The sequence below is a fragment of the Zeus faber genome, assembly GCF_960531495.2.
Source record: "Zeus faber genome assembly, chromosome: 4".
NCBI lineage: Eukaryota > Metazoa > Chordata > Actinopteri > Zeiformes > Zeidae > Zeus > Zeus faber.
This window is the reverse complement of record NC_137191.1, coordinates 19,587,486-19,659,574: the sequence shown is the minus strand read 5'-3', so window position 1 is coordinate 19,659,574 and position 72,089 is coordinate 19,587,486. Positions and strand designations below refer to the sequence as shown.

Sequence of the window (72,089 nt, the reverse complement as noted above, 5' to 3'; positions counted from 1 at the left end):
TACAAAATTGGGATCGCGGTTTAATACGATCGATCGTGCAGCCTTACTTCAGGTCTTACACCATTCTGTTATCCAGCTGCACTGAGAGTGAGAAGGAAATACAGAATAATATGGAATAACATTGTAATAATAGAGTAATAATAGTGTAACAACATGGTAGACATTGTAACTGTAAATGTTACCCATGCACGTATCATTGTATTCATATGTATTCATCTCACACAGTATATAACCAATACCAGCAGCCATGCTACTTCCTTTTAACTTACCTTATCCTGTGCATGGAATCGCTTTGTATATTCTGTATATTTTTGTATATTTAGCCATTTTTGTTATTTATTTCGCTATGTTCTCTGGGTGTTTGGTTATGGTTGTTCATTTGGCTATCCTTGTTGTGTTTTCTCAGGCTGTTAAACCAGTTGTCCGTCCAGCAGCGCACTGATCTTTGCCACGACAAATTCCTCGTATATGAAAATGCACTTGGCCGAATAAACGGATCGTGATTCAGATTCCAGACGGACGGAAGGAGAGAAGGTATTTTCCTTCTTTTCCTTCCTCGTGGGCAGCGGTGAGGTGAACATCCTGTTCAGCCTGAACGCTCCGATCACGCTGCGGAAACGACTGAGGAGGTCAGTCCACCCCCCACCCCACCCGCACCCCGCCCTCCCCGCCCCCACGCCCCCTCCCCCCCATCTCTTCCTCCTCCCCGGCGCCTTATCTGCACCACTATTTCCTTCCCTCTCACACCGCGCAGCGCTTTGACAAACAGATTTATTGGTTACGTCATATTTCTTCCCTGGTTTAATCAAATGGCGCGGCAGCGGGGCTGACTGGCGCTCAGATTAATATCACCATTGATCAGATTGGATGGAGGTGTCCTCGCGCCCGCTGCTTGCACCCTCCACCCTCCAGCCTCCCTTTCTCCTTGCACAAAAAAAAGAATTCTCTTCCTTCGCCCTCAACGTGGCGAGGAAAGAGATTGTTGCCGGCTGAGAGTTCCTGTAACACACTCGTGCGGCCGTGATTTATCATATGCAAGATATTATTTTTGTGCCTCTGTACATATGTGTGCATATGGCTGCTGGTGATTCTGCTTCCAAATTGTATGGTGTGTGTGTATGTGTGTGTGTGTGTATGTGTGTGTGTGTGTGTGTGTGTGTGTGTCGTTACCCTGCACATTATAGGACTTATAGGACATTTCACATTTTTTGTTCTTTTTTTTTTTTTCATCTAGGCTGGTGTAGTATCTGGATGTATCTTAAAGAAAAAGTTGGGTATTTATTTAATTTTTTTTATTTTATTTTGACCAAAGCCTTCGTTTTTGATCGTTCTCAGCCTCAGCCTGAGAAATTGGTGTTAAAATCCTTTGAATTGATCCAGCATTGAGAGAACAGATTTGACGTGGTCGCAATTGCCCCCATTTGGGTCGACTCTGAATGCTGTGTTAGGGTGAGGGTTCACCCTAAATAAGGTTTATCAAAACAATCATTCTGTACATTCTCTAATGGTGCTACAGTCTTGCAAATGAAATAGCGGTTTAACGATTCAATCATTTTTTGCTGGGGACCCCCTGGAACCTCTCGAGGGACTTCCTGAGGGTTCCCGGACCCCAGGTTGAGGAACCGTTGCTTTCATGTGGAAAGAAAATAGAAAATTATAGTATAGAAAATAAATAAAAGCATTTAGGCTCCAATGGCATGTGGGGGAAGGGGGGGTTGAAAAAAAATCGGAGGACTGGCCATTAACTCACAGAGCATGGAGTCATTTAAAAAGGGAAAAAGCACATTTTGTACCGAAAGAGAGAAAAGTACAAAGCGGAGGTGGAGGGACAGAGGACAGCGGATGGAGCTGCACGGGGGGGGAAGACATTTTTAATAAACGCAACTCGGCGGCCATGGCCAACGGCAACCTTTAGCACCCCTCACCCTTCGTCCCCACCCCCACCCCCAATCACACACACACACACCCACACACACACACACACACACACACACACACACACACACACACACACACACACACACATAATCGCAGACAACACCTCCACCTCCACCTCCACAGTGCACCCCAACCCCCTCTCTGTGTCTTGCCAGTCAGGCCCGCCGCTCTCCCCCCATGTCGATCATGCATGACATGGGGGTCAGCAGCGACAGGGTGAGGGTCCCACTGCCCTTGCCCCCCCCACACACACACACCCCCACACCCTCCCTCCCCGGGGGCCTGACAGGGCCAGCGGTCCGCCACACACGCGGGGAAATTACCACACACTTTTGTTGCTAAGTGCACGGCTGAGTGATGAACAGAAGCGGCCTTTGGCAGACGCTAACTGCGAGGGTGCAGAGGGAGGTGGGGGTGAGGTGTGTGTGTGAGGGGGGTGGGAGAGGGGTGGGAGGGGGGGGGGGGGGCGGAAGGCAGGCAGCCAGTGCGTGTGGTGGTGGTGGGGGGGGGGTGTAGAGAGCGTGAAAGAGAGAGAGAGAGAGAGAGAGAGAGAGAGAGAGAGAGAGAGAGAGAGCAGGGTGGAGGAGAGTGGCGGCTGGTGCTGAAAGGAAAGGGGGGGGCGATGAGGGGATGGCGGAGGGGAGGGAGGAGCGGAAGCTGGGGGCGGCGGCAGCGGCTTACTGATTAGGGGCGAGAGACTGCTAGCTGAGGTGTGGGGCGGAGGAGGAGGAGGAGGAGGAGGAGGTGGAGGAGGAGGAGGAGGAGGAGGAGGTGGTGGAGGGATGCAGAGAGGGAGAGAACAGAGTGAGTGAGAGAGTCAGACAGAGAAACAGAGAGAGAGAGGGAGAGAGAGAGAGAGAGAGAGAGAGGGAGATGGGGGAGGGGCAGGAGGGACAATTTAACCGAGCTCAAAGCCAGCGCTGTTTGTGAAAAGCAAGAAAGGAAACAGACAGAGGAGATTGGGGCTGGTCTGTCTGGTGTTAACAGCCTGTTAGTTCTGCCTCCGCCGCCGCCTGCCCCAAAATCGCTTTTTTGTTTGCGACTGATGGACAGGGGGGAAAAAAATGATGACAGAATTATCTGTTTAAAAAAATAAAATAAAAAAATAAGACAACTTTGAAACTTTTTTTTTTTTTTTTTGTAAAGGAATACCAAAAACCAGCTGCTACGTTGCACTAAACTGGCTTCCTTGTTGAACTTGCTGATTGTCCACTTCAGGTTCTTTTGCCCCTGCTAAGTATGAAGACTTCAGCAATATATAAGAGATGAAAATACTATATGTGTTGGATAAAGGCGGTGCTTGATAAAAGTCTTGATAAAAATCCGGATAAAAAAGAAAAAATGCCCCCACGCTCAATGTGCCGCCTTTTTTTAATTTTTTTTGAAATAATCAAAAGTAATTTAATGCTGTTGGGGAAACGGTTGAAAATCCACTTTCTACCTCACTAAAACAACTAGAAACTAGAAAGAGGAGAGAGAGGAGAGAGAGAGAGGGAGGGGGAGAGAGAGAGGGAGATGGACAAAGAGGGAGAGAGGGAGATGGACAGAGTAGGAAAGGGAGAGAGAGGGAGGCGGACTGAGAGGGGGACAGAGAGAGAGGGAGGGAGAGAGGGAGGTGGACTAAGAGGGAGAGAGAGGGAGGTGGACAGAGTGGGAGAAATAGAGGGAGAGAGAGAGGGAGATGGACAAAGAGGGAGAGAGGGAGATGGACAGAGTAGGAAAGGGAGAGAGAGGGAGGCGGACTGAGAGAGAGGGAGGGAGGTGGACAGAGTGGGAGAAATAGAGGGAGAGAGAGAGGGAGATGGGCAGAGGGAGGGAGAGAGAGGGAGATGGACAGAGAGGGAGAGAGAGAGAGGGAGATGGACAGAGAGGGAGAGAGAGAGGGAGATGGACAGAGAGGGAGAGAGAGGGAGATGGACAGAGAGGGAGAGAGAGAGGGAGATGGACAGAGAGGGAGAGAGAGAGGGAGATGGACAGAGAGGGAGAGAGAGGGAGATGGACAGAGAGGGAGAGAGAGAGAGGGAGATGGACAGAGAGGGAGAGAGAGGGAGATGGACAGAGAGGGAGAGAGAGAGAGGGAGATGGACAGAGAGGGAGAGAGAGATGGAGGTGGACAGAGAGGGAGAGAGAGAGGGAGAGAGAGAGGGAGATGGACAGAGAGGGAGAGAGAGGGAGGTGGACTAAGAGGGAGAGAGAGGGGGAGAGAGAGAGAGGGAGATGGACAGAGAGGGAGAGAGAGAGAGAGGGAGATGGACAAAGAGGGAGAAATAGAGGGAGAGAGCAAGGGAGATGGACAGAGCGGGAGGGAGTACCTGTATCATTGTTATGCCTGTTGCCTGGTAACAACATTCTCCACTTTTCAGCGAACGGAAGCCGTGCATGAAAAAATAAATCTTCTTCCATATTTTGCAGGTTCTTGGAGTTTTTGAGTTGGCTTCGCTCCCTCCAGCTTGCACGGCAAAAACAAACAAAACTATTGAGTAGTTGGATCAACTTATTAAAAAATTGTAAGTTAAGAAAACCCAAATATTAAGTGTTACAAATTGAAACATTTTGATCCAGTTCTATTGAACCCACTCACCAATGGAGGAAAATAAAATGATACATCTTTTATTTAATGGAGGCATTTTGAGTTACCTGTTCACACCTATATAAATAGACAAAATGACTGACACACACACACACACACGCACACACACACACACACACACACACACACACACACACACACACACACAGAAAACCGAATCAATAATATAATTGTCAAATAATGTCATCTGTACAATCCGAATCCAAATTCGATTAAAAAGTAAAACATTTTCCCCAAACTTCCAGGTTTGTCCTGGTTCATTGGTGGTTCAAAGAGCTGAAATTAAGGTACAAAAAGATGTGATTATTATTATTATTATTTTTTTTTTTTTTTTCACAAAATAGTCATATAAATTACAATTGCAAGTGTATTTTTCCACCCTAACCTACAGATGACATTGATGCTGCTTGGATGAAGGTATTCGCCACAGCTTCCACCGTGTGAATATCCCACGGTTGCCGAGCTGGACCCTTAACCCCTGAGTTTAGCCCTCGTTTGGCCTCAGAATCATGGTGCTCAGTGTAGGGTTTTTTTTCCTGCAACTCAAAAAAGGAATGGAAACCCTGAATTATATTGAAGTTCTTACTATATTTTTGACTAAATATGCCCCTCACCTTGTTATATGTCCATATACTCCCTCTTGCTATTAGCCTGGGTGTAGGCGCAGTGTGGGCGCTCTGTGATGAACGGATATTTCCTGTTTTTCTGCTTTCCATTGACTTCCATTGCTTTTGTAAAAGTGTACTTTGACTTAAACATGAAGCAGCTCAAGATGTCCCGTGCAGGTGTACCCTGAAATCAACCCATAAAATAAGATAATATTACATGACATGACATGACATAACTTAACATAACATAAGCCTTTATTGATCCCTAGTTGGGAAGGATCATGTTAGCCACAAGCTCATTTGGCTCATTTTCCCATCCAGTGGTTGGAAATCTTGAGCCCGGGTAAATCAAGCTGTGCAATTAAACAAACGTTTGACTAGATATGTGCGACCTAGTTCCTGAACTTATTTAAATTCCATCTTTTCCCACGAATTTCAGTGTCTAGGCACCAATTTATGAAAGTGCAAACTCAATACTGTATGTATTTTTTAGCCACAATAGTTACTGTCCTTCATTTTAATGCCTTCCCTGGATAACCGCCCTTGTAGTATAAAATTATCGGAAGATGTTTATTGGTCTCATCCCCACAGATCAGCTCTCTTTCTGCTCTCTCTGAATATTTTATTTCACTAAATATGCCCTGGTTGCAGTTTATTCCACTGCACAGGCACTGGTTTCAAAATTCCATATCTGCATCTGCAAACACTAGGTGATTCTCGACTGGCAACGTACAATAAATAAATAAAGAAATTAAATAAAAAATATAGCTGCAGGCAGCAATACGCGGGATCAAGGGTAGTCGGCCCTTCGTTAAAGTTCAATGGACAATTTCTGCATTGGCTCTCTGTTCTGGTGTGTTTTGTGACTGCAGAAGTGCATTTGCTCCGGCCTGGATACAGTGTAATTCTATGATCGGGTGGTGTTTGCGGCTGTGGGAGGGTTCCCTACATCGCAACTAACGGCGGTTATCATTCTGAAGTAGGGCTGCATGATTATGGCTAAAATGATAAACACGATTATTTTAGTCAATATTATGATACCGATTATTTATCACGATTATTGATCCATTTTGGGGAACACAATATTATTTTATTATAATTTATATGAGAATTTTATATTATTTATTATAATATTTATTTATACCCTTATTTTATGGCACTTTGTAAATCAACAGAAAACTGCCTTCACAGTAACAATGTATTTTATAAACCTATAAATAAACTAAGGTAAGTGGTTTAACTGACTTCAATTGTAGAGAATATATAATTGAATAAATTGTGTGCAGTGGGCTACACCAAGAAAACACAAAAATAATGAAAATATTTCAAAACACATACACAATTACTACATGTTCCTTGTATAATGTAATTTCTTATGGTTATTGTTACCAGTAATTATAATTCAGAAAGGCTGTATACGTTGATATCTCTGGAATGTCTATAAATTCTGACATTTTTGTTATTTATTGTTATTTTAATTTGTAGAACTTACTCTGGAGCTTGGCAATTGTCCTCAGCAGCGTATATATTTATGATGTTTAATACGCTGTGCATTGTTTAATGCAACTGTCTTCTGGTAATACTTAAACTTTTTTTTTTTTTTCAGACATAGCAAAGGTTAATCGCAATAAAAGAATAGCTGTCACTTTGTAACTTTGTATGGTTAAGGGTTTGTACCTTATATTCCTTGAGTTTAAGTCAAATCACGACTATATCTGCTGGATGCACTGACTATTTACTTTGCGACACATGGATAATTGCGGTCAGATGAAAAACAAGGACAAATTCCACTCAGCTGAAAGTCCATTTGGTGAGCAGGTTGATTGGAGCCGACAACGGTCCATGGAGAGCCTGGTGTCCTGGCTATCTCGGTGCAGTGCTATATAGTTTTATATATACAAGTATAGCATATATAGTATATATATAGTGTTATATGTAGCGCTATCATGTGATCTGTGTACTCAGTCATCGTGCGCATGCATGCGAGGATTTGAATGTTTGTGCGTGGTGGCGCCATTTTGGTGATGTAGTGATTGTTGATGATAAACTCCATCCACAATCCTGAACCGATCTGGATGATACTCGAACGAGCCCATGTTTGAAACTGCCCTGAATGCACATCTTATTCAGATCATCTGTGGGTTCGCCGGATCCATGACATCCCTGAAAGTCTGACGTCAGTCACAACTGCATGTGCCACCATCTTGGCGAGGACCCAGTTGTTGACCAATCACTAGGCTGCAATGCTATCATGTAACCTGTGCGAGCCGTCATTTGCGCATATGTGCGTGTTGCGGCGATAATGGACCGATCTGGATCAAACTTGGATGACAGCATGTTGGGACCCCCCAACCCACCCAATACACATTTTATTCGTCTCATCTGTGAAAGCAGTAGACCTATAAGATCCATAGACGACTGGCATCCGTTTTTCATAAAAAATAGCAATAGGGCTCCCGCACATTTGAGGCAGGGCCCCCAACAAAAAGACATTGAAGGGATGCAACACCATCAAACTTGTGTTTGTATCATTGGATTTGTGTTCATAAAATTTTAAGAAAGTTAATCTCCAACTTTAGTAAATATTTTGTTCACAAACAGACAAACAAACAGACATAGAAACAAACAAAGAAAACAGCCTCCCTGATGGAAGTAACAAATTCTGAGATTAATTTTCAATACTTTTGTTGTTGTTTTTTGCACATTTCAACATTTAGTCTCATTTTTAATATTTAAACAATTTGGTATTTTGGTATGTTGGTATGTTATGACTTCACACTTAGAGTATATTTAGGTTTTTTTTTTAATCTGCATAAAAAATTGGAAGACTAAGTAGGGAAAGGGGATAACTATTCTACCGTTGTGCCTCTTATAGCGTGGAGGAGGTAGAGTGTGACCATGACAAAGCCCGGCGTGTCGGGTTCAGAGGGAGCGGCTCCATCTGTGTCGGGATGGGTTTCACGTTTCCACGGTCAGGTCACATAACACAAACTCTGCACGAGCACGAGCCGCCTCCCGATCCCCTGTTTCTATGTGTTACACTGTATTGACCATGTTATAACTGCCAACTTGATAATAACTACCGAATATATAATAACTACCAAACTACCTGCTCAGTAATAACTACATACTCTGTAACAACTGACTCAGTTATAACTAACTCTGTAATAACTACAGACTCTGTAATAACTACTGACTCAGTAATAGCTACTGACTCTGTAATAACTGACTCAGTAATAACTACTGACTCTGTAATAACTACTGACTCTGTAATAACTGACTCAGTAATAACTGACTCTGTAATAACTGACTCAGTAATAACTACTGACTCTGTAATAACTACTGACTCTGTAATAACTGACTCAGTAATAACTACTGACTCTGTAATAACTGACTCAGTAATAACTACTGACTCTGTAATAACTGACTCAGTAATAACTACTGACTCTGGAATAACTACTGACTCTGTAATACTTTTTGACTCTGTAATAACTGACTCAGTAATAACTACTGACTCTGGAATAACTACTGACTCTGTAATAACTGACTCAGTAATAACTACTGACTCTGGAATAACTGACTCTGTAATAACTACTGACTCTCTAATAACTGACTCAGTAATAACTAACTCTGTAATACCTACCGAATCTGTAATAACTTACTCAATAATAACTACAGACTCTTCAATATCTGACTCATTGATAACCACCAACTCTGTTATAACTGACTCAGTAATAACTATAGACTCTATAATAACTACCGACTCTCTAATGACTACTGACTTTGTAATAACTAACTCTGTAATAACTACCGACTATGTAATAACTGACTCAGTAATAACTACCGACTCTCTAATAACCACTGACTCTGTAATAACTACTGACTCTGTATTAACTATTGGCTCTGTAATAGCTAACAACTCTGGTGTAACTTTCGACTCTGTAATTACTTAGTTAGTACATAGTAATCATTTAGAATGTTAACCTTATATACCTATACCAGTCATTTATCCTGTGCATAGAATAACATTTTTTATATTCTGTATGTACTTTTATATATTTTATTTTTATTTCTGCTCTGTATTTTGGCTCTTTGTGTTTATTTGGCTATGTTTTTTATGCATTTATGTTTTTATTTTATTTTATTACCTTTTGTAATGCAAATTGTCTGTAGAGAAACGCACCAGTCCTCAACACGACCAATTCCTCATATACTGTATGAAAATGTACTTTGTCGGAATAAACTGTGATTCTGATCTTGATTCAGCACCGGGCTGGACTGGAGATACAGGTGAGAAATTCAAGAATTTGGTCATTTTGTTAAACACACGAGCGCGGGTGAAGGCCCCCATGACCAACCATCTCAAGATACCGAAAAAAATGAAATAATTTGTGGAAAAGACCATTCGCTCCTCCTCAGTTTACAGCCTCATCAACATGGTTCCCACTGGGTTCGGAAACTGGCGACTTAACCGAGTGAACCTGCCGGGAAGAGAACGGCTCGCAGCTAATCTCAGGGCAAATGAGAAGCAAAGGTAGAGGATCGGACGCTCTGAAATAAGCCGCCACCCCGACCGTGTAGCGACTAATGACATGATTGCTTCTTAATCACGTGTGTGTGTATGTGTGTGCGTTTCGTGCGTGTGCCTGCGCGTGAAAAGCGGCGTACAGAGACGACGCAGCCGGCCACATCTCGGCGCGGAAATAAAAGGAACCGGAGCCGTTGTCACAAGACTCAGCCCCTTCGCCCGTGCTTTTAAGTGCTGCCTCTATTCTCGGCGAGCGGCAGACACATTACAGAGAAGGGAAAAGGGAGGAAAAAAAAGGGGAAGAAAGAGGTTGGGGAGCGAGAGGCGGAGAGGGGGGGGGGGGGGGGGGGCGCGTCGGGGCGGGGTGGGGGGCGGGGGGGCGGGGGCGGCGATGGGGGGGGGTTTCTAGGCCCGTGGCTGAAGGATTGATTTTAAATGTTCTGCAAAGGCTGTGTTTACTATCCTCCCTGGCTAGCCCCCTGACAGCGTCGGCATCAAAACAAGATTTGTCCACCTCTCCCCCCTCCCACCCCGAAAACCTGCCAGAAAGGAAGAGAAAACAGGAAGAAAGCAGGAGCGGGTGATGGTTGCCTAAAATGACAGTTTCTCTCTATGGCCCAATGGTGGTTTGACCGAAAAAAAAAAAAAGGGAAAATGTTGTAAAAACCCATACTTCCGCCGTCCGTCATTTCTAAAACAGATGTATAAAAATGAGTGAACGCTCAGGCGTTTCTCTCCATAAAATAAATATGATTTTCACGCTAAGGGATAAACTCGATTTCCCCGGATGGGGTTTGTTTGGCATACGACGACGGTGATGTCCCAGAGATCCGATCGCGCTTCACGGAGTGAGGATGAAAAAAAAACAAACAAAAAAAACCCCCCAGAGTGGTCGTGATGTGTTCCTAATGGCCGACTGTAATTCATTAGCAGTCATTATTTATAGGCAGGACGTGGCGGGTGCCCGGCCAGCTCCGCGTCTCAGGTTTAGTCATTACCACCAGAGTCAATGTAGTCGACGGGCCCTAAGCCCCGCTCGCATAATGAAGGAAAGGACGACGAGTCAATAAAAGAATGGAGAGGGTGCCGTCACCGCGTTTAGCTTCCGTAGAAATAAGTCCTTTAAAGAGGAAGGGACATTTGAGGGGATTTCCAGACAGTGTTGAGAAATCCGCGCAAAAGTACATTTCTCCTGTGTCATGACGCGTATCTTATGCGATTTACACAATTCCATAAAAAAAAATTTGGAATTACACTTAAATATTAGTTGGGGAATTCTGTAGCACAAAACAAAAAACTAACCCGGAGCTTCATGGCGGCATGAGGAAATCAAGCTCAATTCCCAGCCCAATTTGAAGAGGAAAATTCAATTTCCTCGCCATGCGGCCACGCTAGTAATTATCCGATTGCTGCCCGACTATTAGGAATTGGATTTATTGTTTTGTGGCAGTCAAGAAGGAGGACTCCCCCACCTTGGACGTGTGTGAAATGCACAAGTCTGGAGGGGGAGAAAGGGAGAGAATACAGGGGGGAAGGCGGAGCCATATGTCGGCGCTGTGAGGGAGCCACTTGTTCGAGGAAGTTTAGCCTCCATGCGCCTCCAGCCACGGTCTTAATTATTAACAACATGTCTCCCGTCTGAAGAGCTTTCCAAGGAAGGCGCCTCGCAAATAAAAAAATAAAAAAATAAAAAAAAAAGGAGAAAAAAAAGCCGTGTGAGGCTGCGCATCCTTGGATCCCTCAGAACGCGAGCGAGAGACGGAGCGAGGCGCCGTTCTGTTCGCCGCCCTTTACCTCCTCGCGACTGCTAAGCTCGGCGGACGAGATAATTAAAGCGCCGTTGTAAACACGCGAGCAGGAATGATGCGGGCGGCCGGGATCCTTTCATAATCGAGCCTTGGCGCTTATCGTCGGGTCAGCGCGGTTAGATTTAGATTTTCTTTTATATATATATATATATATATATATATATATATATATGGGGAGGAAAAAAAAATCTCACCTCTGGGAATCCGGATCCATGCCGGTGTCTCGGGCTGAAAGGGGATCTGCCCCATCAGCAGCGCTGCATTGATTGGGTCGTCCTCCAACGGGGGAGGACGGGAAGCGCCAATCTCCCGATCCACGTGATGAAGCTGTAGCCAGGTTCCTGTCCTCCAAAACCGATACCATCCTGGTGGTTTGCCGCGCATGTTAAATACCTGTGGAACCTGGAACCGTTCCCAACGCCAACAAAGACAATCATTTCATCTCTGATATGTTTGGCCGGGGCGAGCGCGTCTGAAACGTGTTTATATTTGCGAGTCGGAAAACACAATACGTAGATAGAACTCATATTGACATCAGCGCCGTCGCCGGTATTGTCGACGTGGCGCTACGAGGTGAGGGCCCGTAGGCGGCGCTAACTCAACGGGCAAAGCTATAAAAAGTAAAGCCTGCTCTCGCCATTTCCCTGCCGGTAGACAACAGAGTTCGCTCGGTGTTGCACCCGGGGAATTGCGCGGACGACGCTGTGATATATTGAGCAAGGTTCATTCCGAATCTTGGTATTGCAGCGGCAGCTGAGCACACACAACGAAATGTAGTAAGAAGAACCTGGGAAGCACCAACAGGAAGTATCCTCAAGTCCTGAAAGACACCAGTCGTTGTTGCTCGGCCGCTGACCTCCAGCACCAACGGAAGGGTTTCACCGCCGGCGACGGGGCGCCGCAAAGCGACACGGTGAGCAGCGCAGAGCGACCAATAGGAAGGAAGATACCCTCTCAATGGTGCTGACCCTTGGAGAATGGATGTTCGGAGCACGGCGTATTGTTCCAATTTTGAAGGAAAAACGTCCCTTAAACTATCAATAAAATTAGGAACACGTCATTTTATGTCAATTATTTATTTTAAGCGACGGATGGTGCGATTATTTACGTAATTTTTTCAAGAGGTCATTTAATTTGCTCAGAAAACAGCTCCACCATTTTAATAAAACAAATAAGTAGACACGGCACCATCTATCTACTGTATATAATATACTGTATAATAAATATGCAGCGGGAGAGAGGTTTCAAATGATTGGTGCGCACACAACAGCCAGTCGATTTTTGACGCCCTCAAACGCCAGGGGCACAGTAGCCCCGTTGCCGGCGGCGTGACCGCAGCGTAAGACTGAAGCGCGCCGACACCTTGACACTGTACGAGGCTGTTATGGATATCCAGGAACGTTGCTGCTAACCAAACTGACTCATGGAGTTTTGATCAGTTTTGTATGAGTACACACCTCCAATCCAGTCAATGGCTCCGTACCTGCAGTTCATCCTGCGAGAAGCAGTTTGTGGGCATGTGAACAATAAGGCCGGCGATAGCTTTTCCCTGGTTTAGGGTCCATACAGTCGATGGATGCTTACCTATATAAGGGCAAATATTGTGGCAACCACTGCCATGCATGAAGGGTTTGTAATTACGAATTCATGTTTTTATTTATTTATTTTTTTTGGACGGAGCTTGGTCTGGCAGAAGACCCAACGCCACCGTGCGCCTCCACGCCCTAATGGTCCGGCTCATTTAAGCAGCCAATCTCGCCGGCTCGGCCGGCTTCGCTCCGCCGGCTTTGTTCATTGTTGCGTTGCTTCTCCCTCTCCGCCTCCTTCCGTCCTGCCTCCACCTGTCGGGCTCTACCCTTTTTTCCATCTACCCAATGGGGGACTCGAGCGCATCACTCCCAAATCTCAAAGCTCCCTCAGTAAGCTGCTGTTTGTTGTTCAAGCCCTGCAGGGGAGCGATGAGAAGTAGATGCCGAGTGCAAACGATACATAACAGAATAAAACACATGTCAAGTAGAAAATGTTGATTTAATTTTAAAGGATAAATGCTATGACATTATATCTCAATTTGGAAATCATGATGGTAAAATGAAACCACTTTGTTATCATTACAGTCCTTCGGCTTATGCTGGAACCATTCCTGTACTTTCTGTAAATTCAATTCAAGCTATGACATACTGTACTTTTAGGTATTTAGGTATCATATACATACACCGCATTCCAAATTATTATGCAAATTTTATTTAAGTGTCATAAACATTTAATTCTTTGTTTTTTGATAATAAGTTTGCCAGGTGAGCCCAATGAAAGGAAAACTACTTAAGAAGGACATCCCACATTATTAAGCAGGCCACAGGTTTCAAGCAATATGGGAAAGAAAAAGGATCTCTCTGCTGCCGAAAAGCCTCAAATAGTGCAATGCCTTGGACAAGGTATGAAAACATTAGATATTTCACGAGAACTTAAGCGTGATCATCGTACTGTGAAGAGATTTGTGGCTGATTCAGAGCACGGACGGGTTCGTGCAGATGAAGGCATAATGAGGAAGCTTTCTGCCAGACAAATTCATCAGATTAAGAGAGCAGCTGCTAAAATGCCGTTACAAAGCAGCAAACAGGTATTTGAAGCTTCTAGTACGTCTGGAGTCCCGCGAACCTCAAGGTGGAGGATCCTCCAGAGGCTTGCAGTTGTGCATAAACCTACTATTGGGCCACCCCTAACCAATGCTCACAAGCAGAAACGGTTGCAGTGGGCCCAGAAATACACGAAGACTCATTTTCAAACAGTCTTGTTTACTGATGAGTGCCGTGCAACCCTGGATGGTGCAGATGGATGGAGTAGTGGATGGTTGGTGGATGGCCACCAAGTCCCAACAAGGCTGAGACGTCAGCAAGGAGGTGGCAGAGTCATGTTTTGGGCGGGAATCATGGGGAGAGAGCCGGTAGGCCCCTTTAGGGTCCCTGAAGGTCTGAAAATGACCTCGGCAAAGTATATAGAGTTTCTGACTGTCCACCTTCTTCCATAGTACAAATAGAAGAACCGTGCCTTCTGTAGCAGAATCATCTTCATGCCTGACAATGCACCATCTCATGCTGCAAATAATACCTCTGTGTTATTGGCTGCTATGGGCATAAAAGGAGAGAAACTCATGTTGTGGCCCTCATCCTCCCCTGACCTCCACCCTATTGAGAACCTTTGGAGCATCCTCAAGCAAAAGTTCTATGAGGGTGGGAGGCAGTTGGCATCAAAACAGCAGCTCTGGGAGGCTTTTCTGACATCCTGGAAATAAATTCAAGCAGAAACTCTCCAAAAACTCACAAGTTCAATGGATGCAAGAATAGTGAAGGTGATATCAAGAAGGCTCCTATGTTAACATGTAACTTGGCCTGTTAAGATGTTTTTGATTGAAATAGCTTTTGATTTCACTAAATATCCTGCAAATTCAACAAATGAACATTTTCAGTTCTTTACAAACTATAAAATGTTTTGAACTTCTGTTATGCATAATAATTTGGAACAGTGCATTTTGAGTTTTTTATTTTTGAAAAAAATACTGTTATCATTGGGAGGTTTGTTCAATAACGTTCGAATTATACCCTAACGGTTGATGACTTCAAATTTATACTGACTGTCATTTGCATTGACTATTTAGGAAAATCTGAGAAAAATATCATTTGCATAATAATTTGGAACGCGGTGTATGGGAGAGGTAGGTGGGTTCACTTTGAGGAATAAATAACGTTTATAAAGAGAAATGAGTTAAAACGCATCAATATGTGAATAAATGACAGCGGCTCTTAGAAGGTTGAAATATAGATTATTATTTTATTTTTAGATGATTAGATAAGATCATCTTAAACAAAACAATGGTATGAATTACCATTTCGCAGATATTTTACATATTCTATCATATTTAATTAAGCTTTAAACTGTGCTTGCATCAAGAAGAGTAACAGTTACTGTGATAGTTGGTAAAATAAGCAACACCTAAAATTATAGCTAATAAAACAAGCAAAAATAATCCCCCGAGACGTCTCCAACTTCGACCAGAATATCAAACGAAGCCTTTTCATCTCACGACGAAATTATTTCCACAAAGCTGTCTAGATTCCAACATGAAACCAGCTCGTGTTCACCTGGCGTGGTGGGAATGAATGGGGGTCTAAACACGATTCAGCACGTAATCAATAGATGTCTGTTTTCATTCCGGTTGCATTGTAATTACCTGACAATCAGTCAACTGTGATTATCAATTACAAGATTGAGTTGGTTTGATAATTAGCCACCCGGATCCAGTTTACCCCCGGCGTTAAAACAGAATTACGTGACGATTTCTTCGTTTTCGCAAACGGGGAGTCACCGCAGGAAGCGCAGGGATCAAGGGATTTAAGTGGACGTCGCGACGCTTTCGGGCGAGGGAAGCACGCCGCATTTCCAATGAGCCACGAGACGAACACGAGGAGCAATCGCCTCGTTGTCAAAGAAATATGGCAATTTTGAAGTGTTTGCTCCGACGAGACGGGGCGAAAAAAACCCGCGCGCACACACACACACACACACACACACACACACACACACACACACACACACACACACAAAACAAAACAGCTTTCTTTCTTCTATCTCGTCCTTTTTGCACTGATGACGGTGGACAGCGTGACACCTTGACCTTTTCACGTCTCCGCCGTCTCCGGTCTTTGTGCTCAGAAGATCTGCCCTCAGGATTCTTACGGTTCAGCAACGTAAAGCAGCCGTCGTGTCTGGATTATCTCCGCCCATCCCCCCCCCCCCCCCCCCCGCGCCTCCGCCCCCGTCTCCAAGGAGCCATACTGTAGAAACGCACACGCATTCCAATTCTATCGGGGCGTGATGTCGCCAGAGGTTTCTCTCTAAATAAGAAAAATGCCTTTAACGTCGTGATAAAGCCTCAGACACCCCAGTTTAATTTAACGCCCATTTCCTCCTGTAATGATTTAACGCTTAGCCCCAACGTGTAGTTTATTTAAACGATGACTTTGCCCGAACACACACAAACACAACTATCCCACACAGATAATTGCATGCACACATACAGGGCCGTATATGCTCTCTCACACATGCACACACACACACACACACACACACACACACAAACACACACACACACACACACACACACGCGCGCACACACACGCTTGCACACATGCACGTGCAGCCCAGCCCTGTGGAACAGCCATCAGTCAAACGGTGCCAGCGCTGTGGGTCCAGGGGCATTTACATAGATAGATGACGGAGAGATTACGGGGCACAGGGGTTATTAATCACGCTGGTGAGGAGGAGGAGGAGGAGGAGGAGGAGAGGGACTCCATCGGTGTCGCTCTTCTCTCCAGGGATAGAGCTTTGCCGGGGGTTTGTGTCTATATCCCAAAGTCCTGCACATGCGCTGTACCGCAACCAAAGCATTATGAATAGCCTGGAATTAAACATGGCTGCAGGGTGAAGCGTTGGGTTTCCTTGTGCCGTATATGTCTTACCGCCATTTCAGGGCTTCAATCCACAGCCTCCATGCTCCAGGAAATTACACATATACATTCTGGTGTTTGAGGTTTACTGTTGAAGGGATACTCAAGTTTTTGGGGGAAATTTGCTAACTTCATCTTGCTTACCCATATTCGTATGAGAAGGTCAATGACAGTTTTGTCTCTGTGTGTCCAGTACAGAGATAGTGACGCACTGCATGCTAACTGTGTTAGCTCGATGCATGGCTGCAGAGGGGATCAACTAGCCTAGCTCCTGGGAAGTTAGCATAACAAGATATCCATTTCTATCAGCCGGTTACCCCCTTGAAACTTGGTGTTTCTGTTAAAGGCTGTCAGTTAAAGGCTCTGTTATAGTCACCGCAAGCGAGCGTATACTGTATAGTTGCACATTGCCGCGGCGATGCCGTGGCGATATTCTCCTGAAAGAGAGGGGGCGCTGTGCACAAACCACCAGGGGAAACGGAAAGACCTGTTGTAAACATCACAAAGAAGCCCTGAGGGAATGAATGACTGAATGACTAGAAAAGAGCAGTAAAATTAAAATAGAAAGTGTTAAATGTTTGTATATTTATTGTATTCGGTGCAGGTTCTTTCAATGTGCTGTGGTGAGTTTGTGCAAATCGCTCAACGCCATCTGGTTGTTTTGTGGTCATGCATGGATGGATGGTGCAGATTGGACCTGTGGACCTCCTGGCACAACCTTCCTTCGGAACGCGTGCATCTTGAATTACCTGAAGTGCTGAGTTCCAAAAATTGGGAGGTGCCTAACCCTAAACGACACTAAGGCTGCGGCGACTATAAACCAGGCGATCAACCAATGTTCTGACGTGAGCCATTGGGTTGCCAGGCACTGCATACCTGGCAACCCCCGACTCACGCCTAGTAATACAGATGACCAAATAACAAAAAAACAGATGGATCGATTGTGTTTAGGCCTCAAAATTAGTTTCAAATGTTGCTGCATTTAAGCCAGCAAAGATCATGTTTTTATGTTATATTTTTACTCTTCATGAAGATGCAAGATGTATCAATGATATGACTTTGCTGATGCTGGAAGGTGTATTTCCCTAATTTCCCCGGAGCTAGGCCAGTTGATCCCCCCTGCAAGGCTGCAGGGGGGATCAGCTTGCACGTTTAGCATGCAGCCCGTCGCTGTCTCGGCACCGGATACACAAGGATGAAAGTGGGATTGACCTTCTCGTCAGAAAATGGGCAAGATAGACAAAATGCGAATTTTCCCCCCAAAAAACTGTATTCCTTTAAGCCGCCAGCGATGTCTGTAACATTTCCCATAACCTGTAAATTCATAATTTCTTTGTCTTTCCCATTGCAGTTTTCCCCATCGCTGTTATATGTAATCAAGGCTGAATCCATAAAATTGTGGAATAACAAAAATATTTGCTGGTTGTCTATATCTATATTCTTATAAATGATTTATTATTAATTATCTCCAACAATCTAAAATCTTAAAATCAACAAATACAGTTTGGGAAATTATTCTGTCAGGTTTTATGTTGTTATATCCAAATCTGCAGCATATTATTTATGTATTTATTTTTTGTTGTTGTTGTTTTTATTAATTTTTTTTATATAGCTATTCCTCAAATTAATCCAACTGTGAAGAATATGCATATTGACATTTCTCAATATACCTGCAGTCAGTCTGCATTTGGCCACCAGTTGAATAGGCCTAAGATGGGTAATGAGGATTGTAAGAACATTATGATGACCGTAGGTAACCAGCTTTACTTAAACTAGCTTAATCCAATGGGATAAAGTGGAACCAATGTATCCCACTGTATTTAAAGGTGCAGTGTGTACAGTTTACAGAACGCACTTGGCAGAAATTGCATATAATATAACATAAGTGTGTTTTAACTAGTGTGTAATCCCATGAAAATAAGAATCGTTGTATTTTCGTTACTTTAGAATGATCATTTTATATCTCCATAGGGAGCGGGTCCTCTTCCACGGAGGCTGCCATGCCGCACCGCCATGTTTGTTCTACAGTAGCCCAGAACGGACAAACCAAACATTGGCTCAGGAGAGGGCTTTTCGCATTTTTCACGTCACCCGGAAGCCGAAGCTTCTCCTACGTCACTGGAAAGGGAGTTGGGGATGGGATTCTATTGGTTGCGATTGGCAACCACACCGCTGGATGCCACTTAATTCTATACAAAGCACCAGGACAGGTCGAGTTACAGTGTAGCAATGGCTTTCTTATGTCAAGTAGTACTGTTGTATTTGATCAAATATTGTTCTGTGTAATGACTATAGCTATAAACTATAACTAAAAATTGTGCAATTCCAATTTGGCTTTTCATGCTATTTTACATGATATCAGTGCAGCAAATAAAAAAATGCATACCATAAAATTTGGGGGGGACAGTGACATGGAACAAAAACAAAACAAAAGATGAAACCGTAGAGAGAAATTTAGAAACAATAGAATTATTGGTTAATTATCACCCGGCCAACTGTATTTTATGTGAGAGATTTAGGGCCTGAGTTAAAAAAAAAAGTGTTTTTTTTCCAAACAGACTTTTTTAAAGTCAAGAAATGACTTTAAACATTGCTGGAGCAAGCCGTCATATTTTGGGGATCACCAATGCCGGTCACCATTTTTGAGTTAAAAGAACACTTGGAAGTCTTGTTTGGTGGAAAACTGCCACAGAAAATCTTGCAACCATCTTGTGTGAAACCTCCACCCTTCTTTTTCTCCCTTGCTTTCTCCATTTTGTACACTTCCTATATTTTAGCTTTTTCTCTATGCAAAAGAATGGAAGCGATCCTCCACAAATGGCGACAGGAGTACATAGCAACCCATAGCAACCGGCAAACTTGACATGCCCTGTACTAGTCCCCACAGAAATGAGTCTGGGACAAGATGAAATAAAAGACTTCCACATCTTTAGAACGGTCCTGATCATGAGACTGTGAACAGATTGCTTCTAAAGACACAAATCACAAATAAAAATAAGATATTTGACCATTGAGTCAATGACTGTTCTTTGTCCAAAATTGCTGTGATCGAGCAAAACATATTTTTTCCGTCTGCGTTGCAGCGAACAACTACTGAGTGTCCCGTTCAGAAAGATGGCGCGGGAGCCACCTCTTGCTGACATGTTTGATGAATGAATATTCATTATTCCACTCCTTCAAATCATCACCTCCCTTATTTGATCGCTTTCACGTGCCCGGTTTGACCCGGTCCTGCAGTCAACTCCAATCAGCGACTGCCGTGATAAACCTGCAGACAATTTACCTTGAATAAATTACAATCTCGCAAGCCCCCGACGCCCTTACGCTGTTTGTGTAAAATTTTAGGAATGGCGGGCGGCTGGAGCGAGAGCGGCGGACGCGGTGGTGGTGTGATGCGCGGCGACAGGTGAGGTACTCTGCTCCTCGGGGCTGTTTGCTTTGCTAAGTGTCGCCGCCGTCTCGTGACCCCAATGGGACGTGACACTTCACCCGTCCACGCCCTTCCCCCTCCCCCATCCGTTCCTTTTCCCTTCCCTTTTTCTCACTCGTCCGTTCCATTTCTATTCCCTCTAACGCTCCACTCCCAGGGCGGACACGTGCGGCGATGGTGTCGCAAAGCCGTCGGGCGGTCGGAGTCGCCAGGCGAGGTCGGTTTTTTTGGGGGGTTTTTGATTTGTTTTCTAAATTGGAAATACTGTAGCCTGTTGAATAGGTTTGGTTGATGGACATATAATGATGATAGTTAATTATGATAAATAATCAATATAAATGATAAGTAAAGGTAAATATATTGAGGGCTATGAATAGGGCTATGAATAACCAGACAGGTAAATGATAACACTCTAGCACAGGACAATTATCAGTAGAATTCTACCTTAAATACTAAATATGAAATATCGCTGCACTGCAACAGCTAATAGTTTTAAAAGAGAGATAAATGAGACAACACAGTGCCTTAAATAAATCTCTTTGGGGAGTGGCAGATTCAAGATTTTAAGCCTTGTTTGCGCTGTTTCTTTTTTGCAAGGTGTGCACATTGAAGCATTTTACGAATGTGAAGCATCACAATAAGTGAGGCCAAAACCTCAGCACTTACTTGGACTTCCTTGTTTATGGCATACATATAACCAAGCCTCTACAGCCAACACGGATTGCTGGAAAACCTTCAGATGGCGTCGGATCAGATGGGTAAACATGACAAAACGAGGCAAAAAATAAACGAGACGCCATGCTCCAAATATCAGAGAGGCGGCTCCTCTGCCACTTTAATTCAGTGTGGACGGCGGCTGTGGCGCCACCTCGAAATCCATCCCTCCTGACTTTGATTGCCTAATTCCTCAGTGATCTCTCCGCGAGGCCCGCTGCCAGAGCTCTGACATGATGTGGAGAAATGTCACAAGCCGTCATGAAACTCACCGCCCCAATCAATCAATCAGCACGTCTGCACGGCGGTGTGCAAGCGTGTGTGTGCACGTGTGTGTGTGTGTGTGTGTGTTTGGGTGAGGGAGTGAGGGAGGGTTGGGGGGGGGGGGGACCCTAAATGCACAGTCTTCCCCATTCATCAATTACTGTATCCGGGAAGCTGGAGCCTGTCAGCAGATGAGCAGATGGTGTGCGTGAGTATGTGTGTGTGTGTGTGTGTGTGTGTGTGTGTGTGTGTTCGCGCGCTTGCGTGCGTGCGTGCGTGCGTGTGAGCGTGCGTGTGTGTGTGTGTGAATTAATGGTATGTGTGTGTGTGTATCTTTGTGCACGTGTGGCGTGGTATGGAATGAGAAAAATAAAAAAAAGCCCAAAAGCAATGGTGAAGATGAAAATAAATAGAAGAGATATGCATTTGGAAGTGCGTGGTGGAGGATGTGTACAGGTGTGTTGCAGAGAAGCTAAAAGCTAAAGGTGTGGATCTCTGAAAAGCAATGGATGATCAATTTGGGATCTGAGAGGGATGGTGAGCCAAAAGTTAAGAAAATAAGTCAACGGTTGTGACTGGATGAACTTCTTGTGACTGGAGTGGACTTGGGTGGACGCCAGCCATCCACCGTTGGTAAATAAATAAGAAAGATATAGAAATAGCCCACATGGGACTTCCGGAAGGGATCAAACTGACTGACAAGTTCAAGGACTCCCAAGAAACTCCCATTGTCCCAAATGTTTCCCTGTTGTGGGATCGGGGGAGCCTCAGTTAGGAAAAGTTCCACCAGCGGCCATGAATTTATTTGTTGGGCGAATATTAGTGTAATTATGGTATCACTTGAGACAGATGAATAAACTGCTGAGGCAGAGACTTTCAACTTTTTACAACAACAGGTAAACGTGTGAATTTCACATTTTCATTTTTTTAAATTTTCCCCAAAAAATGTATTGAGGAAAACTATCCACAAACAAAAAAAAACTGCTGAATGCTGCGTTTGGATCTGAATCATGTTGCTGTTTAATAGATGAATCAAAGTCATTGGTCGGGTAATGAATTAATTAAGACAGTGAATTACTTCAAAACGGGTTGGACGCTTGTTGGGACAGACAGACAGACAGACAGACAGACAGACAGACAGACAGACAGACAGATAGATAGATAGACAGATAGATAGATAGATAGATAGATAGATGGATAGATTCCTCCAAGCCCAATATTCATCATTATGCAGAATTTTCAGAATATTTGACCTTTGCTAGACGTTCAGAGGTCATTCCATCCACCTCCCGGGTGGCTTGCATGCCTCTGATGACTGCACCGGCGTCTTGTCTTCACAACACAGCAACAATTCTCCCCCACGAGAAGAAGAACCGACGGAGAGAGCGCTCGGTACAAAACAGTCGACGGCAAAGTTTTAAAAAACTGCAAATCTACTTTCCGCCCTGACAACACTCGCCGCCTCCTTCGGGTGGGGGATGTTTTTCCTCCTCTCCTCCTCTCCTCCTCTCCTCTGCTGCTCTTCCTCTTCCTCCCCTGCTCTTAACGGTGCACAGCGGTTCTAGGGGCTGTCATATTGCATCAGTGCTCTGCTGATTACTTCCACCTTGTCTCCCTCGTCAGGAAATGATTCTGACACGCACTCACACCCGGCTTTCTGCGCATCAATATGCGTGCGATGGAAAAACTGCAGACAGTAAATAAATAATGAAAGACAACGTGGTGTTGGCGGCGGCGGCGGCGGCGGCGGTGGCGGTGATGGTGGTGGTAGTGGTGGTGGTGGTAGTGGTGGGTGGCGGTGGGGGAGGTGGTGGCGGGTGAGTGTCTATGTGTTGCACTCTCTCATTCTCTTTTTCCGTCTCTCAGTGTTTGTGTGTGTGTGTGTGTGTGTGTGTGTGTGTGCGTGCGTGTGCGTGTGCGTGTGCGTGCGTGTGTGTGTGAGTTAATGGTATGTGTGTGTGTATCTTTGTGCACGTGTGGCGTGGTGTGGAATGAGGAAAAAAATAAATAAAAAAGGGAGTGGGGGGGTAGGAGTTGGGGTACTCCAGTACAGTGTGTGCCTCTACTGTAACTTTCTGCTGCAAAACTGAATTTTCCTCCCCTCCAAAAATGGAAAGGGATGATATTTTGACCAAAAAAAAAATAATAATTCCCCCAAACGCAAAATTTGGAGAAAATAAATCCCAATTGATTCATTTCTCAGGTTTATTTATAACCATATCTTGGACAATGGTTGTACAAGAAAATATGACTTGCTTCTAGCGAGCGCTGTCTGTCTCATTAGGGTTACGTTTACATGTGGCAGCCGAGCTTGATTTCACTTATTGGATTGATTTCTTCGCGTCCTGTAACATAGTGGTTCTCAACGTGAGGTCCGGGGATTCCCAGGGGGTCCTTAAAGAGCTTCCAGGGCGGCCCCAGCAAAAATGATTAATAGTTCAACTTCAGCGTTATTGCATTTCAAACATATGAGCACGGTTACAGAATGTAGAATAGTGACTGTTTTGATCCTAGTTTCAATGTTATCGCCCTCACTATAGTATGTGTGGGAGTTTGGGACTAAATCATATCAAAAATCATCTCAGATTGAGATCCCAGAGAAAAATCTCATCAAATGGGGGGGTCGGCGGCCTAAAGCGTTATCAAACTGAGGATCCTTGAAAAAGGTTGAGGATCACTGCTCTAATAGGATGGTGGGTGAATTTTTTTCTCCAGTGTGACATTTCGGTCCAGTTAGAGGGGTATCCTCAATCAAAATTCGAATCACTCCAATTAAAGTTAAACGTTAATACAGAAGAGACTCCAAGGACATGGACGTTACTTGCGCACCCTGGTTAGCCTGGCGCTCGGTGGCATGGCGGCCATCGTAGCGACCATTGACGACACCTTTAAAGGGTTTTCCTAGAACCAAAGAGTTTATTCTTTGGTCTTTAAAGTAAATCATTAATGCCTCACTTTCTAATATAACAGCCTGGTCATCCCCAATGCACCTTGACCCCAAATGGCCACCAGCACCAGCACCAACCCCCCTCCCCCCAACGTAGGGCCCATTTATTTGGGCTGGTTTCAACCAATCAGCCGCCCCTGCAGGCATGGCGTCCACACACACACACACACACACACACACACTCTCTCTCTCTCTTTCCCCGCTGCCTTTCCTTTTCCCTGCCGCCCCTCCGCCCCTCTGCCCCCACCGCCGCCACACACTTCCCTCACCCTCTTCCCCTGAAACCCTAAAGATTCGGAAATCGCTCAATTGCACAAGCCATCTCAGGAGCCTGTCTAGATTCACCCCCAATCCCCACTGCGCACACACACACACACACCCACACACAGACGCACACACACATGCACGCAAGCACACACACTCACACACACACACACCCACCCACACTCACACAGACACACACACACATACACACGCACACACACACACACACGCACACACACACACACACACACACACACAGACACACACACACACGTACACACACACACGCACACAGTCTCTCTCCCCTGCTTCTCATCCCCACCCCACCCCTCCCCCCCACCACCCCGCTCCCTCCCCCCTACCTCCTCCCCTCCTCGCACCCCAGTGCATTTCAGCATGACAAACCACATGGGATTTCACTAGTCCTTTAAAGTCTGCTGCTTCTGGGAACGACTCGTCTCCGTGCAACATTTTAGTATTCCAGGGAATACGTGACTGGGAAGAAACCAACGCTGTTAGAATTAATCCTGGCCTTTTCTGCTTTTTTGGTTTTGCTTTTTTGGCCATGTATTTGCGGGCGACACTGAAGACACACTATAGACAAATGACAATTTTTAAGGTCTTCACCACTGATTTCAGATTGATGGATATATCTATTTTATATCTAAAAGTCCCGACATCACTCATTCAGGTTCCTCCAGGTACGTCCAGCATTTCCTGCATTTGAAGTCCATTTTTTTTTATTTTAACACATAAAAGCATCACAACAACAATATACAAATTTTTTAGTAATCTTTGAAACCAAAACACATTTACACATGCAACAATAGGGCTTTAAGACGATGAGTAACTTATTGATAATTTTGCTTTTTGGAATGTGGCTCCTTCCTTTGTGGGAGGAAAAGGCGGTTGTTTGTTTTACTCTTCGGGAATAAAGCTCCAGACTATCCCTTAGTTCCAGAATAACATCAGATATGTCACATATATATAATATATTACTTCTGAATTTGAATGTTTTCAACATAATCTACAATTCCTTTCACTGGCATTACTCCCTAACCTTTTAGACAGTTTTGTTTACAACCTCCAAGTATGACAAATCAAACCACGGATGGCGAGATGGCCGAGATGGCGGAGACAACGAAAGCGTACGTCCCATAATTTCTGACAAGGTCGCCACCAGACGGAAGGTTGTCTAGCAACCATGCGGCGACACCACTGCCCGTCTTCACCAAATGTGACGAAACCAAATTCAATTGTAATTAACGGGCGTTTTACTGTAAGTGGACATGAGGTCAGCACGAGCAGCTCGACTGCACGGTTTTCCTGCTCTTCACCATAGAGGCTAGATCATTGAGCGAGTTCAGTCGGCCTTAATTATGGATGAGCAACAGCAACGTTTATCTTTCAACGTCTGCAGAGAAAGTAAAGGTGGTGTTTTCGCTTTGAAGGACCCCACCGGTGTCAAATTGAGGTTTTGGCCCGATCGCTGGTCAGCACACACATCTTACATCACTCAGCATTTTCCTGATGATGGCTCACGAGTGTTTGTTCATTCCACTGGAAAAGGGGGAAGCACCATTTGCGTAAAAAAAATGAAAATAAAAAATACAGCAAAATGAATTACCCGACGTAAAAATACGTATTTTGGTGATTTGGTGATTGTGAGCAGGAGATCTTTTTAAAGGGGACCTGTTATGCAAAACACACATGTTCAGTGCTTGTGCACATACATTTGGGGTCTCTGAAGAACACTACTAACACACAAACCCTGACATAAGACAACCCAGTCAGTTTTTTGTGAGCTTTCTATTTCGGAAAACAGGCGATTCAACGAACAGTTCAGATTTGCGATCCCTTCCTACGTCACATCGTGCCTCAGTAGAATTCGATCCCCCATCTGAGTATCTCCACCCACGGCTTGAGATATACAACGGGAACTGCTCTGTTGGCTGCACAGACCAGCCCCCTTTTAAAAGAAAGAGGAATTAATACCGACTGTCCGTGAAGAAACTGCAGAGAATTGAAATGTAAGTATTTAAAAAAAAAAAAAAAAAGAAGAAATAATTCTGCAGTGATTCTTTCAAAAACACATTTGAAAAGTATGCGGTCGACAGACTGTGGGCTGACAAACCAACAAAAATAGTGTGGTTTTTTTGTAGATGTATTTATTTATTTATTCATTTTATTTTCCGACGTTTCCTAATTTCCTTGTGTGGTAGAACTGGCAGTGCAGCAGTGTCCCTGCCTTTTGGAAGGCAGGGACACAAATTTTTAACTTCTCAACTAACCTTTAAATGACGCCTTGTCAATCTAATATGAGTGAAGATTCAGCAACTCTGTCTCACCTCAGATTTGTTCAGAAACAGATTTTGATGGACAGATAAGGTAAAATAAGTATAAGTTTACGTACTTCATGCAACAGACTCACGGAACTGGGGCAAACAGTTCCGAGAGTGGGTGTGGAGAGCAGCAACTCATTTTCACTTAAAGGGACACACACTGAAACAGGGCATCAAGAACAGGAGGGGTTTTGAGGCATGTTAGAATGGCTAGAATGCAGAATCTGAGTGGTATTTTCAGCAACGAACTGGAAAGTCATGTTTTGGAGACCTCAGAGACCTTTATCAACCGGTTGAAAAGGAGCATAATAGGTTCCCCTTTAAGGTAGGTTTCTCACCACATTGGTCAAATTTCCCAAAACCTTAAAACAAACAAAAATGTGTCATCAGGAAAATGGTCAGGGGTAATGTAAAATGTGTGTGCTGACTAGTAAATGGGCTAAAACTCAATTTGCACAGGTACCGCCATTACAATAAGACATCCTTGAACTTGATTCACCCTCCGATTCATTTCGCCAAGTTATAGCACAATGATTTAAACAGATCATCCTATGGCCTTTTCACTCAAACGTTCCACCACGAAAGAACAAAAAAACGAAAGGCCTAACGTTTGGTTAAGAAGCACGGCTAGAATGAGATGATGCTCCTTGCAGCTTGTGACACAAGACAACATGCCTCGTGTTTTGCACCCGAACCTCTCCCATTGAACCTTGCCGCAGCTTCAGATTATCTTACATTACCACCATCGATCAGAGCTGCATCTGTGACTCGCAACTCAAACAAAGGACAGAACTAGAGATGACATAGTCTGATACAAGAACTCAAAATATGAACTCAACACAAAAAAAAAGGTTGAACAATAACCAACAAAATAGATTATTGCTCCAGAGTCGAGTGTGTTGTGTGGTCCAATCCTTTGTGTTTGGGAAGCGGGGGGGGGGCGGGGGGCGTTGTCATTTTTGACGGATTCCGTATGATTGTATGATTGTCTATTGAGTCCTTTACATAGGAGCTGGCTGTAAATGTACAGCCACGACACTGAAAACACATTCATAGACACCAAAATATACATTATGATACTGTCAAAAGGTACAATAATTACACAGAAAAGGAAATTACAGAGTAAAACCAACACCATAATGTTTTTTCCCATTTATTTTTTGTCCAACTTTCTTCTCTCTCTCTCTTTCTCTCTCTCTCTCTCTCTCTCTCTCTCTCTCTCTCTCTCTTCGTTTCCAAGTCTGGAGTCTGGTGGTGGTGTTCTTTTTGTTTTTTTGGGGTGGGGGGGTGGGGTGGGGGTGGGGTGGGGTGGGGTGGGGTGGGGTCTTTATGAACTCCTGGAGTCAGTCAGTCCTGCCTGAAGCTCCTGCCGCACGGGGGGGAAGCTCTAGAAGAACCACCGGAACGCCTCCCCGTTGTTGACCGGTGTCCTCTGTGGGAGACACAAAGCGAGGGCAGCGGTGTTTTAGTTCACAAGTACAAAGGTATTTCACAGTCCTATTATGGGCTGGAATGCACTATGCCAATATACATATACTGTGTATATATATATATATATATATATATATATATATATACATATATATATATATATATATATATACACACACGCACACACAATTAAATGTCATTATTATTTAAACAATTGATTATTATTAATTTAATTACTAATAAATTATTATATTTGTTTTTTTAATGCAACACCAATGAATATATGTAACATTGCATTGATCAGTTGACACGTTGATCAAAATTTGTGGAGCTGCTAATGGAGACAAATCTCTGTTTCACCCATTTCTCTTCTTCCATGTCACAAAACTAAAACGATACTAGAACCTGTATCAGAGCATAATTTTGAAAGTCTATAATAAGTCACTCAAAAGAAGACAAACGGAATGATTTGTCACCGAGGAAACAGCGCTTGCTGAATTTCCGAATTCCTACCGCGGATTGATAAAGTGAGATCTTAAATCGCACGTTATCTTAACTTGAAATTAATGTCGCGAGAAGTAAAAGAAAAAGAAACCTTGGACAGCCGCCGTCCTCCACCTTAACAGATCTGGCATTTCATCAGAGAGCGAAGCCAAGGTGAAATGCATGTAAATCCCACCCACACCCCCAAAAAATATAATCATTACACTCGGTAAAATATTCAATACAAATTCCCAGGAAGCCACAGCGAGGCATTTAATTACTGAGAGCGTGAGCCGCAGTGAGGGGGAACAGTGCATCATTTCAATTTAAAGTCAGAATCCCCCTCCCCCCCTCCCCCACACGCCAGAGAGACAGCCTCTCCACACAAACTGATTTGGAAGTCAGACACGAAATGTGGAGGTCTTCCACCAATCCCCACGACCAATTACCACATTTTTCATTATCATTTATTTTTCTTTTTTCTTTGTCATTGTTGATAATCGTCGGAATGATCACAACTAAAAACCCTTTTTAATTTTTATTTATTTTTTTTGGCGGGGGGTGGGGGTCTGAGGGGGAAGCAATTTGACATTTTAATAACAAGTGTCATCTGTGGTTCTTTTTTTAAAGGCGTGCTGATGAGCGCCTCAGAGCCGCACTGAGCTGCAGCTCTGAGGCGTTTAGTGTCGTGAGCCCTCACGGGAGAAATGCTTCTCACCATCCACGGGTGACGTGGAAATCCAGTATCGCGTAACCTCTGCGTGAATTCCAGTCCAGGAATCAGGTGAAGGTTGGTCATCTTGGTTACAGTAGGTGATAAAATGTTTAATGTTTAATAGACAGAGGCAAAGGTACTTAGTGATAGTCATAGGAGGGAATTCAATTGTTTAATTGTTAAATGTCAGGTTTCTTAGGGTCTCGAAGTTAACTGATCAAGTCACATTCGGCGTTGTTCAAACTTTGCGTCGCCACTGTTCGCAGCTTTTCCTTCCATGTGTGATGCTTGTAATGTCATGCTGTCTTAGACAAAATGGCCATGGGCAACATCCGAAATACCTAGTGTGATATGTTGCGGAGGATCGAGGAGGTGTGACCGAGACACTGGATCGGCTTCTCTAGAATCTTATTCAACTGTAAGTGTGAGTCATTAAAGCATGTACAGGTCAGTTGTTAAAAATATTGTTTCTACTAATAAAGCGTTAACTGTACAGCAACAACAACAACAACGAAAACAACAACAGTATTGCAGCAACATGCCAGTCCCATAGAACACAAAGGAAACACCCGTCTCTTGTCCAAATACCGTACTGTGTCTTTAGAAAGTAGAAATGAGCGGAAATTTGGAGGAGCCGAGACCCATATCACCCTTTGACCCTTTTCTCTGTCTTTCAACGCAGCCGGCATGAGTCTTCATTCACAGACAAAATTATAAAGCAGTCAAGTGGTGATTTTTAAATGCAAATAAATAAATAAATAAGTGAGCGCGAACAAAAGGAACTCATCGGGCTACAAAACATGCTTTTATGAGGAAATGGTGGGTTAAAGAATGAGAATCTCACAGAACTGAGTGGAAACGGAAGCAGGACCTTGGACAGAAACCTCCCTTCTCTCGAGATGCCTCTCAAGAAGGTTCTGAGAACAACAAAAACAATAATATTATGATGTTTTTGCGTGTTATATAAAACAAAGAAAGAGTTCAACAGAAAAGAAAAGGGATAGCGGCTCTCAAAAAAAACAATCATCTATCCCAGCCCTAAACATGCCACAGAAACTGCAGAAGCCTAAAAAGCGTCAGGCTCTCCTCCAAGCGGAGCCGTGGGGGGGGGGGTGATGGGAGGGAGGTGAGAGAGAGAGAGTGTTTATCTTGATCCATATTCCCACATTGATCAGCCCCCGGTGGCGGCGGCGGCGCGGGCGGAGACAGTAATGACCCTGATCCGGGCGCTCGCCGCGTCTCTGTTTTGTTAAGTTCCCGCGCTATCGATCCGGCCGTGGCTCTCGAGCGCTGTTCGGATTCACTCCCGGCCGGCCCTCGCCTCGGCACACCGCGGCGACCGGGCACAAAGAACGCTCAATTAGCACAGCTCCGCGCCTGCCCCGGACACCGCCCCCCCCCCACCCCCACCCCCACCCCCACCCCCGGCAGGCGAAGCACCTTCAAAATCACTCTTTTTAAAGGCCAGGGTAGAGCGATAGAGAGGGAGAGAGAGAGAGAAGGGAGCGGATAAGACAGAGGAAATGAAAAGATAAAGAGAGGAGTCAGGAGAGAGGGAGCAGGGGTAAAGGAGGGGTCAAAGAGAGAGAGAGAAAGAGAGCGAGAGAGGGAGAGAGAGAGAGAGAGAGAGAGAGAGAGAGAAAGAGGGAGAGAGAGAGAGAGAGAGAGAGAGAGAGAGAGAGAGGGGCGGGGGTCTTGGACTTGGATGAAACACTGAGGCTTCAAATCAAGATGGCAAACACTCAGCATCACGCCGCCACGTCTGTCTCCGTCTCTCTCTCTCTATAGCAGAACATAAATAATCTATGCGAACACAGAGGAGGAAACCTTTTCTGGCAATGAATGCCCCCAAAAAATAGTACTGGTCTGAATGGAGGAGAAGAGCCTCTAATTAACCCTCGCAATGTAGTAAACGGCTATTAGACGCCTGGTGTAATTTATCTGCACGTCAATAATATTTTTCTTACTTATAGGCACACCTTTTTTTTTTTCACAGCAAGGTCGTTTCTTCCCCCCTCCACAACGTCACGCAACGTTCACCGTTGAGGATCACCCGATTCAAAAGGGTCCAAATGAAGATAATGAATTTCAAAAGCTGGTGCAGTTTGAGTTCTTGTACCAAACAGTGGAACCTTCCACGTTCTCTCCTCCTGATCAGCACAAGTATTTATTTATTCATTTTTTCATTTTTTTGTTGAACAAAAACAGGACCAGGTCCTCGTCACTAGACGTTGACTTTTGAATTTATGATGACATTTTCTAAGGTCATTTATTCGCACAATAACGATAGTATATAGAGGACACGTCAAATTCTCCTCCCAATTATTCGCAATTTCATGTTGTTTGTTTGCGTCGCTCATGCCGTGTAAAACCCTCTAGTCTACCCTGCTAGTGATGTAGGGCAGCAACAAAGGTAAAAAATAAATAAATAAATAAATAAAAAAAAGAAGGAAAATGGCCAATTGGGGGTAAGGTATTTTCCTCTCGGTGCCGGTGAAAGTGTGAAGGCGTCTGGGCTCCGACGACGACGCCCCTTGATTCAAATTGCTCCTGGCAGGTTTGGTTTATGCAGGAGCCGTGCACGCCCGGCGCTGATTGAACGGCGGCGCAGAGAGAAGGAGGATCAGAGGAGAAGCTGCAGAGGCTGTCAGGTCCACGCTAAACTCCTCTCATCACAACGTCCTAATTGAGGGGCTACCAAAAAAAAATTCCGCCGTATGGTATAAACAAATAAAGCACAAACATGTGCACGTGCAAACACACACACACACACACACACACACACACACACACACACACACACACACACCTGCACCTCCGCCGCAGCCCGCCCCCTGCTCCTCGCAGCCTTGGCGTCACACTGGGCTGGGACCAGAGATAAACCACTCAAGACGATGAGGACGATAATGGGAGACGCAGCAGCGCCTCAAAATTCAATCAGCGCCGGGATGTCAATGCGGATGAGCGTAAAAGTGAAATATGCTTGCCGGCGTGCGTTAAAAGATGCCACAGTGGGCTTGGGGAAAGAAAAACAAAAGAGGGAACGACGATGGAGAAGCACGGGAGGAAGGGAAGGGGAAGGGGGGGGGGGGGGAGCAAGACAGAGGAAAGGAGGGAAATAATGGGTCTCCTCCACCGCTCGGCGTCTTGGCACAATCCCACTGGCATTCAGAGCAACGCCGCTCTCACCACAGACTGTGAATAAATTACCCTTTTGAACTCAGGGTGATTGCAAATGTGCCCTGCTTTCTCTTGAGACGTGTCTGGCACTAACCTTCAGCTCTGCCTCTCCAGCCTCGTCACACAGATCCCCCTATATACACACACACACACACACACACACACACACACACGTAAATACTACAAAATCTACCAGAATGAAGGCGGACAACAACCGTGAACTAGAACCCACTTCTTCTTCTTCTCCTTCTTCTCCTCCTTTCTGTCTAGAAACAATTTCAGGAATTTCCTTGGGTTCCAAAAAGAGAAAGTGTCAGAGATGAGAGAAGGAGAACGAAAAACAGATCACCAAAATTAGAGGAGAGATGGGCAAGAGATTGCAACGGGCGTGTACGAAAGACAGAAGGAGAGAAATCGAGTGAGAAAGACGGAAGAGGGGATGAAAGCAAGAGAAAGAAAGAAGGGAAACAAGGAAAAGGAGGAGAGACAGAAGGACAGAAAGAACAAAGGAAAGAAACGCGCAACAGAAAGAATGAATGAACCAGGTGGGGCCTGAAGAAATCATAGGAGATACGAGGAAAATTGCCACAAAAAAAGGAAGAAAAAGCAGGAAAGAGGGAAAGAAAGAGAATGAAAAACCGAGCAAGGCCTAAAAGAATCATAGGAAGATTGCCTCAGACTGAGAAAGAAAGAAAGAAAGAAAGAAAGAAAGAAAGAAAGAAAGAAAAGATCAGGATTGAACAGCGATGGAGTGTTTAAATATCGGCCACACCTTACCTGGATACACGGCCACTATACACTATACACTGTACAGGAACCCAGGACTCGCCACACATGGAAATATAATAATAATAATAATTATTGTTATTATTATATATATTTATATATATTAACACTTGGAAATATGACAATAATAATAATTATATATATATATATATATATATATATATATATATATATATATACACACAAACACCTATAAGTGTGTGTTTTTCTCAAGATGGAATGCATCACTGAATGCATGGTCAGGTTATATAATTGATATATTTAGCTCAGATATTATATGGGGGCAGAGAGGATGTAGAAGGGGTGGGGGGCTTTAGTGGCTAACAGCCAAAGAATCAGGGTCGATCTCTGGTCCTTGGAGAGAGGGTGCAAGAAAAAAAAAAGTTTCAGCGGTGCAGTCAACCTTAACTGATGTGTTATATACGACCTGTCACGATATTCTGCAGGAATATTGGGACGTTGCCAGGCTCAAACCTGGAAGGTATAGTAATCCATCACCTCGACTGCGAGCGGCGCGCACCAGCGGCTGGGATGGGAATCTCATCTCCAAGCTTGTAGCCAATATTCTCGCCACCCAACGCAGGTTATAAAAAGGAAAAAAAAAAAACCCTGGAAGGCTGCTACCACGGCCAGAGCGCTCATTAAGTCCTTCCCAGGCCATTGCTCAAAGTCCCGGACCGATGAAGTGTAATGCAAACAGGCCTGGCCTCACCCCCGACCACAAAATTGAATGATACTGGGAACCAGTGAGGGGCATTTTTCGGTGAAGCTGGTGTTGAACAGGCCACTGGCTGGGATGGGATGCTCCATGTGACCTCAGATCCCCAGAGAGGGTCCCAAATTACTAAATATCATCATGTGTAGGAGGTCTAGATCAAACACCAAAACATCCATGATGGTCCCAATGTCTCACAGAATGGGTTTTTCAGGAGAGCGATATTATTTTAGCTCAACAATAACAACCTTTTGCAAATTTGTGAAGAAATTGGCTATTTGCCCTTTTGGGAGCCATACAAGAAGGAAATCTCTTCATAAAAAAGTGTGATATTAATAGTTCAAAGCCTTTGGCCAACAATTCATTTTCCTAAATGTGGTGCCAATTACACTACTTAAGAAAGCTGCAGGTCTAATATGGTTTAATGCCGCACTGGCCTGATATCAATTTGAACTTTATAGGAGGCAAAATGGCGACTTGAAATTCACATTTGTTTTTTTCTTTCCTGTGGCTGAAATAATTTCTAACATTCACTGCATAGCTGAGATCTCCCACCACGGCTGAAATCCATTGACCTTGGTAAAAGGGTCGCAATTTCCAGGATTTCCAGGTAGAGAACTTGAGAGTTTCCAGAAACAACTTAATGCCGCAGAAATAATTTCTCACACGCTATCGGACAAAAGGTTTGTTCATGCTTCATACTTCTTTATACGTAACCCATGGCAACGACAAAAACAAAACCAGCAAAAAATGTAACGATGCAAAAAACTATCAAATCAACAAATAAATAATACATTATTTAATGAAAACAAAGAAACAAAAACATAAGAAATACAATAAAATAAATGAAAAAATAATTTGGATGTCAGGAAATCTCCCAGCATGCAGTAGGGTACCTGGTTCCATCTGTTTTCTGGAGCTGCATTCCGTTGACCCCCCACCCGCCACCTCGCAGATCCACTAGCCCACTCTAATACGCTCATCACACTAATGCATAACACAAACCCAAGCACACTTTTACCCTAATAGCACACTGATACCGAAGTGCAGTGAAATATTTTAAACTCAAGGTCCTGGCTTGCGCCGGCGACGCATTCAAGCAAATCAAGCTAAGTGTGTTGCGGGTATTTGTGAGTAATGAGGAATTTGGAATTTTTTTGCTGACTAGACACAAATGGGTTGAGGCAATGGGAAGAGGGGGATGCATGATGGGATGCTTAAGAGCTCCAGCCGGGAGGAGGGTGGAGCGCGGGGATGAGTTGGTCACAGGAGGGAGATTAGGTTGAGGGGCAGCGGAGAAAAAAACAAATCCATCTCCATCTCAGAAACATCCTAAAGCTGATTACTCAGTTGAGCCGGGGAGGGAGTTACCGGGAGGCAGGGCGGAGAGGGAGAGCGCTGGAGAGGGCGACACGGGCGAGAGAGGACGGCAGAGAGGGAGAACGAGTAATTAGCATAGTTGCAATTCTTGCGCAGTCCTCTGACTTGATATTTGACCTTCTGCGAGGGACTTGCCAAATATCGCCTGAGAAGCACAGATGGGCCATATGGCAAAGTGCTGCCGGAGGCTGTGAACAGTGTGACTCTCCCAAGCCGCCGTATGCTAATGGGGGACTGTAATTACAGTACTCTATTCCTCAAGGAGCCTCATTTTTCCACCCTGTTATGGGGAGAGATTTGCAGTGAGATGAAGCACACACGTATATAAACACTAAAAAGCATCCCGGCGTCCTGGCATAAGGCAGCGGAAGAGGTATTTAGAGTAAAAAAGACGGAGTGTCTGCCTACTCTGTTTAGCATGCAGGGTAAATCCCTGCCCACACAGACTGAGGCTTTGCTAACCCTACTGGGAAGGAAGCGAGGCGGGGCTCCTGGGTCAGGGGCTGCCCAGCGCTGACAGGATCACCCCGCTGCTACTCACTACAACAGCCCCGGCTTCCATTTCAATTAGCCTCACCAAAGCACCCTTGTCCAAGTTAAGTACTTTTACACCCGCCCGCTACAAGGCCAGCTCTCCACATGGGGAAGGGATAGAGGGGTATGGTATATGTGAATGTGTGTGTGTGTGTGTGTGTGTGTGTGTGTGTGTGTGTGTGTGTGTGCGCGCGTGTGTGTGTGTGCATGTGTGTATGCGTGCAACCCGGTATCGCGCTTTTTCATGCATTTTCGCGCTCATAGTCATGAAAATGTAGCTATTTAATCATGCCCTGGAGCACGATTCTTCGACTTTTTTTTCGTTCTCCACAGAACGAAATTTAAACTAATGCATTTTGATTGGGAGATTTTCTTCGACTTTAGAAGGGGGAGGGAGGGGGGTCGCAGATACGTACAGTGCAACCTCTATTTATTTATACGTCAAAACAACAAATGCGACAAAGGGTAAATGCGGCGCGCTATGGATACTGACATTTTTCTGATTTTGCCCCAGACCTCCTCAAAAACTAAAACTAACCACGTCCCTTATAAAGTACGCCGCCCAGGGGAGGTGGGGGCCATGGATATATTAAAATTTTAAATGCATGGGTTAAAATTTTGTTCAGTCTAGCACCAAAGAAAGCAGGATACTGGTTTAAATTTTTCGCACTCAAAGTCACGACAATGTATCCACAGAAATGTATGGTTTATTAAATTCAAGGTTGGATGAGAATAGGGATATACATAAATATATACCTATTAATATATAAATAGGGATTCATTCATGCATACAATTTTACTGTATATAAATGTCAGCGTTTATTTATGATGTACTGTACGTATAGCTTGCGTGCTCACCTTTCTGAAAATTTGAATATACCCATCAGCCAGTGCGGTAAACATTTCTATCCTCCACCAATCAGAGATGTCGCTGTTACACATTAGGATTATGGGTAGTGTAGAACTTCCCCATGACCAATAAAACATGTTTTTCTTCTAACAAGGCTTTTACAGGAGCAAAAATAAATGATTATATACATTGCGTAATATCTAAGCAATTATTAATTAACCTTTCAAACCCAGCCCGAACCCTAACCCTAGGCAACTACAAAAACTCCAATTCTGTGCCATTTTGTTATGCATCTTTGTGCAAAGGCCTCATAAGGTAGTTATATTGTTATAAACCTAAAAAGGGAAAGAAGGTATGGGTGAAAAATGACGTGCATGTGTTACTAGGGGTGAATTTGGTCTGGGAATATACCTGTGATGTCAGAATATACATATGTAATTTGCAAAGCCCTGAATTATCAAAAAGTACATGTCCAGAGCTGTCCAAAACACTTGACCTTATTTTGGTAGCTCTTTTAATTTCTGAGATATAGGCCCACCCTGTGGTGGTGTACTTTCGTTATAAGGGACCTATTTAGTTTTATTTTTTGAGGAGGTCAGGAGCAAAAAATCGGAGTATCCATAATACATCGCATTTACCCTTTGTTGCATTTGCTAATATACAGTTAAATTTGATACATAAATAAGTAGAGGGTGCACTGTACGTACCTGCTACCCCCACCCTTCCCCATGACCCCCCTTCTTAAGTCGAAGAAAATCTCCCAATTGAAATGCATTGGTTTACATTTTGTTCTGTGTGGAACGAAAAAAGTCGAACAATCGTGCCCCGGGACGCGATACAATAGATTAATTTTCGTGACTGTGAGCGCGAAAAAGCATGATACTAGGTTGTAGTGTGTGTGTATGTGTGTGTGTGTGTGTGTGTGTGTGTGTGTGCGTGTGGGTGTGTGTGTGGCTGTGTGTGTCTCTGGAGCAGTTTGAGATGTGGAGTTGTGGAGATTTCAGGAAAAAAATAAACAAAGACAAAAGTAGCAGTGAGGTCACTGGAGCCGTGAGGCGGGAACCAGGAGGCGCCAGATGCAGGATGAGAGGTGGAGGAAGTGGAGGAGGAAGCCTGCAGGTAGCTGAGGGATCGGCAGTGGAAACCCCCCTAATTCCTAAGATAACTTTGAGCCCTTTGAACGGCGAGATACGTCGAGAGAAAGCATGTGGGTGGAACCGAGGCGAGGGCTAAGCGAGGCTGCGTGCTGCCAGTTGTGTGAAATGAGAAATTGAAATGCAAAGTGGGAGCAGGCGCTTCCTTGTTTTCAGCGGATTTCTCAGCATCTGTGTGGGAGCCCGTCAACTCTCAATGTAAAGCTCTGCATATTTGCCCAAAACCAACATAATACGTAGGTAAGGGGGAGGCTATGTCTATTGATTATTTATTTAAAATATCCAATAAAAAATACCTACCTAATACCTAAAACCCTAAGTCTTACAATTCAAAAATCTTGTGAAAATAATGAATTAGCGTTAAAAATTCAATTGATTTTTTAATTCTACATTTCTATAGCCTTCTGTTGCTCACTTCAAACTTTACTTCGGGATATATTTGTTTATCCAAAGTACACACAGAAATAGAAGAGAAAGGAAGATTTGTTGACGGCGAGCTCAGGGAAGTTTTCCAACGACGTCATCTAATGTCTGAACTTTGAAATTAGTCAGCATCGCTCTTCTCTTCCCAGCGTAGTGGCAGGCAGCAACACAGATGTTTGACGGTGGGTGCTTAAAACAAAAGCGCAGAATTTTAGTTTAAAGGTAGGGAAAAGAATAAAGGGGAAGTAGAAAATGGAAAATTTTGCCACACAAACCAGAAAATTTGGTAAACAAAAAAGAAACAATTATCAATAGACGTTATTGTGTATGATTTCTCCAAGGAAAATGTATGTAGCAATAGTCAACATGAGTTAATTATTTGTGAGTTATAACTATTCCATTGTCCAAACAAAGTGTCTATAGCAACTGCACATATATATAAATATATATACACACCTATATATTATATACATACGTGTAGGGCCGTAACCGTATGAATTTTTTCTTACCGTGGTGAAAAGCAACGTATAACGGTGGTATTGCGATTTACCGACAGGAAGCGGGGGTCATAAGAGAGTGACAGAGAACGTGTCCCCATCACGTACGGTGCTTGTTTTTGTTACATAAGGAAACTGAGTAAAATAAGAGAACCTACTTCTAAAATAAAAACACATTGTTTTGGCGTACTGATCACGGGCGTCCCATCTATGGCGCGCCGCAGGCACAGTTGGTACCGTCAGCAAAGGAGCGATCGCAAAGTCATTAAACATACCATGAAAGACAGTCAATGTAATGAGCTCAATACAGCGGTGACATCATGTAACCGCGGTATATATACCGATCAGCCACAAAATTAAAACCACCACTAACAACCACTAGCTCTGACCCGTCGAGGCATGGACTCCACAAGACCTCTGAAGGTGCTGTGTGGTATCTGACACCAAAACATTAACAGCAGATCCTTTAAATCCTGTAGGTTGCGAGGTGGATAGATCGGGCTTGTTGTTCCAGCACATCCCATAGATGTGGCCATTTTAGGTGCTTTCAGTGGTGGACGGGGGTCAGCATGGGCACTCTGACAGGTCTGCAGCTTGTTGTGTATGGGGCTGTGGCCCCATACACAACAAGCTGTGATGCGCTGTGTGTTCTGACACCTTCCTAGCAGAGCAGCATTAACTTTTTCAGCGATTTGTGCTACAGTAGCTCTTCTGTGGGATCGGACCAGACAGGATAGACTTCGCTCCCCACACGCATCAACGAGCCTTGGGCGCCAATAACCCTGTCGCTGGTTCACCGCTTGTCCTTCCTTGGACCATTTTTGGTAGGTACTAACCACCGAATACTTGAAACGTCCCACTAGTCCTGTCGTTTTGGAGATGCTCTGACCCAGTAGTCTAGCCATCACAGTTTTGTCCCTTGTCAAAGTTGCTCGGATCCTTAGGCTTGGCCATTTTTCCTGCTTCCAAGACACTGTTCACTTGCTGCCTAATATATCCCACCCCTTGACAGGGTCCATTTTAACGAGATGAGCAATATTAGTCACTTCACATGTCAGAGGTTTTAATGTTGTGGCTGATCGGTGTGTGTGTGTGTGTGTATATACTGTATATATTTATATACTAAACATCAAGGAATCTTTGATATAAAATATCATGTAAAATTAGGGGTTAAATGGATATAGCCCAGTTTAATCTATTGTTTGATTGTCAGATTTGACACCCTTGAGAGTTGGACTCTTTCAGAAAAGGCTTCCTGAAGTCTCTCCCCAATGGCAATCTCATTTTCATGGTCAAAGATCAACAGATGTTGTTTTAGTACACACATCTGCATTAGCGGCACTACAAACGCTTCGTAAATTGCAACAAAAAACAGCCCACAGAGCGCTAATCCACACAGAATGGCCGTTACGACGTCATTCCAACACCACTCTGATCAGCCGGGGAATCCTAAGCCTTCCTCTCCCAGCGGATCCAAACGATTTCACGACTTGATGGAATCACTCAGACGGATCTTTCTAGGAGCGACGACAAAACAAACGAGAGGCTTAATAGTTTACCCATCTGGAAAGACAAAGAAGTTTCATTCCAATGAAAATATCTACCTGATGTCGTCGAGTGCCGGATGCACCATAAATGGTAGATTCTTCGCCCGGGGGCCATAGACTGACTTCACGCCTCCCTGACATTCTCTAACCCCGGGGTTTATATAAGAAAAAAAAAAGAAAAAAAAAAAAAACCTTGAAAAACCTTTCTGGGCATAGTGTCAGATGCTTTAATGAATTATTCATCATCGGAAAGCGGAACCACAATAGAGGGGGTGGCAGTGTGTGCAGATTTGACTTGCAGAAAATGAAACACTTAAACCGTACTGACCAACTTCTATCCCATCACCACTTGTCACTCAGAAATTCAGTCCAAATCAGTTTTTCTAGATGACTGGCACAGTTTGTTGCTATATTCAATTCCTATCTGTCACCGTTTGGTTGGATCATTAGTTTTTCCACTATTCCTAGCCTGCTTGGCTGTATGTTCCATTTGCTCCCGACAGACCTTGTTAAGTGATGGCAGTTTATCCGTGATCCACAAACGTCTTGGTCTATGAGAGCGACAAATGGGGTTCGTGGAAAACATATGCCTACATCTTAAAAAAATATTGTTTTTTTTATCAAAGTTCAATATTTTACAAATTTCAACTCCATTCATGTTGTCCATCGGACAGTCTACCCAAATTTAGACGGGAAGGTCAATATCAATTACATCCCTGTGAGTCGGGTATTAAGATAGCGATGGGCTGCATGCTAACTGTGTTAGCTCAGTTCATGGCTGCAGATGGAAGCAACTAGCCTAGCTCCTGTGACACTAGGGAACTACACCTTTCCAGCATCTCAAAGGAGTTATTTAAGTGATACATCTTGGTCGTATATATGACGAGTAAAGATAAAAATGAGCTCTTAGTAATTTTGAATGTTGATACATCCGCAAAATAGAGAAAGAGTGAATTTCTCCCAAAAATTGGGAATCCCTTGAACAGTTCAATAGCCCCCTGCCACACATTTTGACTAAAATTGGTTCAACACATTCCCACTTGAACAGATGTGGTGGTTTTCACCTTTTCAAACCTTTTTGAACATGCTCTCACAAGCTCATATATCTGACAATTAAAATAATTCCATATATGCGACAAGCTCGTAGGCGGTATTGCCACGTTTTTTTGTTGTTTTTTTGCTGTCCTACAAGGGCTGATGTTTACATTGCTATGTGTACCTATTATTTGTTTCAATACATTTTTATCAAACAAAAACATAGGCTACAATAAATGAATACAGTAGTGCAGTGCGACACAAACCCGCCGCTTGTTACGCCCGAAAGCTTCAGCCACCCCTACCCGACGGCATGTGCCGGCCTGAGGAGGCCGCTACGTTTGGCGGGCGGGGCAGCGGCGCCTCAGTAGCGGGATGGTCCCTGGCTAGATGGCTCCTTAAATTTGACATATTGTCCCGCTTTACCGGAGCCTTTCTGGTCTCACAAACAGCCTCGTCAATGTTCGCCGGTCCTCCCTTTTCGTGAGGCGCAAAGCCGACATATGCCCCAAGTGGAGACTTCGATTTTCCCATCTTTCCTAATGCTTAAAAAGGTTGAATTAACCCGGGATAAAACAAATTGGCGGGAGTCGGGAGAAAGATCAGTGTAGGCTAAACTATTGTAACGCTGTGTGTGTGGGTGTGTATGACTGTGGGGGGAGGCGGGGTTCAAGTTCATTGGTTGGTTGTTATAATGTGATAAGTCCCATTGATTGGAGGGGAGGTGTCCAGGATAGTGTAAAATCGGCCCAGCAGTCGAGGGGGCGGGCGGAGTGTGGAAGAAGAGGGGGGAGAGAAGTCAGTCGGGCGCTGGGTGGAAGTGATAGGAAGGGCTATGGAAAATAAGTTGGAATAAGAAAGGACACGGCCATCCCAGGTTGTTAATTTTGCGACCGGACACGTCGACCCCGGGGTGGTCGTAAGCCCCGCGGCAGGGAATGAAACCGGCCTGGACTTCACACGGAGGTTCCGTCTGCGTCTCCTTCGTTGTGTCTGTCTGGTCCACCCCGCCAAACGTCATAATATTCTTTTCATTATCATGAATTATTTTACATTTAATGCACACAGGCTACAATTAAATGTGAAAAGCCCCGCAAAACGTAAAAACAAAACAAAAATTAATGTTGGCTGTCGCAGTTGAGGTGGAGCCCCGTGGTGGCTTCAACAATACCGCGCTACTGTCACATTGCAGTAACTGCGAGCCCTCGTAAAGAGATGGGCCAGGAGGAAGGTAAAGCAAAAACCAGACTCTGATGGGCATTTATTTAAACTGAAAGTGGGAGCCCAGCCTCGCCGTCAGGGGAGAGACAGGTGAAACCACAGCAGCTTTTCAAAACTCGGGTGCGTCCCCTTCCGGTTGCCAGTGCTGGCTCCCCCCACCTTCACGCCGTGCCAAAACAATTCCCCACTGCCACAGTATGGTTTCAATAAAATCAGTGGTATTTGAGAGACAAATGGAAAAATTTGATGATTTTTTGTGGAAACACTGTCTAGATCTGCAACTCCAAGGAAGGCATAGCGAGTGACGGCCACTTTAAAAGGTCTATAAAATGAAGACATGGGATTGGTTCTGGAAGTATTTTCGCCGTTAAGTTTCTACCAAAGGAGATTTTTATTTTAAACCGTGACCACGAAATTACACAGAATCCTGGGAGCCTCCTGAATGGTGAAACCATATTCAGTTAGAAATGTAGGCTAGTACCAGCCAATGGCAATGGCATTGGCTGATTTTTTTAATACAAATAACACAATTTATTTGTACCAATAATTCATCTGCCAAAGGTTTCATGTCCTATCAAGGTGTGGAAATGCCTGAACTGACTTTTGTGATCCATTGTCTATGGAGAGAATAAATTGGATTTTTTTTTACTTCCAGAACCAAGACCATGTGATATATAACGGTGCCTCTGACATCACATTGACCTCCAATAAAACTGGACATTTCCTCCATCGTAACCTATAATACCTATTTATTTTTCTATATTTCTGAGATCGCCAGCCCTAAAGTAAAAATCAGTTCCAACGCTAAAGGAAAATGGCGAATTTCCTCATCAAAGCATTAAAGACTAAGTGACAATAAACCCGTTGAAGAGAGATAAACCAACCAAGCTCACTGTGGAGGCTGATGCTCATTGAGGTAATTCCACTTGTTTACTTTGTGGCTCGATCGTGTTTTTGTTTGTTGAAGTCTTCTGTGAGGTTTGACATAATATGGAACGCTCACTATTGTTAAAGGGTTCTTGAAACCAGCACAAATTATTTGAAAGTAATGAAAGTAAGCATCTTACATTTTCAGGTTCTTTTGTGCGTATTAAGAATGGGTATTTTTTCGCGCATGACACTAAACGACCCGTTGAGGAGGTAAATTATGGACTTTAAATTCCCTTTTTTTTTTCATACGATAGTGCCGGATTCAACATTTAATATCTTAAGTAATTGACATGTTTTTTGATGAAGGTCATATCATCTCCTTTTTATAAAATATGATTTGTTTCATCAGATTCCAAATAGATGTTTAAAATGTTAAAGCAGATAGCGTGATGCACACTGCACACTAATACACAGTAGGCTTGAATATCTTGCTTTTGGCCTTTTTAAAGCAAATAGTTATTTTCTGTCATGCGACACACATTAAAACCTTTTTTTCTTTCACCATTATCCAGCACCTACAGACGGAAATACAGCGCATGGCTCGTTGTGAATCCTCGCTCGCCACGGATGCATTTCGAAAAATACTTTTTCCGCTCGCGCGTTTCCAGGTTCCCCCGTAATGATGAGATACCTCTTTACTTCTCGGCTCTCATCAATAATTTATGGCCATGTGTTAAAAATTTAAAGTGCCACACATTAGCGTCCCCATGCACCTGCACTTTCACGCTGTCCACCCTTCCCTTGGCTCCTTCCCACCACCCCCCACTTGGGTTTTTTTACCCCCCCCCCCCCCCCCCCCACTCCCCCGCCCTCTCCCTCTCCCTCTCTCTCTCTCTCTCTCTCTCTCTCTCTCTCTCTCTCTCCCTAAACCTCCAATACACAGGGAAACGCGGCAAATGACAAAGAATTCCCTTCCACCACCGAACGGGGGGAGGGACATTAAATCGGCGGCGGAGGCAACAGGCGATGCGCCGTGAGCCCGAGCACCTCTGATTACGCCTCGTCTTAAATTGGCGACGGCGGTAGAAGCTATGAATTGTTTAACAGGCCCGGGCCCCCTCGGCAGCCCGAGCTCTCTGTTTGTAAACGGAGGCTTAAGGGAACATCCAAAACCGCGCAGCGGCGATCCGGGAGGAAAGCAGGCATGACAGGGTCCGCGGCCCTAAGCGGCCCGGCGCTCCCTCGACGTGCGTAATTAAGAGGTCTGCATCCGGGTTCAGATGGCAAAATCCTATTGTCTTGACAGGAGCTTAAGGTTGCCCGTTAGGTTGAAACGCAGTTAGGTGTCTGACCTGGTTTCTTCCCTTTCCCCCTCCCTCCCTCCACACTCCACCAGACCGACGCTTTTTCCAAATTAATCTGCAGTTTTAAAGCTTGAATAAATCCAGTAAGTTAGAGATCTGCAGATCTAAAAGCCGTCTGTCCCTCAGGCTTTTCCTTCTCTCTCTCCCTTTTTTATTTATTTATTTATTTATTTATTTTTATTTCTTGCCCCCTCTCTGCCCACGGAGATTGGCTGGGAGCACTCAGTGTTATCTCCGGGGAGGCAAAGGTTGGGAGAGCGGGTGGGGGATGTGGGGGTGGGGGTTGGGGGGGTGAGGCCACAGATTTGTCCTTATCTATTCCGAGCACACCTAAAACAAATTAGACCTGGCTGCCGTTGCTTATTTGGCTCCCTCGCTCTCATTAAGGGGCTGGATCCGAGCTATTTTCCTCAAGGTCCTGCTTCCTGCCATTTTGGAGGGGGTGGGGAGGACGGGTGCGCGGCGCCTTTTATCACAATTCCAAAGGTTTCCAGGCCGCTATGCCACCTTTTCATCTTACCCATTTCATGCGGTGGTATCAACACGGCGCAAAGACGACAGAGACAGAGATTGGGAGGGAGATGGGGGGAGAGAGAGAGAGGAAGAGAAAGAAAGAAAAGAGAGCAAACCCCTCACTCGGTCTCGACGTGACGCTGGCCTTTCACATTTATTAATTGGGGAGGATGTCTGCTCCGTGCGATTATTTTTGACTGTCCATCCCCCATTTTCAATGCCATGTTCTAGCAGAAGTATCAGACCTTTGGTGTTTTCTGTTACAGGATATTTGCCGTAGCATTTGCAGGAGCACGTTATGGTGAAGGAAAAAATGCAGCTGCTGTTGAAGAAAACCTAGAAGATGTAGTGGATCCCTCACGCTGCTGGAAATCAAAATATTTTGTGTCTGCAAATGACTCGAAACCTTCTTATCACCGTGTGATATTATTCTTTATTCTATTGGTACAGATATACTGGTTTCCCTAAATAAATGGTTTATAGGGAATGTAAGTTAAATTGATTTATCTTGCAACCAAGCTCCATTGTGATAGACCACTTTAACCCAATGAAACTTTAAGATACATCTTGAATAACAAAAAATGATATTTACAATGGAAATTTACTCTGGATAAAATCAACTTTGGACAAACCACTGATAACTCATCATATTTAATACAATACAACTCATTTGTGCACTGGCATGGGTTTGTGCTTGCAAAAACATCCCTCCAAAAGAGAATTAAACATAAAATAACCTCCTTACAATGAGACCCTCAAGAAAAATGTAAATAATTCAGTTTACTTTCAAAGTGTATATTCCCCTTTTGGATTTATTATACTGTTACCAACAGAAAATGTAATTTCACATTATATACATTTAGAATATTTCTATGGTATTGCTATGGTATTGCTATGTTACTACTACTATGCTATTTTTGTTGGTACATTAACATTCCAGATGCCACTTGTTGCATAATATATAAAAAAAACATTACAAAAACATGTCCAAGATGTGCCTTGGATTTGTGAATGTGAATTTTAGAATGGGAAGTGGATTTCTAGCAACTCTCTATGACTGCTCAATCAATTGTGCTCTATATAACCTAAGAAATGTAAATCAATGAATGCCCTCTGTTTAAAAACTGCATGAGTAAATACAGATTTGTAGCATTGATAAACGTTTGGTTGAAAAAAGAAAAAGGACCTTTGATTCATTTCCAGTCTATGGCCTGTGGAGGTAATGACTCTGGAAATGTTAAGTTAGATGAGATCCCTCTTCTGGACTAAACCCTAACGGGCCCCCATCAGCAGCAGAGAGAGGGAGAGAGAGAGAGAGAGAGAGAGACAGAGAGAGAGACGGAGAGAGAGAGAGAGAGAGACCACAGTCTGCCGTGGAACAGCACAGCAGTGACACAGGGCAATCCTCTAGGGTCTTGCATTAGCGCGCTAAATTAAAGGGGGTATTAGATTAAATTGGCTCTCCGATTTCAGGGGTGTGAGTAAAATTCTGATTTGCATTTTCCACCGCTGCTTAAGATATAATTAGTTCAGGGTGATTCCCATGTGGAAAACACTGACAGCCAAATCTAAGTGGCTGCCAGTAGCTTATCGTCTTTTCCAAGGCAAGAGGTACAGTGTGCTAATGTTTATGTGAGAGAGAGAGGGAGAGACAGAGAGAGAGAGAGAGAGAGAGAATGAGACAGAGTGGGAGGGAGGGAGGGAGGGAGGGAGGGAGGGAGGGAGGGGGAGAGATGCTGAGGTGTATACGTAGGCTGGAAATTCTCATTCGGAATTCGCCGGTTCAACACCCCCGATTTCGCACTTTTTGCCGGTGACGTGCAGCAGAGTGGGGTCGCAAGTAAAACCACACAAAATATTAATGTGTATAAATTGTTGCTGAAGCAGAGACTTGCAACTTCACACCTCCGTGACACATCTTCAAAACCTGAAGCCCCCGCTTCCGCAACAGAAGCTGTAATGGTTCCGTAATTACACAGGTAGGTGTCAAAAATAACAATTACTGGTGGAGAAACCCCAAAATATGAATTACAGAACACAGGGGAACCACCGCCCATTTCTTTTCAAAAGCAAGTTTGGATTTGTTTTGGAGGTGAGGGGGTCCACACCCCTCAGTAATTCTAACCGTCTTCTTTTGCAAATGAGCGTTTGGAAAATGTGAGTCGATACCCAAACATTAGGAAACAATTTTGGGCCGTCATCCCGGACGACACCTGTTCCTACACCACATACAGTAAAGGGTGAGCGTCAGACGAGCTTCCGATCACCGCGTCTACCGGTGCGACTTTCCAAAACAAGCCCATCACCAGCCCCTGTACTTAAAAACCACACCTAGTGATGAGTGCAGAGCTCGGACGCTTCAGGCTTCAGTCAAAGGCAACCCAAACTCCACGGCTAAGGTCGCTGTTTGTACCGCATAAAGACTTTTTTTTTTTTTTTGCTGGAAACCTCTCGTCAAATCGGCTTTAGATCCGAGAGGAAAAACTCATTTGCAACTAATAGATTTCTCCCCGTTCCGACACATGCTGAAGGACACATGCAATGGCGAGCGGCTCCTATGAATAAATTATATTAACGTGTTTTATCCACGCGTGCACCTCATCGCGACATGACTCCCGACATGCATCAGTGTGGGCACTCCTCTTATGTGCATTATTAAAAGTGCATTATTCATGATCTTCTTATCAATTTCTGATCCATTGTTTTCCCGCGTGACGCCACTCAAATCTGGATGTCGTGCAATCGATTCCAATCCAATCAAATCGAATGGGAGGTATTTTCCGCAAAAAAAAACCCCAAAAAAACAAACAAAAAAAAAAACAAGATCTATGATAAAGTTCTGCATTTATTTGACAAAATGACAAAATAAATGTACTCATGAATGGTTGATGCGGTGTAGATGAGGGATTCCATATAAGGTGTTGAGTAAGTAGATTAAGTTATATGTTATGATTAACCTTTTTTTTACTCCCTATGTAATCGCTTAATTAATGAGGTAATCATCCGGTCCTCGGGTTGTGTTTGTTGGTGACTCATCCTTAAAGCCTCGTGTTCACTCGACGAGCCGCTTTGAGTCGCGCTTCAAGATTGACACGTCCATAACTTCATATTTATTTTATGCCTTGATAACCAAATGTCATCCTCGGAACCGCTCAATTAAAACGAGGCAATTAAAAAACAGCACTGCCCTCTCAATTTGCTCCCTCAAATGAATCCCCTCGCAACCCTGCCGATTATGGCAGATCATGTCTCTTACCTGAGCTGCGGTGATTGCTGAGGCCGCACTGCATCCCATCCTATTGCTATGCATCACTATCTAGATTGATCCGTACTTGGCCGTAATGGCACAAATAGAATATAAAATGATTTCACCTCGGCCCCATATGCACGATCAATTCATATGGGATCATGGGTAGAGGATCGGTCTGACGGGTTCCCTCCCCCTCCCCACATACACTTTGGAGGTGTTTTGAGAAACACCATCAGCAGCTCTGCCATCACTCTCACCATCTCTTGGTGGTCGGACGCTGAGGCTTTGTGGGATATTGATTCTCCCCATCCAGAGACGGTTTCCATAATTGGTTAAAATGACCGGGTGCAGAGAGGGATGGCTCTCTGCTGAAAACCATTTCCCAGCCCTGCTTGGAGCTGAGCCAAGCCCTGGGTTGTTCGGATGTATTCCAGCCCCAGCCTGACTGGCAGCAATTAGGGGTGTCTGAGCCAAGCTCAGCTTGCGCTCCGCACAAACACCCCTAATTACTGCCAATTAGGCTAGGCGGGTAGGCAGATTTGAGAAGCCGGGGGGATGTTCAGGCATGGGTGGGCATGGAAACAATTTTCAAGGGCTTAGAACGTGACTGGATGAAAAGGTTAATGCTTTGGAGTGCAAGGGGATAATAACAAAAGAAGGGGAAGCAGAGCCCCGGTTCTCACCTCCAGCGACGAGCCTGGCTTCTTTTTCAGCTCCTCGCATTTCCTAAATTTGCAGATCTGGTGGCCCGTTTTGCGGTTCCGACAACTGCTGCAGACACCACAGTTGATTAGCCGCCTGCAGGGTGCACAGACCCCACACCTTTTCCTTTTCTTCTTCGCTGGGTTTCCACTGGATGCCGAGGAATTATTCTGTGGGCAGTCTGCCAGATTGGCAATTTGAAACGCACTGTCTGTAACGGCTGCTGAGGCTGCGGGGGAGTGAAGGGCTGTCATGACGATGACCCCGGGAGGTAATGAGATGCCCCCTAAAGCCGGAATAGCGGAAAAAGTTCCAACGCGTTCTGGGAGATTCATTATCTCTGCTTCACCAGCGCCGCATTTCAGCTTGTTCATGCATTCTCCTGCTAAAGGTCTGCAGTGTTCGGGGGATAAGGTAGAGAGGAAATTATTATTTGCCATTTGCAGCGTCTCTGGCGGCACGCCAGGCTTCCCCGGCCTCTGGGAGTCATTTCTATGCATGCTGGTCCTATTAGGGTTTATTGCCGCTGATTTCCTTCCCCAGAGCATGGCATTATCGCAGTTCCAAGGGGACATGCCAATTCTGGCACTGGGAAAAATGGGCGTTGTGATGCGGGCAATCTTAGCAGTCTGTGGAAATGCCCCATTGGTTTTGTAAAAGTTTGCAAAAGACCGGTACCTTTCCATTTCGGCATTATAATCCAAAAGCTGGCTTAATCCACCATCCTGAAGATTATCCTTGTGCAAGAGAGATATGTCAGCGCTCTGTGCATTTTCGATGCAAAGCGCATTGTTTATGGTAGACATGGTGGAGAGAGGGTTGTCAAGGTTCAGTGGAAGAAAGTGGCGTGGTGGTGGCCTTCGTCGGATTGAGGCAGGTTACAAACAATGCGTTACCATCCTGGTTTATCTTCTCCAGAGCTAAAATAAAAAAACAACAATTACAGATAAAAGAGGCAGGCATCTTCATCCTAATCAGTTCTCATCTATCTACGTCAACTTTCTCCAAAGATAACAAGTGAACATTTGAGGAAATATTTGGCACGTTGTTTATATTTCCTGACATCTTCTAATAGCATGTACTGCAAACACTGAGAGCTGATCCTTATCTGGTGACAACAATATGACAGGCCAACATGCCATTATAACAGAAAAAGAAGAATTAGTAAGCTTGAAAAGACAGCCGACTTTCAAGAGGTTTTTTTAGCTTTAAGCTCAAGGGATTCCTGGGTGTTTTTAAAGGAAGTCCAATCAGCTCGTTCGAAGGATGAAAAACACGCCTATGGATAAACAATCTTATATATCTTATTAAAACATTGAAAAAAAAAGTAATCATGTGGCTGACTTTGAAAACTAGATAGAAAAACATCAGACATTTTACCACTAAAACTGACAGCCTGATACACACAGAATTCATTGTTAAGATCTATACTGATAATTTGGAAAATTCAAATCTGGCAACCGGGAAGCACAGGGTTAAATAATTTAATAATATTGATCTTATCTGAGAGGTAGGAGTGGCCCCTGGATGTAAACACAGCTCTGTCCTGCCTCTTAGGACCACCTGCTTCATTCATGGCCAGAACAGTCACTGCATCTAAACCCTGATCATCCCAAACTGGTGTCTGCTATATGTATATGACGTGTGGTTATATATAGATATATGTGTGTGTCTGTGTGTGTGTGTGTGCGCGCGTGCGTGCGTGCGTCAGGCTATCTGGTATGGGGAGAGCTCCATTTCCTCTCTCTCCACACCAGTCTATCTAGATTTGGTTTCCACAGATAAAAGCCCATTAGACACATCTCCCCCTACTTCCATTACCTTTTTTTTCCCAGGCTTTCCTATTTTAATTGCCAAGGCTGATCCATTGCTGTGAAACACTAAAGCAATTAAGATCACTTCCATGGAACCACCTTTGCAGCTTTCTAAAACTATAATCATGAGAATCGGTATACGGGAGACCATATGGAATATATATAGGTTATATTTAAGTGCATACATTTATAGATGCCATGCAAAGTGAATATCTGCTTTGTTGACACACACATAAAATACAATCCCAATTTTGTCCCAATGGCTTTGGGTAGGCTAATTGTTTTTGTTGTTGTTTTGTTTTGTTTCCGATGACAACGTGATCTTAAAACAGAATTCATATTTCTGAAAATCTGCGGTTTAAATGTCCATGTGCCATCCCACGTAGGCACCAGTAAACAAAACCTCCTTGGCTTAATGATCGGCCCTCCTCAGGGTCATTATTACTTAATCAATTCACCCCCGGAGCCAAATACGCGGCCCAAAGGCAATCAAGTCACGGACATTGATTTCCCTCAGCCTGTAAACAAAGTTTAGAGAGACAGAAATGTTCAATACCCGGCGTGAGCGACAGAGGAAGAGAGATAGATTGAGTGTGAGTCAGAGAGAGAGACAGAGAGAGAGAGAGAGAGAGAGAGAGAGAGAGAGAGAGGAGGGGGGAGAGAGAGAGAGACTGGGAGAGAAAGGAAGAGGAGACTGAAGAAAGAAAGAAAGAAAGGAAGAAAGAAAGAAATTAAGAAAGTACAGCAACGTCCCAATGACGACCCATTGTGCCGCTGCAGCACGATGCCGTATTAATTATAAACAGGACATGCAGAGCAAAGGTCATGCACGGAGACATAATAAAAACACAACATGCAAATACACCTGAAAATATAGATGAAAATATGAGTGATTAAAATATTAAGGGGAAAAAAAAGACATGCGTAAATAAGGACACCGGGGACAGAATAACTCAAGATAAGTAGGAACATCACCTACCGGGTTCCTTCTTTTAGACGCTACCAGACTGGAAACACATAACGACACATTACTGCGAAGTGGCGGCGGTTGGGGAAAACGCAAAATTTCCAATAACACTAATAACAATAATAATAGTAATAATAAATAGAATTATTATTATAACAGTAACGAGACCCGCGCGCGCGCTCAAAACAAAAGGATCATTTTGATCGACTTTTCTCGCCACGTTTTTAAAAAAGTAAGAAGCAACAGCGAAAAGAACAAAAACAAAAAGAACAAGCCATCAAAGCGTCTGAGGCTGACAGAGCGGGACGGGGTCGCGGTTTTAGGTGTTTTTCCTCCCGGTCCTGCCTCTGTTGTGCGGCGCGCTGTGGCTCGGTCCGCGTCTCCTGTCGCTGCGTGTGGCTGATTGGTGCTGAGGTGAGGGAGCGGGGATGCGGACACCCACTGATCATTGGCTGGAAATTACTATAGAAACACGCACTGTGGGGTGGGAGGGGGAGTGGGGTGGCGTCGGGATGAGGGGGGCGGGCGGGCGGGCGAGGTGGGACGGGGCGGGAAGAGATGCGTCTTAACCCTCCGTCTCTCTCTTTCCCTCTCGAGCCCCATTTCAGTTTTTTCCATTATTTATTATTTCCTCCGGACGCGCGCGCGCGCTCGCGGCCGCGTCACGAGGCGCTTGGAGACGCTTGTCATCCGCGTGACGACGCGCGCGCTTTAATAAGGGATTTGCGCGGGATCGCGTGAAGGGGGGTGGAGGGTGGAGGGTGGAGGTGGAGTGGGGTGGGGGGGGGGGGCTTGTCAAATTAATTTAAATGGAGCCACCACTGTGATTAAGATAAAATACCCCCCCCCCCCACCCCATCTCTCTTTATTGGCATGGGAAACGCACGTAGAAAATCATATTTATACAAATAGGTAAAGATAACCTGAAATAAAATTATAGACGGACAGACAGACAGACAGATAGATAGATAGATAGATAGATAGATAGATAGATAGATAGATAGATAGATAGATAGATAGATAGATAGATAGATAGATAGATAGATAGATAGATAGATAGATAGATAGACAGATAGATAGATAGATAGATAAATTGACAGACAGACAGACAGACAGATAGATAGATAGATAGATAGATAGATAGATAGATAGATAGATAGATAGATAGATAGACAGATAGATAGATAGATAGATAAATTGACAGACAGACAGACAGACAGATAGATAGATAGATAGATAGATAGATAGATAGATAGATAGATAGATAGATAGATAGATAGATAGATAGATAGATAGATAGATAGATAGATAGATAGATAGATAAATTGACAGACAGACAGACAGACAGACAGATAGATAGATAGATAGATAGATAGATAGATAGATAGATAGATAGATAGATAGATAGACAGATAGATAGATAGATAGATAAATTGACAGACAGACAGACAGACAGATAGATAGATAGATAGATAGATAGATAGATAGATAGATAGATAGATAGATAGATAGATAGATAGATAGATAGATAGATAGATAAATTGACAGACAGACAGACAGACAGACAGATAGATAGATAGATAGATAGATAGATAGATAGATAGATAGATAGATAGATAGATAGATAGACAGATAGATAGATAGATAGATAGATAGACAGATAGATAGATAGATAGATAGACAGATAGATAGATAGATAGATAGATAGATAAATTGACAGACAGACAGACAGACAGATAGATAGATAGATAGATAGATAGATAGATAGATAGATAGATAGATAGATAGCTAGATAGATAGATAGATAGATAGATAGATAGATAGATAGACAGATAGATAGATAGATAGATAAATTGACAGACAGACGGACAGACAGACAGACAGACAGACAGACAGACAGACAGATAGATAGACAGATAGATAGATAGATAGATAGATAGATAGATAGATAGATAGATAGATAGATAGATAGATAGATAGATAGATAGATAGATAGATAGATAGATAGATAGATAGATAGATAGATAGATAGATAGATAGATAGATAGATAGATAGATAGATAGATAGATAGATAAATTGACAGACAGACAGACAGACAGACAGATAGATAGATAGATAGATAGACAGACAGACAGACAGACAGACAGACAGATAGATAGATAGATAGAATGAGAAAGATCTAAAATTCCATCAGAAAACCGTATATCTTGCAGTGATACGTGAAGATAAAAAAAATATATATACTGTAGACCGATAAGTAAGGTGTCCCTCAATAAATATAGAAACAATCTCTCTCCCACTCCCTCCCTCCCTCCCTCACTCCCTCCCTCCTCAGCCATAATTACAGAGACCGAGGGATTCGTCTCCGTTCTAAATCCCACCGGGGCAGACAGATAACATGGCCGTAAACGGTGCGTTCTATTTCGTGATGGGGCGGCCGGTCAGTAGGGGGCGCCCTCGCACCCACCCCACCCCACACACAAAGAGTGGATAAAGTTTTAATAAAATATCTTAAACATATAAAATACATGTTTTTATGTCTGGTGTAAATAGCAACAGTTTTGATCAAAAACTTCCTATTTCATGATGTTTCTGTTAATTCTGATAATCTTGGGTGCGGCTTTCTGGTGTTGTGATGCCTTAGGAGCTGCTTTACACTCATCAGCAGAGTTTGCCCCGTGAGCCACATGCGAACAGACCACACGCAAAAAAGTTACAGCGGAAGTGTACTATGAATTCAATGGCATTAATATGAACAGGTGGACTTTTGTCTGTTTTGAGAGCGCCCTCCCCTCCAATGTCACCAGCAGCCCCTACTGCAATTCGAATTTTACACTGGAAATTCGAATTTTACACTCAAATCATCCGTGTGACTTTCCATTCGGGGCAACGTGGATGAAAAATTGTGACGAGGGGCTGCAAATCATTAGAGCATTAGAACATTGCAAAGTGTCTTGTTTTGTCATCGGGTAGCTTTGGCACCCAGGGAGGAGGAGGTAATTCAAAGGTTATTTATTTTGCCAGTTCAATAAAAACATTTCTTCAGTTTCAATATTTATGTCCACTAGACTGTGGGCGCTCTCTTTAGTGTGGCTGCCAATCTAGTTCAAAGCTCCACCATTCAAGCCCTTTTATTTTCCCTTCTTTCCTCTTTCCTGCTGCAAGATCCTGACCTCAGCCTCGACCCAGACAATATTGTAGGTCCACAACCTTTTTTCTATCCTTTGGTTCTGTGGCGCCTCTCTCCCAACCTCTCTTTGTGAAAAAGGCATTTAAACGGCATCTACAATGTCTGTGTGTGCATATACATACCATATACAGTATATACAGTATATATATATAGTAATAATATATACATTTACAGTATATAGTAGTAAAATAGCATTTGTATAGATTTGCGACCGACTGCTCCAAGATACGACCGTCGAAATTTGCAGTTGGTGCGTCGGCGGCCAGTCAGCAGTCAGTCAGCGGGCGACCTACACGTGCATGTAGTTCGTGGCTTATCGATATTTTTTTCATATTTACTGTGTTAGTGCTGTGTGTTTTGTTTATTTTCACCCTTCATGATTTCATAATTTATATGGGGAAATTGCTTCGACCTACGACTGTTTTAACATACGACCGTTCTTATAGTAGGAATTACAGTCGTAAGTCGAGGTACCACTGTATATATATATATATATATATAGCTATTATATATGTTTTACATGTTACATGTAAATATATGTTTTACATTCTGTATATGATGACATAAAAACATTTCTGCCTTTCTGTTCTAATTGAAATGCACTGAAAGAATATGGTTTTCTATTAACACTTTGCCACATGTGATTGATTTTAGGAGGAACATATAGAAACCAAAAACGCAAAATACATCCATACATACATTTTACCATACTAAGTCAACAATACGTTAGAGTCTGGATAAATGCAGATATTGAATTGCTAGTTTGGGGGACGGATTTCATTCTGATGTCAAGTATTAAGCGATCAGACGAAGAATCTCCTGTTTGTGGGAGCAAAGCTTCTCCAGTTGCCGCTGAAATGTTGAGTTCAAATGGAACCTAAGTTGCGGCTACAAGACAAATCTAATCCTCTGATTTATGACAAGAATGTCTCCCTTCAATGGCCCCCAAAATGGGTTCATGGCAGTTTGGTAAATGATTTTGCAAAAGCAAAGAACAAAAGTCTTCTGAGAAAATACCAAATGTAAGTGGCACCTTTACGCTGCTATTCATCACAGCCACGTAAGGAATGCCAGATGCAAAGAAAACCCATACATTTCCTGAATTAAGACACCAACCTTCCAATTAACGATAAGAAATAACATGTAACAAGACTATACAAATAATTCGCAAAATAACCTTTTCAAAATAGTGTAATTAATGAATCGACATTTTAGAGAAGTATTTACATATGATAAAAACGTATGCAATTTTCCATCACGTCTATACGATGACATCCACATGTTCACATGTTATCATACAGATAAGGCCAGTTTTAACTTTTATAGCTATATAGCTATAGATTAATTCCCAAGAAGAAGTCTCATCAAATATGATAAAAGTTGTTATAATTCCATTCTGCAGTTCACAATAGATAATAATTGCATTTTGCATATAGTCTGGCATAAACAAGGGCTTGATCGGAATTTAGATTTCGATACTTGCCGAGCCAAGTTCCTCACTTTTGTGTCTAATTCTGATGGTCACCAATTTAAATGACTATATTCATATATAAATATATAAAAAAAATAATATATATATATATAATGTAAATAATATTGTTCTGTAAATCATTCAATGTTGTTAAGAATCACAGTATACTCAACATGTAAATCTGTAATCTGTAGTCAATCTGTTGTTGAGGCACCAGAGAGGGATTTTGTCACACTTGAAAACATTTTTCTTTAAGGGAAGATAAAACATTTCTCATCTAAAGCCTCTGTTTTTCACCCACACTTGCCATTACAATGGAAGCTCCTGCTCAGATGAGATGTGTGTGATCTCCAATAGGTGCATTATATTCAGAAGAGTCGTCCTTAAAATGATGCTGGGTTGTGTTGACGTAATTTATTTTACAGTTGACAATTGTATCTGGAACCTTGGCGGGGCCTTACTGTTTGCTGGGCTGGATTGAAATTAATTTAAAGGGGACCTATTATTCCCCTTTTTACAAATGTTAATATAGGTCTCTGAGGTCCCCAAAATATTTTTGAATTTTTTTTCTGCTGAAAATACCTCTCAGATTATGCATTCGAGCCATTGTGAAATGCCTCTAAACCGTAGTGTTTCAAAACGGGCTGTTTCAGTGTGTCCAGCTTTAATCGTGAATGAGAAGCCAAGACCCCAGATCTGAGCCAATGGGGTTTGAGCACAAGTTCCGGGTTCTGTGAGCCGATGGGGTTTTAGCTTTACTCCAGGCTCCGTTTTATTTACCCTGTAGGCTTTCATTGATTTCACCTTATCAGTCTTCCAAAATCTGTTTCTGAACAAATTTGAGGCGAGAAATGAGCATTCCAGTTGCTGAATATTCACTCATATTAGATCTACAAGGTGTAATTTAAAAGTTTGTTCCGACTTTGGCTGCCGTGCTCCTGGTTCGTAGGAGACAGGGACACCACACTGCGATGCACCTGGCACGTGGGGATTATTTGTTTACTGTAAATGTCGTAAAATAAAATAAAATAAGATAAAATAAAATAAATACATCTACAACAAAAAAAACACGATTTTTATTGATTTTGTTTGGAAAAACGCACAGCGGATGGGATGGAGCAGATGACCATATAAAGAAATTCGTCAGCTGGTGCAGAGAGTAGAAAGAACCTTTGAAAACGAGTGTTCAGAGCTGTCAGAAGCCTGACTGTTTTGCTCATAGTGATTAATTTGTCAGTAGAATACTTCATCATTTGACACTCTGGCCGCGTCTAATGTGAACATTCCACATTGTAACATTATATATATATGACTGAAAGTAAGGAAAACCATAACAGGTCCCCTTTAAAATGCATCTTTTAGCTTAGGACTAGACTTTCCGTAATCAGATCACAATGGGGCGAGGTAGAGCGAGTCGTCCAGTAATCAGACGGTTTGTGGTTCGATTCCCGGCTCCTGCTGGCACCACGTCGAAGTGTCAGTGAGAAAGACACTGAACCCCTCACTGCTCTCGGTGAGCTGGTGTGCGCCTTGCATGGTTGTTGCTGCCATCGATGTATGAATCGATGTATGCATGTATGAATAAAGCGCTTTGAGTGGTCGCCAGATTAGAAAAGCACTTCATAAATGCTCTCCATTTACAATCTAGTACGTGTAACATCGCTTAAGCACTATTTCTACGATGAAGAACCGTGGCTCTCGGCTGAAAAAGATGATTATTTAAGATTTTTTTCCGTTATATGTTTTTCCTTTAATTCATTATTTGGGCAGTTATTTTTATTGCAGAGAGCAGTGGAGATGGACAGGGAAAAAAAAGGGGGGTAGAGATATACAGCAAATGACCACGTGCTCGATCCGAACCCAGGTCTCCGCAGGCGTTCTACCTATATGGTACGCTTATCCGGTTGAGCCACCAGAACACCCCTTTTCTGTTTTATTTAAGGACGCTACACATGCATTTTTGTGCTGAAAATGGTTTGATCCTCTGGTCATCTGTGTGCCCTGGGACCAGTCTCTGCGGGCTGTTGAGTCTTAACCCTCTGCCTGCAGAGCCACAGCAGCGTGTTGGTATCTACCAGTGGGAGGCATTAGTCCCATGTGGAAAAGCTTTGTTCCTCCCTGTTGCTTCTCTGTTGCTGCCCCTTTACTCCCCCGCCCCCACCAACCCCCCACCCTCCCGCCCTGCAGTTTTGACTGAATTCGAAAGAGGGATTCCGAAAACGAATCGAAATGTAGCCAGCTGACCAGTTGATGGGGATAGGGCCATAGAGGAGTAAAGTGATGACATTTTAAAGGGCTGGGGTGTGCATCGGTCTCGCTCTGTGTCTTTTGGCTAATGCAGGTGTCTTCTCCTATTAGCTTGTGTGCATCCCATTCCGTTCGGGTCTTCGAAACCCTCATACCCTCCATAGATGTCGATTGAGCGTGGAAAAACAACTATGATGCCGCCAAAAATGTATATGTTATACATAAATTGTGTAAAAATAAATAAATAAAAACCCCTCTGTCCAGGAAATGGGAGAAATAGTATTGTCTGTCTTGGAGGTGGTTCTGAGGAGCTCACCCAGACTGTTATGGTAAACAGCATTCCTCTGAGGCCGCTAAAGCAAGGGGAGGAAGACACAGAGACAAAGACGGAAGGAGAGAGAGAGAGAGAGAGAGAGAGAGAGAGAGAAAGAGAGAGAGAGAGAGAGAGAGAGAGAGCGCTACTGGGGAAAATAAACAGTATGAGATTATGGGCCTGGCAGTGCCACCATGCAGCAGCAACCTTTGCGGTGTTTATTTCGAAACCCGCCTCATTTCCTCATTGTATGGTGTAATGTATGGCATCTCAACCCCATACACATGAGCACTACACGGTTCATGTCTTCATATTCCCCGGTTTTACCCTTGTCATTTAAATGGAGCCCCCTCCCTTGGCTTGATTGTTGATTCCAGAATGCAGAGAATAGTTATTAATCCAGTTAGCACATGACCAGACCAGCTCTGACCAGACCAACCGTTTCCACACAACATACACATGCAGATCTTACTTCTGCTTAAACCTCAGGTAAACTGGTTGAAAAGGATATTGTGCCATGTGAGAGGAAAAGGGATATCGATACTGAAAGGTACAGCTACTGTATACGTATATATTCACTTCACATTTGGATTTGCTCATATTGCTCAATTCCAGGTTGGAGCTCCTCCTGACTACAAAGGGTTGCCAGGATTTTTGTGAATCGTAGGCTACTCCAAGCCATGGTGCAAATGATTGACATTAGCATATTACCATGGCAAAGCTGGCAAATTCCAATTTGAGTGTTCAAGCACCAATTGCACGGAAGTCGCACATGGTTTTGATTTGGTGCCACATGGCTGGAGAAAAGGTTCAACATCAGTTCTTACAAAAATGTCTGCACGAGCAAAAGTTTTTATCAAACGTCTGTACGAACGCATGCACGCACTTGATGAATCCCACAGATTCCAAATGACTATGCTCATGTACAATGCTTCTCATTAACACATATTAACATATATCAACATAAAGAAGTATGTTTGCAAGAAAGTACCTCAAAAATACAAGATATATGGGGAAAAACTCTGCATGAGCTGTCCCTTTTAAGTCTAACGCATGATAATTGAGTCTGAGTCAAATTGACACAATTATTTTCTCCATTTGAAATAAAGGTTTTAGTGACAGAGGTGGAGCCATACCAAAAAAATTGCAGATTTGAAGTGTGTCTAGTGGTGCAGCCTTTTACACATTTGACGTGAATTCAAATTGAATAGTATCATTTCTATTAACAAAATTAAACTAACAGAATGGTGGTGCTCTTTTGCAATGCATGTGTAGTCAGTCATTCCATTTACATTGGGAATCCTGGCAATTGCATGACCCAAGTGCAGAGATAGACACGGAGAAAGGCTCATGACATATGTTTCAACTGGCTTTAAGAACATAGAGAAAGCAATAAATGCTGCCTCTAGTGGATGGAAGAGAGGAACATGCTCGGACACTGGTCTATGCCAATATCCCATGGAAGGCTGTGCATGAGGAACTCGATTATCAGGGCAGCAGTCTCCTGGGATGACTGAAGATTGCCTAGGATGAGGAAGCGCACTTTTTGGGAAAAAAAAACTGTCTGCAATAACCGAATGATTATCTCGATAGTCATTTGAGACCAAAAGGCTGGAGACCGGTGAGCCAGGCTATGGAGAAATGAGACCAAGGTGGCCGTGGAACCTACAAGGACCAGAGCAGACCTGGGATGGTTTGTTTTGGAGGCACATGGAACAGACAGTGACACATGGGAAGGCATTGTCTCATGGCATGTCAGCTCCTATGGCGTTTTCACACCAAAATTAGCGGGTTGACCAGGGATTTTTAAACCCGAGTCAACCCGCTAAAAATAGGCGATTGACACCTTTCCCATCGCCAGGAGAAATGTCGTTTTTTTCTGGTGTGTCACGTTCGACCTCATGAACACATCGGAAAAGGGACGTGTCATGATTCCAGTGTGATTGGCAATAAAACAGTAAAGGAGACCGCAATTTAAACAAACAACGACATAAAACTGTGAAACTTAAAAAATAAAAAAAAAAGTATTTCTTTTGCATGTAGCATGGAGCACCGGCAGCTGACAGTGCACACTCGCGCACGGATACTCCATGTTGTCCTTCAGCGGCGGGGAGCGGGGGAGTTCTCCACTGTGGTCCTCACGGTGCGATCTCCACTCTCACATTTCATGGTCCCCCATGCGGAAAAAAGTAAATAAATGATTGACTGATAACTGATATCTGATTTTGATTTTGGATTCTAAATGGGATATGAAATGACGGAATGATACACGGATATTCCTGTCTATTTATGCCCCAGCGTCCGGAATTTTAACACGCGTCGCATCACGCAGGTGATCGGGCCAAAATCAGCGGGTTGACCCGGTTGTCCTGTTCACATCAGAGCTGATCAGAGATGGAGCCTATTAAAACCTGCTTCTATTGCCAGCTCATTTGACCGGGGACTGAGACCCAGGTTTTTCCTTTCCCATTGGTGACAAACGCCGGATCTTAGCAGGTCTTTGGTGCAGTGGGAAAGGGGTACTAGATGTATTCTAGTGTTCATCCTCCTCAAAAAAGTCCCAGCTGATGAGAGGAGTACCCCAATTCCAGGATCGATTATCAGGTTCCAGCATGGATAAACAACCCATTCCACAATGCTCCAGAAAGGCTTGTCCAGAGGCACACAGGTGGGGTTTTTCTTATCTGTTGAATGATGCTAGGAAAGGACCACTCAGAAGCCAACATCTGAACATCTCCATTTCTACTATGAATGGCAACAAGGGGTCTAGGAATGTCGAGGCTGGGCCATGTAAACTCAACAAAGGCCTGATCTGCTCAGGAGTCCAATGGAAGCTTGGGGTGGTGTTTTTGGGGAGTGCATAGGGGCTGGAACAGAGCTGAAATTCTCAATGAAATGTCAGTTGAGGGTGGCAAACCCCCTGCAGTGCATTTTCTTCAAGGTGGGTTGTGGCAACTTACCAGAATAAAGCGAGAGCTGCAGAGGATGTACCTGAGGATCCACGCAGCAGAAGCATTGCATTCACACCTCTCCAGCACAGGATGTATATACTGAACTTGCTCCTGCCTGTTGCATGAATAGATGAAGATATTTTTCAGATATATAAACCCAAACCTGTTCAGCATGTCAAGGACAAGGCCATTAAACAGAGCCTGGGAGCACTAGGAATGCATGTTTGCCAGGTGGAATGATGAATGCCATCCTCCACTGCACGCATTGTGAATGTCAACCCCAGTAAAGATGGCTACTCTTTGGAGGTGCTCAAACACAGAAGAAGGGAATATCGATTCTTTACTGTGCTGTTATTCAGGGAGTGATAGTCGATATACAGATGAAGTATCTTTTTTACCCAGAAAGAAGAAACCAGCCCCTGCAGGCAAGTTGGACAGACCGATGAATCTCCTGGTGGGAGCTTCTATGAAGTATTCCTCCATGGCAGCCATTTCTGGGATGGAGAGACAGTAGGAATGGCCTTGAGGAGGGCAAGTTCTACTGAGAAGGTTGCACAGATTTCCCGACATGCGAACTGTGTAGATTGCACAGTTGTAGGGGTGAAGGTGGGGAAGAGTGTACACCAGCTTCTTGCTAGAGCAGGTGTTGGTCTGCATACTGAAGTGGCGCATTGGACAGAAAGTTTGCCAGGGATGTTGACACTGATGGTCGAAGCAGCTGAAAGGGATGCCTCGCTCACAGGCATGGGGAGGACTAGGGGACTGCAAGAAGCTACAGTTTCAAGCTGATGTGTTGATGTGTTGACACATTTGAGTTTCCAAGGGGTTAGAGACCGATAACCACAAATAAAACCTGGGACATTCTCAATATAGTCTTGACTTGTCTTGCTTTGGAGCCCCCTCTAAAGATCCGCCTAAACATAATGCTTCTTTAGGAGGGGCTCTTCCAACCATCCCATAGTTCACACCTTGAATGAGAGCCATCTTTTAGATAACGTAAGACTGACAGCCCAAGTCATTAATGAATGTGGCAGCTTCAATATCCGTATCAAGCTACTACATTTGTCTAACATTCTTAAAGAAAGTCACTTCCTGTGTTGTAAGTGATGTTCAACGGTTTTAACTGGATTCATGTTCGTGGTAATTCCCCTTCTCTAACACTGTGTACAGTATGTGTCGCACATTGGGTTTTACATGAATTGGTCTATTTCAGGTACCATCCATTCATCGTTTTTTTACATTATACTGTAGGCAATACAGACATGAGACAATTGGATTATACATTCTGTAGAATTTGAGCTGTGGGCTTTAGCTTTTGAGCGAGCGTGCTCAGAGTGGGGCATTTGCCCCAAGAAGCTATCTGCAATCTGCTACACAGCAGTAGGAAATGGAAATAAAATAAAATAAAGTACATCTAGAATAAAAACACAATGTTTTTATTTGCTTTGTTTGGGAGCGGAGATCCACACCGGAACAGAGCTGCAACTCCGATCAGTTTTTCCCCCGTCTGTATTTGAGGCAGGAGTGTATTTGTTTGTGTAGACCACGTCCCCTGCATTTATTAGAGGCCCAGGATTTATTTGACTACCGGTTCATAGTTGAGGAAATATGGTAGTTTACTGTTGTCATGGTACAAGAGAACAGAGTGGGATAACTGGTTATTTTGCTGCATTTTAATTCAACAACAAAGGAAAAGGATATTCATTGACCATATTTGATCAACATCACAGACACAGTCCAATGCAGTTCACACCGAAATATGTCCAACTCGGCTAAAGGTATCTGGAACACAACAATGACAGAAGCTACGAACACGGTTGAGGTGTCGTTTAAACCAGTGTGTCACAAACATCTTGTGGTTTAAATTTCATCCAAATTGACCCACATACGAAGCAGATATTAGTGAATCACCGAAACAACTTTGACCGCAAATATTCAGCTGATCTTGCTTAACAGACACGTTACTACTTGTAAACAAAATGAACAAGAGGGGATTTACACTAAGACGCTTTATGAAGTCATACTATTTACTATAAATGTACAGATTCCGACTGAGAATATCCATGTGGCCCGTGTCCAGTGTATGGTGTAGACTCCATTGCTCTGTAGTGGTTAGAGTATATTTATGTACTTTCTTACCTGGTAGATGTCTATAGATATGTTCAATTGATATTTTATCTCCGTTGTCCCCATTAATTTGCCGGATTCATGAAAAATACGAAAAACAGTAGTCCACAAAAACTTGTGACCACGTCGTGTCAAATTCACTGAAAGGGGCGACTGGGTGATACGCTCAAGATCCAGCGAGGTGTCGGAAAAATAGAAGCCGTGCAATGGTTTCTCAAGATTCAAGATCAAGAATCAAGAGGTTTATTTGTCACATACATATACATACTTTCATACATACTGTATATGCAGTGAAATGCCTTTACAACACACCCAGAGATTATGCACATTAGTTACTAAACTGAACATAATAGCTAACCTAATTCCTACCTAGCTAACTAACTGAAACTAATTACTCACAGAAATATCACAACTTTTTTGGTATTTCATGGTAGGGCTGGGCGATAAAACGATCTTGATCATTTTCAAACGAATGACACGAACAGCCATTTGTACAGAGCAGAGAAACAACCATGTGACATGAACAGCCAATTGTACAGCAGGAGCATCAGTGCTTCCTAAAAACTAAAAACTAATATTTACATATTATATTTATCAAATAAAATATATTTATTATTATTGTTATATAAAGTGGATGTCAACTTTTATCAATGCTTGTTTTTGTTATTGTTCCAGTTGCCGAAAAATCGCCGAAAGTCGGCGTTGACGTATTTGAGAATACATAACAAGTGGTATAAGGATGTAGAATTGAACAATGAATGGAATAATCCTCTTTCCAAAATTGAAGAAGATCCAAAAACCACAAACAACAATAATGAATCTATGTGCATTGATAATATTGAAAATGCAGATTTAAGTTCAGAACATGGGAATATTGATGAAACATTAACCTTAAACAACAACATGGTAAGTTTATGGACACGTTTCCAACCAGTTGATATTGTACAGGAAGTATTAGAGCAGCACTTTGACGACATGTCGTCTGTAGCACCAGCAGAAGGGAACAACCCAGCACCATCATTGGCAGATGAAACCAATGAAGCAAAATGTTTCCCAGTTGTTTTCCCCAACAACAAAGGAAACGTTTTACACGTGTTGTCGTCCAAGTTTAATTCACACCGATCTACATTTGTAACAGGAAATATTGATAAAACATTAAGAACTCACGAAAATTGAAGAACATCAGCGTGACATTGAGAACACAGTCAATTTGTAACATCATGAACCACTGCTGTATAAATCCACGGATCCTCTCTGTGTGGTCGTACAAATCGCAAAATTGTAACTCGTGCAGATGTATATTGCACAGAATGCTAAACCGGACCCCACGTATTGCTGCTTGCAGCTATATCTATTATTATTATTACTATTATTATTATTATTATTATTATTATTATTATTATTATTATTATTATTATTAAAAATAATAATAATAATAATAATAATAATAATAATAATAATAATAATAATAATAATATATACTTCTAATGTCTTGATTCATGAGTGCAACATATGTGTTCACATATATATATATTAATTCCTGTATATACAGTATGTATGCGCAGTTTACACACATGTTAGTGCATGCTCATGTTGAATAATTTTGATCTTCTGTCCATTATTCTTATATACACATTACACTCATTTGGCTTGTTGACAGCATGCGCTCACAGCATTATGTGAGGTGGCAGCGGAAAGGGAAAGGACAGATGCCAAACATGTTGCCCCATGTGAGCTGAAAATTCCTTCCCCAATCAATATCCTGAGCTCCAGAGGCAAAGGCATTGCAGCGAGGGGCTTTCAGATTCTGGGCGCAGCATTTCCCACCACGTTCGTCAATAGAAATATTTGGATGCACAAAGGGAAGCGGGAGTGGTGGAATGGCGTTCTGCCCTACTTGACTCTTATGGAACAGTAGAGGGACTTAATTTTGGGATATATATCGTCGCGTTTTCCAATGGTCGTTGTTTCTCGATAAAGATGGTGCCTGAATGGCAGCTGTAATTATTCTGTTATAAATCTCACTTCGGAGAAGAATGACAAACAACCCCACCTTAAATGCATAAACCTCCCTTTTATGGATTAGGAATTGGGGGACTTGCTTTGGCGCGAATGTGTGCAAACACAATCGCCACGCTCATCTGTAGAATGCGGGTGAGCAAGCAACCTCAGCAAACACAAATATCTTGGTTGCACCCAGTTGAATCAATAAGTCACAATCAGAACGTGACTTTCTTTTAAACATTCACAACACTGTATCTGCTCAGAGCCTCAGATCAGTACATGCACCATCAAGGCCGTCATAGAACTCCGCGAACAGCTTCCACAGAGGTACTGTACATCATGGCATCAGCAACGGAGTCCTTGGTTATTTTATAAATTTTGGTTCAAAATTGGGATTTACCATGTGTAGTTTCAAATGATTACACAAATATTCTCAGCCAACAAAGCAGGCAGACAAGGTAGTTCCCAATCGATTACAAATAGTTAAGCTGAGGTCTTTTTGATGTTTTAAAAAGGCATAGTGTTTTATTTTGTTTGAATTGTTAGACTCATGGGTATAAGAGCTCTATCTTATGAGATATAAGATAAGATAAAACAGATGCAGTTCTCTATGAAGAATAAATATTATTCAGAGTCAGTCAGAAATGGGAGCACGGAGGATGAAATATATAGAACTTGAACAGCTCTAGTGTCTACAGCGTTGGTTTTCGACGGGTGAGTCTAGATCAAAACTGGGTCGCAAGTCCATTTTGAGTGGACCACGGTGTATACATCAACTTATTATATATATATATATATATATATATATATATATATATATATATATATATATATATATGTCACATCACCCTCTAAAGGCCGGTTCTTAGCAGCACATGCGGGATCTTTCTCTGGTGCAATGGCAGTGTAATAAAGCAGTGAAAAATAGGCTTAAATAACAATATTGCTTGGGATGTTGTTTTTTGTGCGCACTATATACCTGTACCAAGATACAATGTGTTTTTTTTTTGTTTAGCATGCTCCATTTTCTCCCATGTAATTTTGAAGACAAACCTTTTTTTTTTTTATTATTAGTCTCCTACTATGAGATATCTTTATTTACTATAAGTGTTTGTGATTCCCGGTATAGACAACATACAGTAGGTGATTGCTTTGGGCAGCAACTTGCTGGGGTTAGCGGAGCACACACCGTATTGACTTCCAAGCCATTTCCTTCTTGTGCTCCTCCAGTGGCGAGCGGCGCTGTAGTACCCAATAAACTGCGCCGCTATCTTCCCACTTGTACCTGACTCTCCTACTGACTCTCCTACTCGAGCGGTACTCTGGCTGCAGCCTGCTGTTTTCCTTCAACTCTTACCCGCTCAAAGTTGTCAAAAGCACAGTAAGCGGGAGATAAGCTGTCCCCCGCCCTCCGCACTAAAAACGATACTGTACGTATTTTTCGCTTGGGTTAAGAAAAAACGCGAACAGACACCAGCCATTCTGTAATTTACAGTCGCGATACACAAGGGTCTGGAGCACGGGAGATAGATGAGACCGCATAATCGTAAGGACGTGAATGTCACCATGCTCACAAATGAGGGAAAAAAGGAATGGCTTTAAAAATATATATATATTTTATATTTTATATATATATTTTATATATATTTAAGCATTCGTATGAGCTGTGCACCCAACACAAAGTCTTGCCAAGAGTAATTAGTTCATCCACTGACTTATAATTATTACAAAGTGTGATCATCATAACTGTATTTAATTACCACACCACCTTATGCATCTCAGTACATGCATCAACCAAATGCTCACACTGATCTCATATCAGCATTATTAGAACTAATGAAATAATTCTCAGTTCAGATAAACAACATGTCTTGACGTATAAATAGACAAGACTTTGGGGGCCATTTACAATAATAATAAAATAAATGCTCGTGACATAGTTTTACACAACATTATGTTCCAAGTTAATGCCTCCAGCGATACCAACACTATCAAAACACCCCCTTCAGCGTGTACAGCAATCATTATGTCAGAACAATAAAACGAGGAACCCTAGGCTTGCTGGGACGAGCTCAGCAACGGAGCGTCTCAGCGCCGCGTCGTAGTCGCCGCAGCCGTAGCGCCGTTCAGCGCGTGCGCCGCGAATGACATCATCGCGGAGCTGGCGACAGGTTTTGGAGCGTAACGCACAGGAAAGGCTGTGCGACGAGGACCGCGGGTCCAATCTGTACCACGCATCCGTGCACGACCACAAGAACCACCAGGTGGCGTTGAGTTCACGGGAACCAGGCAGCGCCGTCTCCGTCCAACGTTTTGGGCTATTTTATTACGCCGGGCCTTCCTCGTAATGTTTACGCCGACAATTTGCCCAAAATCAAGGCTGTTTTAATTCAACTGCTCCTTCCCTTCAGGGCTTCTTTGTGATGTTAACAGCATGTCCTTCCGTTTCCCCCGGTGGTTTGTGCACAGCGCCCCCTGTCTTTCTGGAGAATATCGCCGCGGCATCTCCACGGCAAGGTGTCGACTAGAAATCCCTGCGCTCCCTGGTTGCGCACGGCGACTATCAGTCGCGCTTAATGCTGATTTCAAGTGGAACTCGGAAAAACAGAAATTCTGAGTCGGTAGTTAGTTAGTAGTTAGTCCAAGCTAAATGGGCTCCAGTGATCGTGGTGAAGTTCTCTTGTCTCCCATCTAAACTACTCTATTGTAATAGTTTGTTCCTCTCCTCTGCATATGTGTGTGGAATTCGCAAGCTTGCTTAAAGCGGGGTACACACTACAAGATAAAGCCGATTTTGGGCCCGATTTCCCCCGGTTCCGACAAAGTGCAGATTCTTTGATGGCTCTCAAGATAATCGCGTCAGATTGCCCTGTGGTGTGAGGTATGTTACGAGTATTCTTTACTTCCCCGATCTGCTCGGAAGTCCGTCCTGGTGGCACCGATCGCAATTCGCAGGTATTTAAACATGTTCAATACCCCGGGGGACGCGGGGTATTGAAAGGCCGAGAGCCAGTTGACAGAAGCTGAAAGAAACGGAAGAAGTTCTAAATACAACAGCAGCCCTGGAGGCATAAAGTAACACGTACAGCCCTTGTTCACGCCATCTCTGTGCTTTTGTCCGTTGTTCATTTCTTTTTTTCCTTTTGGATTTTCTGTAAAAAAAACTAAAAATAGCGCCAAAAATCGCTAATGGCTATTTTGTGCGATCCGGCGAGATTTCTGGTTTTGGCGTGGAGAGAGTAGCACTCTGCTTCTTGGTGAATGGGTTCTGTGAATGTGTGGTGTGCTGTCGAGGCAAAACCGTTGCTCTTCACACACTTCAGGAACAAAACCGTTCAATTCATCATGACCCGTCGTCACGCACGGGGTCTGGCACATTTTCAACATCTGTTAACATTTGAAAGATCTTGCAAGCGTGGGCCGGGGCTTTCGCCCCTCCGTGCTAGTTTTTGGGTAAAAAAAAAAAAAAAAAAAAAAAATCCAAAGGAGGACGGATTTTTCCGCGGAACGTCTCCCGGCGAAACGCAGCAAGAGTCTCGTCGAACGCACCGAACTGAGGTCGTCCTGAAAACGCCAGCCACTAAAGACACGCACGCGCGCCGCACGCCCGCCCGCACGCACGCACACACACACACACACACACACACACACACACACACACAAAGATCTTCTAAAGAAAAATAAAAAATAAACAAAACTATTTCCCGGCCCCAGCTTTCCGGCGTGTCGTTGTCTCTAAATCAAACAAACCGCGGTGGAATGGCAGGGGTGTCATGGTGGAGGCCGCTGCCAGACACCACCGCAGCACGCAGCTCTAATGAGAGAGAGAGAGAGAGGGGAGAGGGAGAGAGAGAGAGGAGAGAGAGAGAGAGAGAGAGAGAGAGAGAGAGAGAGAGAGAGAGGGAGAGGGAGAGAGAGAGAGGAGAGAGAGAGGAGAGGGAGAGAGAGAGAGGAGAGAGAGAGAGAGAGAGAGAGAGAGAGAGAGAGGGGAGAGGGAGAGAGAGAGAGGAGAGAGAGAGAGAGAGAGAGAGAGAGAGAGAGAGGGGAGAGGGAGAGAGAGCCCCCACCCCCGCTCCTCCTCCTCCTCCTCCTCCTCCTCCTCCCGCAGAACGTCGCGAGGCGGGAATTAATTGAGAGGGCGATGATGGCGAGCGAGGCGCGCGGAGCGGGTCATTACCGCGCGCCTCCCCCCGGAGCGCCGCGGGCGGAGCGAGGAACGCCGCGTGCGGATCGCCGCGCACGGAGCGCACAATTCCCCTGATCCCGCAGGAGGAGGAGATGGCGGCGGGGGCGCGGCGGGGGCGCGGCGGGGGGGTGGGGGTGGGGGTGGGGGGGGCGCAGCCGTCTCTTTGTTAGGGCGGACGGATATCCGTGCCGGATGCGCGCCGCGACGCGGCTGCTTCAGCGCTTTAACGCGCCGCGTTCGGAAAATATTTCCCCGCGTCGTTTCAGCGTCCCGTGCATCTGATTGCGTGTGATGAATCGGTGGACGCTGCGCTTCTACCGCTGCGTGATCGCTCATGTTTAGACCCGGGGGTGGGCTGTGTCCTGGTGTCCACAAGAGTGAGAAAATAAATCCGAAATCGTTATTATTATTTTTGCCCGTTCTTAAACATTTCCCCGGTGCCAACAGTTACCTGGGCGCGCCTTGGCCACGTCCTCCGAATCCCAACTTGTGACAGGGCCACGTCGCGTGATCCACCCGGGTGCGCCGTGGGAACACTTGGTGGAAAAGATGGCGTTTTATTCGGCGGAAAAATTGGCTCGCGAAAACTTGCTCTTTGTCACATGTCTTTGTGCGGCGGGTCGGGTCGGGCTGCAGCCCCGGCGCGTTCAGGTGAGACACGCGGCGCTATCAGATTGAGCGCGTTGGGCGCAGTGCCCTCTGGCGGCCGCTCGCCGCACCTTACATAATCGCGGTTAATGGCAGCCGCTGCGTCCGCAGATCCCGAGCAGCTTGAGCGTCACAGCCACCCACAGCAAGGTCATTTGCTTCTCCCAGATAGGAATCGACATAATCGATAGGATTTGATATGGAGTTTGTTTTATCGTTATTATTTCAATCAGTACGGGATGAATCGGCGAATCTCGGTTAAACCATGGTGCATTTTCAGGTGCGTACCTAACATAAATATAGGTGGTGTTTACATTTATATCACTTAACATTTGGACAATAAAAGGAAAGCACACATACAAATGCAACCAAATGGCAATAAACACCTTTATTATTTCACAGGGGTGGACATTCTATATTCTGTTTTTCCCTAACTCCAAAGCGGTTTTATTCTGAACAGACGCATCACTTTGAAGATACATTTAACGACTCGCTCAAAGACACGTCCTGTTGCCTTGGGGATGGCTGCGGCCTGTTCACCAGAGAATAGAATGTGTCGGCGTCGGAAAATGAAACGGCATTATGC

General features: G+C 43.8%; 1 protein-coding gene across 1 annotated transcript; it reads right to left on the bottom strand.

The window, feature by feature from the left end:
- Positions 1–28,321: 28,321 nt before the first annotated feature.
- On the bottom strand, positions 28,322–50,390 carry cxxc4 (CXXC finger 4; the record flags this gene model as incomplete). Its single annotated transcript, XM_079998626.1, has 2 exons — positions 28,322–28,366; positions 49,566–50,390. The coding sequence occupies 2 exons, from the start codon at positions 50,388–50,390 to the stop codon at positions 28,322–28,324; spliced, it is 870 nt and encodes a 289-aa protein (XP_079854752.1).
- Between the last annotated feature and the right edge of the window lie 21,699 nt (positions 50,391–72,089).